The sequence below is a fragment of the Dermacentor albipictus genome, chromosome 8, assembly GCF_038994185.2.
Source record: "Dermacentor albipictus isolate Rhodes 1998 colony chromosome 8, USDA_Dalb.pri_finalv2, whole genome shotgun sequence".
Classification (NCBI taxonomy): domain Eukaryota; kingdom Metazoa; phylum Arthropoda; class Arachnida; order Ixodida; family Ixodidae; genus Dermacentor; species Dermacentor albipictus.
Window position 1 is genome coordinate 46,385,795 of NC_091828.1, and position 64,206 is coordinate 46,450,000.

General features: G+C 46.7%; 1 protein-coding gene across 1 annotated transcript; it reads left to right on the forward strand.

Annotated features, from left to right (window-relative positions):
- Nucleotides 1-23,139: 23,139 nt before the first annotated feature.
- LOC135909746 (uncharacterized) lies at nt 23,140-59,908 on the forward strand. The gene is made up of 5 exons (XM_065441809.1): nt 23,140-23,833; nt 37,104-37,406; nt 42,839-43,168; nt 47,641-47,939; nt 59,525-59,908. The coding sequence occupies exons 1-5, from the start codon at nt 23,147-23,149 to the stop codon at nt 59,760-59,762; spliced, it is 1,857 nt and encodes a 618-aa protein (XP_065297881.1). The 5' UTR covers nt 23,140-23,146; the 3' UTR covers nt 59,763-59,908.
- Nucleotides 59,909-64,206: the final 4,298 nt, after the last annotated feature.

Below are 64,206 nucleotides of genomic sequence, written 5' to 3' on the forward strand. Positions count from 1 at the left end.
TGTCGGCGTCAGGCGCCGGCGACCCCGTGAGCGAAAATTGCCATGTATATTCAGGTATATGTATAGGCCACGCCTTGTTACATGGCATACGGTATATGCGGGTTATATTTCCACACATTTGTATCATTATAGTTGGTTGTGCTTTGGTATTATATTCTTGACAGAGTTATTACGCGGAATTTCAGAACGACAACCCCCCCCCCCCCCCCACACACACACACATACCGACAGCGCATGCATCTTCTAAGCCTGAAATAATAAGTGTTCAAAAGCATCACAGAAACCTGAAAGTAATGTAATTTCTTAGCGCGGTTGTGCGCTACCTTTCAGTTCGCTCCACGCAAGAGGCCGCGTTTCTACCAGAAAACTCGCCTTCGTGCATAGCCTTCACCACCAGCGTTTCCCAGAAAACATTGAGGTTACATTATGTTGCAGTTGCCGGAAAGCGTGAGAAGCAGTCAGGAATCTTGTTATCGCGTTCCACCCTTAAACACGTAGCTTAAGTGTCGTCGAAATTTTTACTTAGTGAATCCACATTGAAATGCTTACGCATTTAAAATATATTGTCTCATATCAGATTACTGTGACGCAAACAACCTGCCTGTCCACTGCCCACAGTAATGGACATTTCTACCAGTCGACAGATTTGCTTATTATCTCGTTGTGCGTAGTTTGGGTAGTTATGAATGCGTGAGCATATTTTGGCGAGTAGCCCAGCAAAATCTGTCACGCGCAAAGTGTTAGGCCCTTTAACTACTAATAAATGCGTAATTTGCGAGGTTGAGCTGTTTATTCATCACAATACTGTAAGTCTTGATGATTGGTAACTTTATAAGCGATAAGCAACAACTGAAACAAAAAGCACGTTTATCAGAGAGAACACCCTTACGATCACGTTTATTCATACCCATAGGGATATGTAGGGCCACATGGAATATTGTACGGGGAAGCCTATAGTAGGGGGTGAGCTAACTGAAATTTGGCGTTAGCCGAACTTAAATTTGGGGTGAGCCAACTAGGAATGGGGAGTACGTTAACAGAAATTTGGGGGTGTGCTTATGCACACTGATACAGGATGTTTCACGTAACTTGAGCCAAATATTAAAAATATGCAATTGATGCCACGTAGCTGGATCGAACCAAGGTATTGTTTGCTCTCGCTTGCAATTGATGAGATTATTTTTTAACATTATGCCAAATTACATAACGTTTTATGTATTCAGCTTCTCAATTATTATAAGTAGATGAAAGGTGTCCATGAGAAAATTGTAGAGCAACGTGAAAAATCCCGATATAGCTGTTGCTGAATACACGCTACATAAAAGTGTATTTCCCAGCGTGAAATAAGCCCACGAATACACTCTAAATTGCCATGCGACTGGCTGTTCCTGGCACTTCGCGTGTATTCGAGGGCTTCTTTCACGCTCGGAAATACACTTTTATGTAATACGTTTGGGAAAAAAAAAATCTGGATCGGGTTTTTTTCTTGTAATTGTACAAACTCACCATCGATACTTTTACTGTAAATATAGCAATTAAGAAGTTCAATATTTCTTAAAACTAACTATATAATTAGGCGGCATGTAAAAGTAATCCGAGTACCTTCAAGTGACCACAAAAAACATTACCTTAATGCGGCCGAGCTGCGTAACATTTACTTAGTTTTAGAGTTTGTCTCAAATTAACTGAAACACCCTGTACAACTCCAGTGAAGTTTGCGCGTATCTTCTTCCGCCAAAAGGGAAAGAAAACTCGCTACATTAATTTCAATCGGTGTTGTCATTATGAGGCTAAATTACAGCATCCGCCGCATTACACGACAGCCAGCGCACAGACAGGAAGCGATAAGACTTGCTATTTTTTAATTGCACAGACAGTCAATCAGCAATTGCGTAATTAGAACGGGTGAACACGCCGTGAATCGGCTCGGTGGCGGTGCCCGAACAGCCTCTTGCTTTTCGCTCTACTCGCGTGAGGGTTGTCCACACTTGCGCTATAAGCCGACTATCGTTCCTGCTGAGCTGAGGTGTGTATGCACTGGTTTTAGCGGAACGCAATGTATACGTCGAGCTAACGTTACGAGCTAGCTGTCAAGCTAACGTCAGTCAGCACCGAGTACTCACTCACGTAGACGGTTGTCAGCCGGTCTCATCTACTGCATAATTGAGTTGCAATGGCTACCACGCCACCAGCGAAACTCGTCATCCCGGCAGCGTAGAGTCACTTTATGTGACTCCCGAAGGGAGCCAGAGTTGGGCATAGGTCCGCGATATTGCAATCCACTTTTGTGCATTAAACCCACCACTCGTTCGTGCAGGGGTTATTTCATTTATTACACACTCATGAACACAAAGGTAGTACAAAGGGGATCCATCTCATAAGCTGGCTGCAACACTGTGTTATGTACATGAATTTTTAGCCAATAGGAAGGCAGAATGCCTCGCCGGATGAGCTCATCCACACCGCCTCGTCTGCTCAGCGTATGCTTGGCACCATGTTACATGCTGCATGTTTGGTGGATTGACGCAAAACATAATGTTTTGACGCCGTAACCATAAGCGGCGTTTACATGCATACGACAGCAGGCTTCGGTTTGCCTACACGCTTTCTCTGCAGTTACCTTGCAGCCTCATGTGCAAGTAGTACGGGCGAATGCCCTTACAATTGTTTGCCTGCTCCACAGCGCCTGCTCGCCGTCTATTTGGCGTGTACTTGACGTTTGCTCGCTACCGTCATCACGTAGCATGCTAGAGTGGGGTAGTAAATTAATGATGCAGCGAACAATTCGGCTTTTATAGCTTGCGGCATAGCCAACGCATCATTAATGCTAATGTTGTGGCGCCATCTGCTAACTAGAAATGAAGCCTGTTTTACGGCTCGGTGCCGTGTCTGTAGTCCCAGCAGCATAAAAACAAACAGCCGATCACAATAATTACGACAGAACTTACCTAATGATTTTACCTCAGCTTGACATGAGACTTAGAGATGCCCCATTTGGCTGCGTGTTGCCTGCTGGCAGGGCGGAGAGCCAGTAACAAACGCGAGTTCGGATCGAAGCGCGTGGTCAGCGCTGTATGGGCGCCGCCATGTTGCCACTTTTAGGTTGGCTTCTCTGCGGCGATTGGGAGTTCCACGTGACTGCTCTTGGCGAATGGCAACAGAGCGGCATGTGTAAAACAGAAGCCCAACTCTGCGGCCTTCCTGCGGGAGCTATATACAGTAACTCTACGCCCGCGTTGCGAGAGGCGTGCTAGCTACTGGGGCACCGTTTCTTGTGCCGCGTAGTAGTTGCCTTGGGTGCTGCGCCAACATCTCGCACCCGCGAATGTTTATAATACCCTCCGAGGAGTTCTAGGTCAACACTAAACCTTACTAATAACGTCGATGTTCGCCCTTCGTGAGGTAACGTCACATTTTCTTTTTATCGAAGTGTTTAATTTACTGAGTACTTATGAGCACACTTTAGACAAGCTGCATGAAGGTAAAAAAAAATGTCCCGCGCTACGACGCGGCCATGACTGGTTTTCGATGATCTTATCAAACATTCGAGAAAATAGGGCACTGTCATGCTTGCAGTCCAGCCGAGCAGGGTCACGCGTGTTATGTACTTGCTGTTCCTTTGGGTTCTAGCGAACATGCTGTCTAGTATTCCACCTTTCCTCACCTTGAGTCGCAAATATTTGACTAACACGTAAGTTCAACTTCATCTGATGTATTAGCAGTTCATATATATATATATATATATATATTAGTCATACAATGAGAACCCCCTTTCTTCTCGGTTATATATATATATATATATATATATATATATATATATATATATATATATATATATATATATATATATATATATATATATATGTATTCTTTATTCATCTATGTATTGAGTAGCTGACCGCACTTTGGAAACTTTCGAGCATTCTTGTTGGAATATGGAACTTTACTCGCACCATATGAAATCAAGAAGGATCGCTCAAATCCGATGAAAGTAAACTGCGAGAACACAGAGTTAGTTTTCAAAAATTGACTACAATGTTTGTTTGTTTTATTCCAGTGCCTCTTGAGTTACGTTTTCACCACCGCTCCCAGTGAAGTTACACAATCTCTGGGTTGCGGTTTCATCATAATCCTCACCAACCTTTTTGGGTCTGCTGGATCTTCAACACTGAAGCCTTTACTCTGTGCGGTTCAGTCGGCGGTGAATGTCGCCTGTATTGGCTGCTAGGCCAGGAATACAAGCATTTTTGATACCCTTGCATCCTTCGAACACAGTACGAAGCTATCGGTCAACTTGTTGAGCATTGCGTTGCCAGTTACAGGCTAACAAGCGTCTTCTGTACCACGAGGACACATTGTATAAGATTATGTGAGCATTATTCGAGCATTATCTTGTTTGAAAGGATGCCACTGTTCTGAGTTGTGAAAAATTTCGCAACAATATCTGTATTTTGGGAGAAACTACAAGCAAGGTATAAGGGCCATGTCTACACAGTTTAGAAGAATTTAAAAGCGGGTCAGTTTAACTGAGTCGCTCTACGTAGGGCGCTAACCACATGGCGACGACTAAGAAAATCTGAAGTAATTTTCGCTAGATGTATTATATTGGATGGTTTTGGAATAAAGCTTTAATAAAGACTATTTTCATTTCTGCCTTGAATCACTTGTGACTTGATGCCAAATGGCATTTTTGCAGTTTCTTGAATTGCCTTAACTAAAACGTCATTTTGAAATAACCATTTAGGCTATACGTTACGAGGCTGGCATGAATACGACCCATTTTCAGCGCCTATTTTAGTGGCACTGGCGGGCTGTTAAATGAACACTGGCACAAAAGTTTTCTACCACTTTATTTGTTTTGTTCTTTCTATGGAGGGGGGAAGGCAGGAGAGGGTAGCTGTCGATTCCATAAATAGGGTACACATGAATTCTTTGAGAGCGCCATATACTATTTACTACGTCACTTCATAAAAACGCGCTTCAGATACAGCGCGGCTTCCGAATTGCAAAAGGAGACTATATGCCGGGTGTTTCACGTAACTTGAACGAGGGACTTAAGAAAAATTGGTATACCGCGGTTGACAGAAACCAACTTCGTGTGGTTTGCGGTCATGGGGAGCTCCTCAGAGCATTTGCTATAGCCCACTTGATAACTTATTCAACTAACAAGAATTGTGCTGAATTTTCGATATTGAATTTAGGGCAAAGTATGCCAACGCTTTAGCGAGCTGCGCCGTGAATGCACTGGTTATGTGCCACTCTTCAAGAACCTCTCGCTAACTTGGGTCGCTTAGTGTTTGCCATAGAGTTTGCAGTGAGTGAGGGAATAATTCTCAGCGTTCGTAGGCACTGGTGCGTCACGCTTGTCACCTCGGTGGCCACGTGCGAACTTCTCCACACTGCCACTAGATGGCGCATCGTGTCCAGAAAGAAGTGCGAGAGAGGAGCTTGTTTGCCGCATGACGCATTTCTCAGCGCTTACACGCACCGACGTGCCATGCACTTCAGAAGGGACGCGCAGGCTTCGCGGTGGCGGTGCTAGATGGCGCCAAGTGTCCTTAGGGAAGCACGAACGAGGAGTGTCGCTGCAGCACATGACTCATAACTTATTGCGACGGAAAAAAGGCGTTGTCTTTGTGTTGATTCATTGCCAGCGCATTAACGTGGAGTGTCATGGTGAGAGGGGATCTGCCCATGTTTCTTTACCTTAATACTTGGGAAACAAAACTGACAATATCAGACAACATGGATATCACCGCTACAACGAACACAATGAACGCGACTTTGTCCCTTGCCTGCAAGGCTTTCATTACATCAATTACATTTTACGTATTTGTTGTTATGCGTTTGTTTCCACCCTGTTATAGTCGTTGGTCTCAATTTTTCTTTTTTCTCTTCCTATCTTCTTTTTTTTCGTATTCACACATCTGAGAAAATTTCGATGTTTAAAGGCATATGTAATGCGCCTCTACGGCACTTTGTACAACCCAGCCGTGCACTCAAGCAGTTGGGGCTAAGTGGGCTGATTACTTCGTACAAATGCTATGCGGAACAATGAACTTTTAACTGTGACCCGAATCCCAGCTAAACGAACAGATGCGTTTAAAGAAGTGCATGCATGCCAGAGAAAGTTCCTGCTCATATTATATTTCGAGCGTAAACTGGATATCATAAATGCTAAAAAACAAGTAAACCAAGGAAAGCATAAGGCAAATTACTTGCACTTATCCTATAAATTGTAGTGATAAATAATGGTAATGCAAGTGCATGAAAAAACCACTGGCAATGGGTGCAGCACGGACCCACATCTCCGCATTAAGGGTGTGACGCTCTTACCAGCGGAGCTTCTGCGGCGCCGTTTTTCCATCCATAATCTGGGGCATTTACTTTTGTCTACTGGAACCAACCCTGGAATAGTTAGCCAGCGCCGCCACTCACAAGCCTTGGTGGCGGATGTGGAAGATACTTTCTTCGGCAGAGGTAACGCGATCTTCTTGGGTGAAGGCAATAGGTCAATAAATCCATTTGCATATGCCATAAACGTATCATCAAGTATAAATAGTAAGAAGCTTCTAACACAGCAACTGCCTCATCACCAGTGACTTAAACACTGATTTACACAAGTATTGAACTTCAAAAATGCTCTATGACAACTTTGTTTTGAAGTCACTTCAAACACGATGCTGCCGTTACGTAGGTTAGATAGGCGCTTGTACGTTGTCTTGTTGAATGGTAAAACCACTATGATGTGCCTGCTTTACAAAACACTTCGAAACTGCCCAGCTGTCCACAAAGCCACTTCCACGCAAAGGCAATGAAAGAAACAAAAACTTGGTGCATGAAGGTTGCGGGAATGAAGCATATTCAAATATGAAGCGTTCAATCACCTATGATCTCGAACATGCCGAAAAAGGTTGCGACTCGGCCAGACGTGTCTGTGGTTTTCTCCGCGCTCAATAAACTGTCAAGGCTCTGCTTCAGCATCGCCTCTCAAAGGGCCAAGCCTGCGTGCGCAAAAAAGCACGCCAGGCCTTTTCTGCGCTGTGCCATCAGCACTATTTACGGGATTCCTCTGAACTTCAGCTGAGCATATGTCGGCCAAACTGTACTCTACACTAACGACCAATTCGATGAAAAATGGTATAGGCTCGCACTTCTCCTTTCATTATAGAGTTTTAGGATAGGGTCCCGAATATTTTTGAACCCCAAAGTGCTTTGCGTGTGTTAGCGTTGAGGCACGCAGGAGTGAAGAGCTTTAGAATAGGGCTTTGCGTTTGCGGATAGCGTGTTGCGCTGACAGCGCCACTACGGCGTCAAAGAAAAGCTGTTAGAAATAATGAAAAAAGTATATAATTTTATGATAAGAATATCGATGACGTGGCCGCCTTGGACGAACATAGGTCCTCTTATCGAAACGTTGACCAGCCTTTCTGAGGCGCTTTATTCCTATTTATAACGTATAAACCACAATGTGCTATTCAATCTGTCAGCCCCTGAATCCCGGCCACGGCGGCCGCATTTCGATGGGGGCGAAATGCGAAAACACCCGTGTACTTAGAATTAGGTGCACGTTAAAGAACCCCAGGTGGTCGAAATTTTCGGAGTCCTCCACTACGGCGTGCCTCATAATCAGAAAGTGGTTTTGGCACGTAAAACCCCATAATTTTAATCTGTCGGCCCATTTCTTGATTTTGCATTATCATAAGAATAGTAATTTTGACTTTCGCGTACTCCCACTTAATTAAAATTTCGAGGTTATTATGTAAGCTGCAAACAATCTGTGGCGCTTAGTTTTGAGTAAACAACATTACGTGCTTTCACCAGCCAAGCTAAGCCGTGTTAGGCCTATGTGCCATAATATCCACAATCAAATTAGGAATCAGCGGCGTCTAAAGAACCGAACTTCACAACACACGCTAGTTGAGTGAAAGCGATAACCGCAGTCACTTCTCCTAGCTTGCGAACTTCACGTGTTACCACGAATCGAACCCAGTTTGGTGCTAGGTTAGAGCGGTCGCTTCGATGGGTGCCGCCATGTTTGCTGACGCAAAGCTTTTGGGGCCGTTATTTGGGCTCCCGCTAAATCGGTGAAATAGTGTTCGCAACGCAAAACCCAAACGCAGCTTGCGTCTCGCGAATGCGCCGCGGCTTCGACGGCACTTCATTGGGGCCCCAAAACGTTTGGGGTACCTATTCTAAAACTCTGTTTTGCTTCGTGCGGCTGTGTGCCGCAGTTTGGGAATACGCGCCTGCTAGGTAAGAGCCGGGATTTGGTGGCGCGTGAATGGTTCGAAGCGTATTATACAATGGAAGAGGGTGATGCCTGTATTAGTGTCCCCTCAGTCTCGTCGCACAATAACAAATACCAAAATTTAGATTATCTATGCTGATTTTTGGTCTTGATGGCCTGTATGGGCGGTGCGTACGGAGATAACGTGTTATTTTAACGCGACAGCGTTAAGGAGCTCGTGTCGCAGAAAAGCCGGTGTCGTCGGCGTCGTCGGCGTTGGCCATGAGCGATAAATCCCAGCAGGCACTTCATGAATAAAAAACAACTTGCAAGATGGGCTGGGTGGGAATCGAACCAGGGTCGCCGGAGTGTGAGACGGAGGCGCTACCACTCAGAAAAAAAAAACTCAGCCACGAGCTCGATGCTTCAAAGCGGTACAAAAGCGTCTCTAGTGAATGCGGTGTTGCCTTAGAAACGAGCTGTTTCTAAGGCTCAGGCGTCCGTCGCTTGCTCAGGCGCACATTTCGTTGCCGCGCCGAACGCGGCGCTGCTCGACGCTCACCGCGTCCGATACGGGGCGCGTAGTCGCTGCGCCGTAGCCCACTGTCTTACACCCCTTGGCGGGTCGACGGGAACGCTGTCGTGTTCCACTCTTGAAGGCGAAGCTTAAGTGTCCTCCAATTTTTACGCGTGTAATGCACTTGATGCGTTTGCGCCGCTCAGTCGTGTCTGCATTAAAATATGGGTATTGCTGTGTGATAAATTCAGTTGCATATTGGGGATCCTTATGTCCCTTCCTCTTTCGCTTAGTTGTCCTTGCGCCCAAATTGGCATTCTGCTGCTTATTAGCTAGTGTTCATGCGTCGAACCAATTGCTTCGATTTTTCCTGTATCTTTTCTTGCTAAGGTTCTCTCTTCGGAAGCACTTCTTTATTGTTTTTATAGCTTTGAGGTAACATTTAACCATCCTTGTCATAGAATTTCCTGTGAAGTTGCCAATGCAGGGACACGCAGCTTCAACAGCTTAAGTCGCTGACCTCCAGCATCATGTAGTGCCTCAAGACACTATTGCTATTGTTACGTAGGAAGACGCACACGAAAAGCTATATACAAGTATATTTACAAGAAAATACGCCGCACTTGGCCAAGAGGGAAAAGCCCGCGCTAGCCTGTAATCGTCGTCGTCGTCTTCACCCTGCTCGCCTCTTCGTGATCGCAAATACTGTTCCGTAGCACTACCCCCGGTGGCAAAAGCGCCGATACGGAGCGACTAAAGGCCGGACTCGGAAGCAGTGTAGTAGGCCTTGAGCGTACTCACATACACGCGATCACTAGATGCCAGAGGAGAGGGCGAGGTTGAAACCAAAGGAGCAATTTCGTACGTCATAGGCGTCGCCTGGCGCAGCACGCGGTAGGGCCCTGCGTATCGCGAAAGGAGCTTCTCTGAAAGTCCGACGTGACGAGAAGGCGACCACAGGAGCACGAGAGCACCAGGAGAAAACTGTTCGTCACGATGACGGGCGTTGTACTGACGCTGCTGAGTGGTTTGCGAGGCCGTCAGTCGAACACGGGCAAGCTAGCGTGCATTGTCGGCGAGGACGATGGCGTGGCGCATACTCGCTTGTTGAGATCGCAGCAGGAGGAAGTGCCGTGTCTAGGGGCAAGGTTGGTTCGCAAACGTACAGTAGATAAAATTAAGAAAATCCGGCGGTGTCGTGTCGGGAAGAATTGTACCCAAATGTGACTTAAGGAAGGGCAATGTCCCAGTCGTGGTGGTCCTTGGAAACGTACTTGGAAAGCATATCGGTAAGAGTACGGTTTAACCGCTCTGTCAGGCCATTGGTTTGAGGATGGTCTGAGGTAGTTAGCTTGTGTTGAAGGGTGCAGGAATGCACAATGTCGCCGATAACTTTCCAGAGGAAGTTTCGACCACGGTCAGTAAGCAGCTGTCGCGGGGCGCCATTAAGCAAGATAATGTCACGCAAGAGGAAGTCCGCGGCGTCAGGGGCGCAACTGCTAGGGAGAGCCCGCGTGATAGCGTATCGGGTGGCGTAATCAGTTGCGACGGCTACCCATTTGTTCCCAGAGGATGACGTGGGAAAGGGACCAAGGAGGTCTAATCCAACACGAAAGAACGGTTCCACAGGGACGGTGATGGCTGGAGATGACTGGCAGGTATCACCTCAGGAGTTAGGAGGTCAAAAGAAGCATATACAGTGCTAAAAAGCGGGCACGTCCTGTGCTACCGGGGCTTAGCGGAGAGAAGAGAACTAGGAGTCGGATTCCTGATTAAGAAGAATATAGCTGGTAACATACAGGAATTCTATAGCATTAACGAGAGGGTGGCAGGTCTTGTTGGGAAACTTAATAAGAGGTACAAAATGAAGATTGTACAGGTCTACGCCCCTACATTCACTCACGATGACCAGGAAGTCGAAAGCTTCTATGAAGACATGGAATCGACGATGGGTACAGTGAAAACTAAACACAATATCCTAATGGGCGACTTTAATGCCAAGGTAGGCAAGAAGCAGGCTGGAGACAAGGCAGTGGGGGAATATAGCATAGGCACTAGGAATAGCAGGGGAGAGGTATTAGTAGAGTTTGCGCAATAGAATAATATGAGGATAATGAAAACGTTCTTCCGCAAGCGGGATAGCCGAAAGTGGACGCGGAGGAGCCCGAACGGTGAGACTAGAAATGAAATAGACTTCATACTCTGCGCTAACCCTGGCATCATACAAGATGCGGACGTGCTCGGCAAAGTGCGCTGCAGTGACCACAGGATGGTAAGAACTCGAATTAGCCTAGACCTGAGGAGGGAACGGAAGAAACTGGTACATAAGAAGCCGATCAATGAGTTAGCGGTAAGAGGGAAAATAGAGGAATTCCAGATCAAGCTACAGAACAGGTATTCGGCTTTAACTCAGGAAGAGGACCTTAGTGTTGAAGCAATGAACGACAATCTTGTGGGCATCATTAAGGAGTGTGCAATGGAAGTCGGTGGTAACTCCGTTAAGCAGAATACCAGTAAACTATCGCAGGAGACGAAAGATCTGATCAAGAAACGCCAATGTATAAAAGCCTCTAGCCCTACAGCTAGAATTGATCTGGCAGAACTTTCGAAGGTAATCAACAAGCGTAAGACAGCTGACACAAGGAAGTATAATATGGATAGAATTTAACATGCTCTCAGGAACGGAGGAAGCCTAAAAACAGTGAAAAAGAAACTAGGAATTGGCAAGAATAAGATGTATGCGTTAAGAGACAAAGCCGGCAATATCATTACTAATATGAATGAGATAGTTCAAGTGGCTGAGGAGTTCTATAGAGATTTATGCAGTACCAGTGGCACCCACGACGATAATGGAAAAGAAAATAGTCTAGAGGAATTCGAAATCCCAAAGCTAACACCGGAATAAGTAAAGAAAGCCCTGGGAGATATGCAAGAGAGAGAGAGAGAGAGAAGAATACAGGAAGGCAGGGATGTTAACCAGTCAATAGTCTGGTTGGCTACCCTACACTGGGGAAGGGAGAAGGGGAAGAGAAAGAAGGGAGAGAGAAGGTGTAGGTACGCGTACGGACAGCACTTCAGTTAAAGTCGCTCGAGCAAACCAGAAGTTCTGAGAAAACACAAAAGTGCCTTCACTGCCTTCTGAGCCGATGATCGGTCAGGACGGTGCTCTAATATTGTCTGTTCACTCAGAGGACGATCGTCTAGTTTCCTCAATTTGTCGGACAAATACTGTCTTTGGGCTTGAAATTGAGGACAATGGCACAATATGTGGTCAATGTTCTCCTCGCATGCGCAAACATCACAAGCAGGACTATCAGCCATTCCAATTAGTGCTGAGTAGGCATTCGTGAAGGCCACTCCAAGCCATAACCGACACAGAAGAGACGCTTCACGCCGGTGCACACCGGCTGGAGGTCTGAGTTGAAGTGATGGGTTTAGTCGGTGCAGTCTTGTGCGTCTTGTATGTACATTATTCCACTCTGCTAAGGAGATCGTGCGTGCCAAAATGCCAAGTTGTCTCGCGGCGTCGGTCCTTGAGAGCGGAATGGGGACGCAGCCGTCTTCTTGGTTTGACGTCCGAGCTGCCTTATCGGCGTCTTCATTACCAATGATACCGCAATGACCTGGTATCCACTGAAAAGAGATATCATGGCCTTTTTCTCTTAGGTGATGGACAAGTTCCGCGATTTCGCACGTGAGCTGATCGTGAGTTCCATGTCGGAGAAATGAATGCACACATTGCAAGGCCGGCCTGGAATCGCAGAAGACTGCCCATTTTCTAGGACTTTCAGTATTTATCACTTGAAGCGCGTCGCGGAGAGCCGCGAGCTCTGCAGCTGTGGACGTAGTGACATGGGAAGTCTTGAACCGCTTGGTTAGTCTCATTGCTGGTATAACTACAGCGCCGCCGGAACTGGTTGATGTAGTTGATCCATCAGTGTAGACGTGTGTGCAGTCGCTGTATTTCTCGTACAAGAGAAATAAAGTTAGTTGCTTGAGCGCTGATGATGGCAAGTCCGACTTTTTCTGAAGTCCTGGGACTGTAAGGTTCACTTGAGTACGGCGCATACACCATGGAGGAATAGAAGGCCTTGCCGCAGGTGTGTAACCTGACCTGAAAGAGGCACGGTGCGCGAAGACAGTCGCACTGAATGTCGTGTGGGGCCTATCTACTGGGAGACTTGCTAGGTGGTGGGTAGGGTTCCGGGCGAAGTGTCTTAGGTGCACACGCATTGTTTCAATACTAATGTGCGTTCTAATAGTGAAATCTTGAGCCACTGCAATAACTTCAGTCGTTGACGCACTCCGCGGTAGACCGAGACATATCTTGAGTGCTTGGGCTTGGATGCTTTGGATTATGTTCAGGTTAGTTCTGCAGGTGTTGGACATGACAGGTAGGCTGTATCGCAGGAATCCAATAAAGAGGACCCTGTACAGTTGCAGCATAGAGTGTATTGGCACTCCCCAGGTCTTTCCTGCAAGGAACCTAAACATATGGCAAATTCCTGTCAGGCGTTTTTTCACATAATTCACATGAGGGGTCCAGGAGAGATTTTTGTCAAGGACCACCCCTAAAAATCTGTGACTCGTGCTGTACGAGATCATGTGTCTGTCGACGGATATCACGTATGGCGACATTGATTTCCTGGTAAATGCCACCGCTGCGCACTTCTCGTATGATATATGAAGTCCTTGTTCTCGAAGGTAGGATGATGTCAAAGTAGCTGACTTTTGAAGCCGCGCGCGAAGCTGCAGTCGCGTCACAGCCGACGTCCAAATGCAAATGTCGTCGGCATAGATGGAGAGCCTAACAGTGCCTGGCAGGATGTCGGTGAGTCCAATGAGTGTTAGACTGAAGAGCGTTGGGCTGAGTACTCCGCCCTGAGGCACCCCACGGTTACTGTAATGCTGGGAGGTCGGGCCATCCTCGGTAAGTACGAAAAAGGATCTCGTATGTAGATAGCTACAGTGTCCAAATATATACTTTGCCGCCAAGTCCTACTGCCTCTAACACGTTCAAAATCGCTTCGTGCGTTACGTTATCGTACGCTCCTTTAACATCCAGAAACAGGGCAGCAGATAATCTTTTGCAGGACTTCTGGTGCTCGACGTACGTCACCAAGTCGATAACGTTGTCTATGGAAGAACGGCCCCGCCTGAAACCGGCCACTGCATCTGGGTATACCTGGTAATGTTCGAGGTACCATTCTAGCCGTGCTAGAACCATCCTCTCCATTAGTTTTCTGATGCAACTGGCAAGCGCAATTGGTCGGTATGATGCAATGTCTACAGGTGACTTGCCAGGCTTGAGAAGTGGAATTATGCGACTGGTCTTCCATTCTTGGGGAACCGTACCTGTCCGCCAGGAGCTGTTGAACAGGAGCAGGAGCACTTTTCGAGCCTCATCACCCAGATTACACAGGGCACGGTAGGTTATACCGTCGGGGCCTGGTGAAGATGAACGCTTGCACAAGGCCAGTGCAGCTTCGAGCTCGTCCATGGAGAAAGGACTATCCATGCGGGAGTCGCGTGAAATCGGTGAGTGGCGGAGCGTCGATGTTCCAGCGCAACTAGTTTCGCCAGCAATCCTCCTGCAGAAAGGGAGATATGCAAAGGGGGAAGGCAGCTGGGGAGGATCAGGTAACAGCAGATTTGTTGAAGGATGGTGGGCAGATTGTTCAAGAGAAACTGGCCACCCTGTATACGCAATGCCTCATGACCTCGAGCGCACCGGAATCTTGGAAGAACGCTAACATAATCCTAATCCATAAGAAAGCGGATGCCAAAGACTTGAAAAATTATAGGCCGATCAGCTTATTATCCGTTGCCTACAAACTATTTACTAAGGTAATCGCGAATAGAACCGGAACACCTTAGAGTTCTGTCAAGCAAAGGACTAGGCAGGATTCCACAAAGGCTACTCAACAATAGATCTTATTCACACTATAAATCAGGTGGATAGAGAAATGTGCGGAATATAACCAACCCTTATATGTAGCTTTCATTGATTACGAGAAAGCGTTTGATTCTGTCGAAACCTCAGCATTCATGGAGGCATTACGTAATCAGGGTGTAGACGAGCCGTATGTAAAAATACTGAAAGATATCTATAGCGGCTCCACAGCCACCGTAGTCCTCCATAAAGAAAGCAACAAAATCTCAATAAAGAAAGGCGTCAGGCAGGGAGATACAATCTCTCATATGCTATTCACAGACTGCTTACAGGAGGTATTCAGAGACCTGGATTGGGAAGAATTTGGGATAAAAGTTAATGGTGAATACCTTAGTAACTTGCGATTCGCTGATGATATTGCCTTGCTTAGTAACTCAGGGGATCAATTGCAATGTATGCTCACTGACCTGGAGAGGGAAAGCAGAAGAATGGGTCTAAAAATTAATCTGCAGAAAACTAAAGTAATGTTTAACAGTCTAGGAAGAGAACAGCAATTTACAATAGGCAGCGAGGCACTGGAAGTGGTAAGGAAATACATCTACTTAGGGTAGGTAGTGACGGCAGATCCGGATCTTGAGACGGAAGACGGAAATTCAATTCAATTCAATTCAATTCAAAATAATCAGAAGAATAAGAATGGGCTGCGGTGCCTTTCGCAGGCATTCTCAGATCATGAACAGCAGGTTGCCATTATCCCTCAAGAGAAAAGTGTATAATAGCTGTGTCTTACCAGTACTCACCTACGGGGCAGAAACCTGGAGGCTTACGAAAAGGGTTCTACTGAAATTGAGGACGACGCAAAGAGCTATGCAAAGAAGAATGATAGGTGTAACGTTAGGGGATAAGAAAAGAGCAGATTGGGTGAGGGAAGAAACGCGAGGTAATGACATCTTAGTTGAAATAAAAAAAAAGAAATGTGCATGGGCAGGACATGCAATGAGGAGGGAAGATAACCGATGGTCATTGAGGGTTACGGACTGCATCCCAAGGGAAGGGAAGCGTAGCAGGGTGCGGCAGAAAGTTAGGTGGGCGGATGAGATTAAGAAGTTTGCAGGGACGGCATGGCCACAATTAGTACATGACCGGGATCGTTGGAGAGGTATTGGAGAGCCTTTTGCCCGACAGTGGGCGTAACCTGGCTGATGATGATCATGTTGATCACCTCAAGTGTTTTCCGACGCTGGCGGGGATCTCAGGCAGCAACATAGCGTCGCACTGAGCGAGCGAGACCAGGCCAATCGAAGTGGCGGCGGATGCGGTCGTACGTACGGGTTACCCCAAGATGTCCTGCAGTGAGTGCGTCATGCGTCTCAAAGAGCGCAGTCTGTCGTAGTTGTTTTGGCACGAGGAGAAGAAGATCAGAGCCGTCAGGGAGGAAGTTCCTTCGATACAGAATGCCGCCCTGGAGGACATATCGGCCAACCGATGCGTCGGTAGGTGTAGAGCGCAGACGCTCAATGAGGGCTCGCAGCGATAGGTCTCGGTACTGCTCATCGGCGATGTTAGCGAAGGCAGGCACAGAGAAAATGCCGTTGGCGCTACTACTGTCGGCGTCATCAGACTCGTCTACTGGGTAGCGAGACAGGCAGTCAGCGTCCTTGTGTAGTCGGCATGATTTATAGGTGACAGTATAGAAATATTCTTGTAGGCGTAAGGCGCAGCGACCAAGTCTTCCTGTAGGATCTTTTAGTGAGCATAACCAGGAAAGTGCGTGATGGTCTATGACAACGGAAAAGGGTCGGCCATATAAGTATGGGCGGAATTTCACAACCGCCCAAACTAGGGCCAGACACTCACGCTCAGTGATGGAATAGTTGAGCTCCGCGGGTGAGAGGAACCTGCTGCCGTCAGCGATAACACGGTCGTGGCCGCGCTGGCGTTGTGCCCGTACTGCTCCAATTCCGTAACCACTGGCATCAATACGGACTGATGCCAGCGGTCACGGAATTAGGCGCAGAAGGGTCGAAATGGGCCAGAACGGGAGGCGTTGTGAGAAGGACGATTAGATGTGGGAATGCAGAGCCCTCATTGCCGCCCTACTGGAAAGGGGCGTCTTTCTTCAAAAGCTCGGTTAGTGGTCATGCTATGGCGGCGTAATTTTTCACGAAAGGGCGGAAGTATGAACAAAGGCCGATGAAGCTTCGCACATTCTTGACACACTTCTGAACACGTAAGTGGGTAACAGCATGGATCTTTCCTGGGTCCGGTTGCACTCCGTTCGCGTCAACTAGATGTCCAAGGACGGTAATCTAGCGACGGCCGATTTGGCACTTCGATGCGTTCAGTTGCAGACCGGCTCGATGAAAAATGTCTAGGACTGCTGAAAGGCGCTCGAGGTGCGTAGCAAACGTTGGGGAGAATACTATAACGTCGTCCAAGTGGCACAGGCACGCGGACTATTTGAAACCGTGAAGAAGGGAGTCCATTATGGGTTCAAAAGTGGCAGCGGCATTACATAGACCGAACGGCATCACTATTAATTGATAAAGACCACCGGGTGTTACAAAAGCAGTCTTCTCGCTGTCCAGATCATCCACGGCAACCTGCCAGTAGCCGGAGCGAAGGTCAATAGAGCGGAAATAGCGAGCACCGTGGAGGCAGTCAAGGGCGTCATCAATCCGAGGTAGGGGATACACGTCCTTTTCGGTAACCCTGTTAAGGTGCCAATAATCCACGCAAAAGTGCCATGAGCCATCCTTCTGTTTGACCAGTACAACAGGTGACCACCCATGAACTACATGATGGTTGAATTGTGCTCTTGGCAAGCATTTTGCGAACTTCTGCGTAAATAAATTGACGCTCAGCCGGTGACACTCGATACGGGCGGCGATGAATAGGAGAGGCATCGCCGGTATTAATGCGATGTTTAACAACTGTAGTTTGGGCCAAAGGACGATAGTTAAAATAAAAAAATATCATGGTAGGACAACAGAATGCGGTAGAGCTCATGAGCATGCTCGGAGAGCAAGTCGGGCGCAATCATTTTCTGTAAGTCGGCGATGGTACAAGTTGCCGACTGCGATTGTAGAGGAGGATTGGATGAACTGTCGTCTATTGCAATATATGCTACTGAGTTATCCTCGAATGAGCAAAGGTGGGCCAGAGACATGCCACGTGGCAGCATTTGTGTCGTCAAGCCAAAATTGGCCACTGGGCAGGCAGGCGCATTTCGCCGTAATAGATAAAACTGTATGAGGTACTGTGATACCGTGTGTAAGCAGGACGTCTTGCATAGGAGCCGCGATGTAGTGACCATGGGGTACTGGTGGGGTAGACACTAAGTCAACGTAAGTCAGTGCCGAAGGTGGCAAGCGAAGGAAGTTGACGAAAATGAGGTCACTGGGGCGTGATTCAGCGGGATCCAGAACAGGCAGGCAAAGGCGGAGAGTACTGGTGGAAGAATCGATGAGAGCAGAATGTGCGGAGAGGAAGTATAAGCCGAGGATGATGTCGTGGGGACAGTGGACGATGACTGTGAATAGCACAATACTGCAGCGATCGGCAAAGGAGACGCGGGAGGTACACATACCAATTACGGGCGCGGTTCCGCCATCGGGGACACGGACAACAGGCATCGTGGCGGCCGTGATCATTTTTTTGAGCTGGTTACGAAGGTCAGCGCTCATTACCGAGAAATGCGCCCTAGTGTCTATAAGAGCAGACACACAAACGCCATCGACTTGCACGTCAAGAAGGTTCAGATGAGTGGGCAACGTCAGCAGGCACGTACCCAGGGGGGGCCCGGGGGGGCCCGGGCCCCCCCCCCCGAAATCAAGTGGCATAACCCCCCCCCTCTCCCCACCCACGCCACCACTCCTCACACATTCCTAAAGCGCCGCCAGATTAATGTTGAGACTTGGCACCTGTTCATCGGTCAGCCTTATGCTGCCTTTTTCACTCCTTTTAGATGGCGGTAGTTATCGGCATTTCTTGTAATGTGAAGGACAGTTTTCTCATAGATTCCGCACCCGCGCGATTAACTCGAGATGCGCTCAGTTGTCACCATCTATTCAACCGTCACGCGCATAGCTGTTGCTTTTGTTAGTTCAACCTTCTTTGTTTAGGCTGATCCTGGGACGAGGAGAGGGATGCGGCTGTCACTGAGCTGGTCTGTACTCTCATGGAACGAGTTGCGGCCGGAGAAAACACCAATTGCGTTTAACTTTTCCCTTTGCTTCATTATTTCCTTGAGTTACGGCTCGCCGCGACGCTGGCAGATGCCCGGAACCATATACACGTGATATGGGTTAGATAACGTGGGAAATAAAATGATGTGAAAGAGCGTCCATCATGAAACCCTGCAATAACCCAATAACACTTAAACCCATAAGCAAGGTGACTGTCGCCAGTTACCTCATCTCTTTTCCTTAATTGTATAGCACTTTTCGTGCAAAATTGGAAACCGGAAACAAAAATCGCAAGGAGTTGAGAAATTAAGCGATCTACTAAGGGAAAGAGCCAACGCAACAACCAAACTGCAAGCAAAAGCGAATAATAAAAATGTTAACCGTTGTTTATGAGATTATTTATGGATCAACATCTTTTTTATTTAAAAAGGAAGCAGAGAAAACGCCGCCGGAAGTGGAGAATAATTACTTGCTTTGAATGACGCTTCTACAGTTATCGGTCGAACCGCCTCACGTAGCCACTTCTCTGCTGTGCTTATGTGGGTGTTTTTCTAACCTTTCTCGGTGAGCGCAGTACGTCTAGAATCGCAGAGTCCTGCGCTCGACGCGGTTGTATGGGACTGGCGGCCGCACAGCGTTACGCAATTCGCGGAACTGTCAAAACTGATCCACAAGGCGAAAATAACTGATATTCGAAACTATAACAAGTGAAAGACTGAAGAAGCCGTAAAAAATGGACGCAGCCTGAAATCAGTAAAAAAGAAACCTGGCATAGGACAAACCATGATGTATGCACTAAAAGATGAGAGGGATAATACCATAAGCAATCTCGAAGATACAGTAAAAGCAGCGGAAAAATTCTAAGCTGACCTGTATACAGTACCCAGAGGAGTCACGATCCCTCACTTAGAAACAGTAATGAACAGGATGCAGAAACTCTCCTATAACTAGCGATGAGGTTAGAAGGGTGCTGCAAGACATGAAACGATGAAGAGCGGGAGGAGAAGGTGGAATAACAGTCCATTTAATCAAAGATGGAGGAGACATAATGCTTAGAAAACTGGCGGCTCTTTATACGAAGTGTATATCGACTGCAAGGGTCCCAGAAAACTGGAAGAATGCAGACATTTTACTAATCCACAAAAAAGGAGACGGTAAAGAATTGAAAAATTATAGGACCATTAGCTTGCTCCCAGTATTATATAAGATATTTACCAAAATAATCTCCAATAGAATAAGGGCAACACTGGATTTTGTCAACCAAGGGAACAGGCTGGCTTCAGGAAGAGATACCTTACAATGGATCACATCCATGTCATCAATCAGGCTATCGCGAAATCTGCAGAGTATGTGGCTTATATAGATTACGAAAATGCATTTGATTCAGTAGAGATACCAGCAGTCTAGAGGCACTACGTAATCAAGGACTACAGAACGCTTACGTAAAAAGCTTGAAAAATATTGCTACATGCGTGTGGTATTTGTTTGTTTGAACGAGGTGCGTGGGCGCCATCACTCCAGAAAAGAGGAGGAAGAACGAACTGGGCTCGCGCTGTGAATCCAACCGGTCAGCGCTGCAACCGTTGTTGTAAATATAATCTGTAAATAGTTTCTCGTCTTACTGGCTCGTCCTTCGCGTAAGAATATATGCAGAGGTTCTACAGCTACCTTAATTCTGCACAAGAAAAGCAGGGAGATACCTATAGGGAAATGGGTCGGACAGGGAGACAGTTTCTCCAAAGCTATTCACTGCGTGTTTAGAAGAAGTCAAGCTATTAAACTGGGAAGGCTTAGTAGTAAAGATCGACGGCAAATATCTCAGCAACCTTCGGTTTGCCGATGACATTGTTATATTCAACAACAATGCAGACGAGTTACAACAAATGATTGGAGACCTGAACAGAGAGAGTGTAAGAGTGGGGTTGAATATTAATATGCAGAAGATGACGATAATGATAAATAGCCGGGCAAAGGAACAAGAGATCAGGATCGCCAGTCGGCCACTAGAGACTGTGAAGGAGTACGTTTACCTAGGTCAATTAATCACAGGGAACCCTGATCATGAGAAGGAAATTCACAGAAGAATAAAAAATAGTTTGGATCGCATACGGCAGACATTGCCAGCTCCTGACTGGAAGCTTACCATTATTATTGAAAAGTAAGGTGTGCAATCAGTGCATTTTGTCAGTGCTGACATATGGGGCAGAGACTTGAGAATGAGTTAAGGACCGTGCAAAGAGCGATGGAACGAAGATTGCTAGGCATGACGTTAAGAGAGAGAAAGAGAGCGGTTTGGATCAGAAAGCGAACGGGTATAGACGCTATTCTAATTGACATCAAGAGGACAAAATGTAGCTGGGCAGGTCATGTAATGCGCCGGTTAGATAACCGTTGGACCATTAGGGTTACAGAATGGGTACCAAGAGAAGGAAAACGCAATCGAGGACGACAAAACACTAAGTGGAGCGGTGAAATTAGGAAATTCGCGGGCGCTAGTTGGAATCGGTTGGCGCAGGACAGGGGTAAATGGAGATCGCAGGAAGAGGCCTTCGTCCTGCAGTGGACATAAAACATGATGATGATGATGATGATGACGATGATGATGATGGTGGAGGTGGTGGGCCCCCCCCCGAAAAAAAATCCTGGGTACGTGCCTGAACGTCAGTAAAGGATTTGGCGGCGTAGGGAGCAATGCAGCATCATCTCGAGGCCCTGAATCGTCTAGTTTTCCATCTGGGAGCGCTGTCCGAAGGGAGTGGGCGAATAGGAGGGACGGGGCTGGGGAGAGCGATATTGTCGTCGTTGGGGCGAAGGCGAACGACAATAGGGGCAGTTAGGTGCAGGAGAATCAGCGGCGGCATTATCGGAGCGTGCGGCATAGATCGAGAAGGGCCAACTGGGGTGCGATAGTAGGCAGTATAAGTAGACCGGGTCGGGGTACTGCAGCGACTGTGACAGTGCCGAGAAATGTGCTCGATTCGATGGTAGTGAAAGCAAATAGGTTTGTCGTCAGCATTGCGCCATTCAGATGGGTTGTGGAACCATGGTGAGTAAGAAGATGCGGGACGGGGCGGAATCGAAGAAGCCGGGTGGGTATGAGGGCGATGGGCCGAGCAGATGGTGTGATGACCCATGTTTTCGAACTCCTGGTGGACAACTGCCTGAATTAGGGAAAAGGCGACTGCAGATGCGTTGGTGAGGCTGGAGTCGAAGGCAGCTGGATAGGGGGCCTCGATCTCACGCCGGACGATCCTGGTAACATCGGCAGTGTTGTTCAGACGAGGAGCGTCGGCACAGGAAGATGTCGCTGGGGTGTTGGGCAAATGGGCAAACTGCTGGTCAATACAGCGGCTTTTATCGAGTTCCAGGCGGCGGCACTCTTTTATAACTGCGTCCATCGTCACCACGTTATCGCAAACGAGCAAGTTGAAGGCGTCATCGGCAATGCCTTTGAGGATGTGGGAAACGTTGTGTTTCCAACGTTTCGAACGATCTGTGCGTCAACTTTGCGGCACAGAGCCTAGACGTCCTGAATGTATGTGTCATAGGGCTCTGTTGACGTCTGCACACAGCTGGAAAGCGCCTTCTGCGCGGCAAGTTGGTGACCGTAGGGGTTTCCGAACAAGTCTCGAAGCTTTTGCTTAAGTGAATCCCAAGTGATGAGGTCATCTTCGTGCGTCAATAACCAATCTCGAGGTGTGCCACCGAGGTAAAAGACGTTAGCGAGCATGATAGTAGGGTTCAACCGGTTATTGCGGCTGACGTGTTCGTACAGGCTGATCCAGTCATCGACGTCTTCCCCGTCTTTGCGCGATAATACGCCAGGATCACGTGGAGCGAGGAGAGTAATGTAGATCGTCGAAGTGGCAGCAGGTGTCGGAGTCGGCGGAGTCGGGTTGTCGCCGCCAGGAGCCACGAAGGAAGGCTCGACGTACCGTTCACTGCTAAGCTCCGTGGCGAGGTACAGGGAACGTCCACCTCCACCAGATATGTGACGTAGGAAGACGCAGACGAAAAGCTATATACAAGTATATTTACAATGAAATACAATGAAATACACCACACTTGGCCAAGAGGCAACAGCCCGCGCTAGCCTCTAATCGACGTCGTGGTCTTCACACTGCTCGCAAATTCTGTTCCGTAGCAATATTATTAATATTACTATTGATATTATCATTTCCTTAAAGAGTGTACTACGAACGCACGTTACTGAAAAACGACCTAATGCCCCCTGCTTTTTGGCCCAATGCACTAATAGTGGGGCGGGCGCTGCTCTCTTTGAATGTCTTCATCATCAAGAACAGTGAAGGGGGAATGCAATGCGCCGCTGTCGTGGCCAATCCGGCATAACCTGGCTTATCGTCCTGCTTTGTCTATTCTTCCTCTGGCTCTTCACCCGCTACATCGCTAAATCCCCCAGGCACCACTCCCGCTTGGTGACACCCATCGGGAGCCTCTTCGACACGCCTGGCTGCGCGATGCCGCTCTACCCGTCATTCCACAAGACCATTCGTCACACCAACCAGACCGACGTGAGCCTGCGCTGGCGCTGCCCGGGTCGCCGGGCGACCGTCGTCTACCGCCGCGGCCGCGCCCTCTATATGAACGCAACCCGACTCGCCGAGTACTACGGCTCGGGCTCGGCGGCTCACGCGGTGTGCGCGTACCGCGAGGTGCTCAGAAACGAGACGTCGGGCGTTCCCCACGATTGGGGCTACAAACTGGGACCCAGCCGACCCATGGTCTTCGGGAAAGACTTGGGCGAGGAGTTCGTAGCCGTGACGTGCGTGGCGGGCATAGAGACGCTCTTCACCGACTACTTCCTTCTTCCACAACTGAAGAACATTAGCGACGGAAGGCTCGCAAGGCGGCGAGAGGGCCTCGTGAACGTGCTCGTTCTAGGCATCGATTCAACGTCGCGGATGAACTTCAATCGTCATATGAATCGAACGCGGCGGCTACTCTTGGAGGAGCTCAATGCCTTCGAACTCCTTGGTTACAATAAGGTAGGAATGGTTTGCAGATTGTCGTCGCTTTTGCGTAGTTATGGTTATCAAGAACCTGCCATTGCGAAATATTGCCTTACGCCAACCAGTCGGTTCCACAAAAACAGTGTCTCCTGAGGCTCATTGGTTAGTTAAAGGTGAGGCTTATTTTTGTTTGTGGTATCGCCAGTTCCAGGTAGTGATTTTGACTCGTAATATTTGGCCTCTGACGTGCTCGCAAGAAGCTGTACCATTGATAGGTAAATCAAATTACCCGGAAGCTAGCGGCGTAGTTAAATGACTATTTTGAAGTGTGCGTTACATACTTGGTGTGTGCTGCTCAAGTGTGTTCATATAGGAGGCTTTACATCAATAAAGAAAGGCGTCAGGCAGGGAGATACGATCTCTCCAATGCTATTCACCGCGTGTTTACAGGAGGTATTCAGGGACCTGGATTGGGAAGAATTGGGGATAAGAGATAATGGAGAATACCTTAATAACTTGCGATTCGCTGATGACATTGCCTTGCTTAGTAACTCAGGGGACCAACTGCAATGCATGCTCACTGACCTGGAGAGGCAAAGTCGAAGGGTGGGTCTAAAAATTAATCTGCAGAAAACTAAAGTAATGTTTAACAGTCTCGGAAAAAAAACAGCAGTTTACGATAGGTAGTGAGGCACTGGAAGTGGTAAGGGAATACATCTACTTAGGACAGGTAGTGACTGCGGATCCGGATCATGAGACGGAAGTAATCAGAAGAATAGGAATGGACTGGGGTGCATTTGGTAGGCATTCTCAGATCATGAACAGCAGGTTGCCATTATCCCTCAAGAGAAAAGTTTATAACAGCTGCGTCTTACCAGTACTCACGTATAGGGCAGAAACCTGGAGGCTTACGAAAAGGGTTGTACTTAAATTGAGGACGACGCAACGAGCTATGGAAAGAAGAATGATAGGCGTAAAGTTAAGGCATAAGAAAAGAGCAGATTGGGTGAGGCAACAAACGCGAGTTAATGATATCTCAGTTGAAATCAAGAAAAAGAAATGGGCATGGGCAGGACACGCAATGAGGAGGGAAGATAACCGATGGTCATTAAGAGGTACGGAATGGATTCTAAGGGAAGGGAAGCGTAGCAGAGGGCGGCAGAAAGTTAGATGGGCGGATGAGATTCAGAAGTTTGGAGGGACAACATAGCCACAATTAGTACATGACCGGGGTAGTAGGAGAAGTATGGGAGAGGCCTTCGCCCTGCAGTGGGCGTAACCAGGCTGTTGAATATGATGATGATGATGATGATGATGATGATGCTCAAGTGTGCTCTATACTTGCTCAAGGCCGTGGCCCTTTGAAGATCGCAGTTTAGCTGGACAAAGTTGACTTGCCTACTTATACGCGTACTTATGGTCAACCAATGCTCTCAATAGGCGACCGGTTAACGAATTAAGCAAATTAAGAAAACACGTTAATGTGAGTAAATAATGTATACCGGCTCCTGGAAGCAGCACTGCAGAGCCCTCTGTAAACAGCAATGGGATGAGGTGTGCCACTCGATCGACGGGCAGATGCGCAACGGGGGCACCTGGAACCTGCTAAAGCATCTCCTCGACGGGACGAACACTAAAACCAACCAACGCAACACACTGGCGCGCACCCTACACACAGCAAAGCGAGAATATTCGAGCAAGGAAATTTTATCGAAGCTCATACAGAAGTACCTATCAGTCGCATCGTGCCCTACACTACCTTCCCCTGACTACGAAGAACCCTGAGCTCGACGCAGAATTCGGGATTGAGGAGATCAGGCAGGCGCTCCACGCCCTCAACGGCAGATCGGCTCCGGGTCCGGACAAGATCACAAACAAAGCTCTACGGAATCTGGACGTCAAGTCCATCGAATACCTAACGGACATCATTAACCAAGCATGGAGCAGTGGTAAAGTCCTGGAAATGTGGAAATCTGCCAACACCATTCTCATCCAGACGCCAGGCAAGCCGCCCAGCCTCGATAACCTCCACCCGATTTCGCTCACATCGTGCGTGGGGAAAGTTGCTGAGCACGCAATCCTAAACAGGCTTTCACGCTACCTGGAGGACCGCGACATTTACCCACACAACATGATCGGCTTCAGGGTCGGACTCTCGACGCAGGACGCGATGAAGCTCATCAAGCATCACATTATTGACTGTAATACGCGGGGCACGAGAGCCATACTAGGTCTAGATCTGGAAAAGGCATTTGATAACATTCTTCACTCGTGCGTTTTAAACACAATCTCGAGCCTAAACCTGGGGAAGCACTTTCATTCCTACACGAGATCTTTCCTGTCAGACAGAGAAGCCACCCTTAAGATCGGCGACCTGACTTCAGACATGATCAAGCTGGGGTGTAAAGGGACGCGACAAGGGTCAGTCATATCTCCAACCCTCTTTAACCTAGTCATGATCGGTCTATCCCGGAGACTCTCTGCTATTGACGGTATCAGTCATACCATATACGCAGACGACGTTACCATCTGGTGTACGGGAGGTAGTGACGGACAGGTAGAGATGGCCCTACAAGAGGCGGTTGATGCTACCGAGAGATACCTTGAGTCCACGGGCCTTCGGTGCTCACCGCACAAGTCGGAACTGCTACTTTATCGACCCAAGCGCAGAGGCCCGAAACCAAAGGGATGGAAGCCACTCGCCGAATGCGACATAAAACTGCGCACAAAAGCCGGAGGCTATATTCCGAGGGTGGATGCTATCCGGATTCTCGGCATGATGGTAGAGGACGTCGAGTGGTTCAAACAACCAGACAGTGCTGCGACTCACTAAGAAGACGGACAATGCCATCAGACTAATCAGAAGAGTGGCCAATCGGCAGCAAGGCCTCGGAGAAGATAACCTCGTGAGATTGGTACATGCGTTCGTAATGTGTCATTTCACTTACGTCGCGGCCATGCACAACCGGCAAAGATCGGAGAGAGATAAGCTCAATGCATTGATCAGGAAGGCAATCAAGAGAGCTCTCGGCCTCCCCGTATACACTCCCACGGAACGCTTACTTCAACTTGGCATGCATGACACGCTAGAGGAAATAGCGGAAGCACAGGAGAGGGCCCAGTTCATCAGGCTATCTACCACACAAGTTGGAAGACACATCTTACAGGAGCTGGGCGTTCCTTCCAGAGTAATCAAAACAAAGTTCTGCAGCATCACTCGAGAGCAGCGGGACTGCATCACTGTCGCGCCGATCCCACAAAACGTCCATCCAGAACACAACGTGGGAAGACGTCGGGCGCGCGCGAAGGCTCTCCTGGAAAAGGCTCGTGAACTGGCTTCGCAGAACAGTTTCGTAGACGCAGCGCGCTACCCCGACGGACAGACCTTCGCTGTAGTTAGCGTAAATCATGAAAGCCAAATAACGGACGCAATCTCGATTCGGACGACGTCCTCTGAAATCGCAGAGCAGGCTGCAATAGCGATGGCCTTATTGGACAACAAGAGGGCATCAATCTACAGTGACTCCATATCAGCTGTTAGGGCATTTGCCAAAGGAACCATATCCGAGCTGGCCCAGGGATACTAGGAAGCAAAGATATCAAGCCACACACATTGATCCGGTTTCCAGCTCACATGGGACAGATCGAGGGTGCCCCACCGAACCTCAACGAGCCGGCACACGGAGCTGCGCGAGGGATCACCAACCGCGTAGCTATCGGGCAGCGTGACGCCGGGGGTACTGACAATCGGGACTCTCCTTCCTCGTACACCGAAATTACCAAGCAATTTTACTTGGCTCGGAGGATCTACCCCCTCCCGCATTGCAAACTCAATAGACCTCAGGCTTTGACACTAAGGCTTCTACAGACGGGGGCATACCCAAACCCCCTACTTCTTCACAAGATGTACCCCGAAATTCAGACGAGAAATGCATGTGCACTATGCAATGACTTAGCGAACTTATCTCACATGCTCTGGCGATTCCCCGCTTTACGCGGCGATGAAAGTAACACTTCTGCACGCTGGGATGCTGTCCTACACAGCACCAACCTCGATGAACATTTATGGGCTGTCCAACGGGCCCGCGACGCAGCGGAGAGGCTCGGCCTCTCTGTCCCGACGTGGGAGCGGCCCGCTGCGGCCTAGGGCGCGTCCTAAAGGACCCTAATAAAGTTTTTCATCCATCCATCCATCCTGGAAGCAGGGTGTTGCTTTGCCGGTTGAAACAGTGTGCAGAAATTATCGATAATTTGAAATTTCAGACATACCGACCAGTATTTTTCGTGCTCCCTGAAACAATACGCCATCGAAGTTTTGTAAACTGCATCGGTTAGAGCGCCAAATGCTGTGAATAAGAGTATTATAAACGACATCTTAAAGGGCCCCTAAAGAGGTCTGGCAATTGTAAGCTGGCAAGCGCAGTGCATACAATGCGCGCTGGCGGTCGTGTCTTCTAAGTATTACATCCCTGCGCCCCGCGGAAAGAGCCGAAATTTCAAACCGAACTCCGTTTGCCCTTCTCCTCGCGGGCGCCGCGCTCCAAGGCGGATAGTCTGCGTACATCGTACAGCTACACCTACATGGCAGTGCTGTGACGTCGCTCATAGTGACACGTGACTGAGAATTATTCAAGGCAGCAGTATGTGTTTGTTTGATCCGTTGCTTCAATAGATAATTTAAAGTTTGGAGATATAATAAAACCTAGAAACAGAATGTCTGCGTGTCTGTGTTTTACTTCGTGCCGTAGCAAGAGAGATCTACTTTCGTTTCATTTGCTTGTTCCCCTGTCCTCCAGCCACGCGCGCAGAGAGCGAGACTGTCGTTTTCTGCCTTGTTCCAGCGCACGATCATGCTCTGTCATCAGCCTGCGTCTGCTTCAGTGCTCGTGTAGCTTTGGCGTATACCGCTAGTCAGGTGTTCTCGTGCACATCGCGGAAAATCACTCACTGCGCGAAACGAGACAAACGAAATAGCTCGCTTGAGAGACCGTCAGCGGAAATGCACCTCAAAACGAAAACGAGAGAAAAAAAAAAGGTGAGGCCCGTGACGTATTCCTCGTGCATTCCTTAGGCTCCGGTATGGGAAATCGCAGGGAAGGAATTTGGCTTGCGGAGGCTAGGCGTGCGCGATTGCAGAGTGCTTTACGTTGGTGGTGACGCTCGCCTCCTGTAATAATGGGTTCGCGGCACTGAAATATTCCTATCTCGACAATTAATGAATCAATCTGAAAAATTGTTGCGGCAGAACGCTTCCTACAGAGCTCGTAACAACTTCCTGAGTATAACCAAAGTTCGCTATATCGCCTGGTGAGGGGGCCTACATGTGATTCCCTTGCGTTATTTTGCCAAAGTGACATTCCTAAGTTTTTCTGTATTTGAGGCGAATGTGTCAGCGACCATGTTGGTGCGTTTCGACCTATCTAAATTCACTGCACTTCATAATTTTCTGATATCTGCTTTTGTTTCGAAGGGGGAACTTTCAACTTGGTAACTCTGTTTCGCTTCATTTTGTGACTTTGGGAAATATTTTATTTCAAGGGCGAAAAACAAGGAGACCACTCTCAAGCGCCAGCATTTCGTGCATTTTTTGTTGGCCGAAAAAACCACGTACAAATGTGACTTTTTTGTAGTTGCCAGGCAAACCTATTTCTGTTCTGCAGCACATTCATACAGCGTCTGGTGTTTTTACTTGGAAAACTTTTTCTTTTTAACAAGGACCATAACGTTTATTCAAATCAGGCAACTATAGAAGAATGATCTACACGGGCGGATATGAGTCGCAACAATTTTACAGCAATGCATACACAAATAAAGAAATTACCTCAAATGTCTTCTTAGTTATGAACTTTAAGATACATAGCTCTAATGAAAAGTTAAAGGGAATTTCTGTAAAAAGTGCAGTTACGAGTCTCTGTAGTTCAACATGACCATGTAAACCAAAACTGGCATCAAACTAAGCGGTCAATGCGCCTGGCTACTCAAGCGACATCGCGAATTGCGGCTCCCCATCCAAACCCTGTGTCACATAAAGGGGTGGCCTAAACTTAAGCTGTGGCCGCACATCCGTATTCTCAGGAGCTAATTCCGATTGACAATTTGCCCAACTGCCGATTAGATGTATACTCCATTCAACACCACGCGCGAGACAGACTTCTCTGCTGCGAAATATGTCAGAGCATTACTTTGTACCGCCTTACGACGTCGCAGGGAGGTTTCGACGTCGCAGACGCGCTTCGCGGCGTCACGTGCGTGATCAGGCAAATGCGTCAAGTAAGCTCACACAGGCGTTTTCAGGCTACGTGTAAACGCACACGGCATCGCGTGAACGCGCACGACATTAGTCCATTCCCGACCCGCGTCACAGCCATCATTGAGTTTTCTCAGCCATCCACCACCAGGCACCTACGTGAATTTCTTGGCCTCACGAACAATTACGGCCGGTTTATTCCTCGCTTCACCAATATAATATAGCCTGTACACGACCTTCTCTAAGGCTTCGATACACCGAATACTCCCATGGTCTAGAACGACACCACTGACCGCGCGTTTAGAGGCATCAAAGAAGCCATTGCCGGTACGACACTCTTTGTCCACCCCAAATAAGATGCCCGAACATATATCATCGTTGATGCATCGGACACCACTGTCGGTGCAGTCTTGCAGCAGTTTGTGGCTAGTGCTTGCGTACCCTTGCCTTCTCTTCCTAGAGGCTTGGGCCTTCTGAGTGCCGGTACAGCACCTTCAGTCGAGAACTACTCGCCATCTATTCAGCTGTGAAGCCCTTTCGACATTTTCTCGAGAGACGCTCGTTCTATGTCTTTAATGACTAAAACCACTTACATCCGCCTTAGCGTCCAGCAGCCTCTCCTACGCTCTCTCACAGCTCGCCTACTTTTCTGAATTCCACAGCAAAATTCTATGTGCTCTCCCTCTCCTTTCCACATCTTTCATCCCCCCATCCCGCTCCCATGCGTAGGGTAGCAAACGGGTAAGCTAAACTGGTTAACCTCCCTGCCTTTCCTTCTCCACTTTTTCCTTCCTTCCTTCCAGCGAAAGTCATTACGTTAGCGGTAAATCGAACGCCGTTGCAGATGCACTTTCTCGCGCTGGCATCCATGCAATGGACCACCGTCGACTGGTCATCGACTTCACGGCCATGGCTACCACCCAGAGTGTCGACGCTGAAGTCCAGCTGCTTCGCACGAGAGGTACCTCTCTGATGTCTGAAGATATTTTACATCCTCACTGCAGTGTGCCCCTCGTTTGTGATACGTCGACCGGACGTCCTCGTCCTTACGTGCTTCGCCGATCCCACCGTCTTTGGTGCTCTCCATTCTTTGGCTCATCCTGGCATCAGCGCAACACAGCGACTCGTAACTTCTCGTTATGTGTGGCCCAGTCTCAACGTAGATGTTCGTCACTGGTCACACACGTGCCTCAACTGCCAACAGTCTAATGTACATCGCCACACTGCGACTCCTCTTGGCACATTCGCGTCCCCGGTTGCCAGCTTCTGCCCTCTGCACGTCGATATTGTTGGCCCCCTTCTTCCCTGCGAGAACCATCGTTACCTGTCAACCTTCATTGACAGGTTCACCGGATGGCCTGAAACGACGCCACTCCTGGACATAACGGTGGAGTCGATAGGTCGAGCACTCGTTACACTCTGGATTAACCGCTACGGTCTCTTTTCCACCATTACGACTGACCGTGGTCGCCAGTTCGAATAATTGTGGTTGGCCAATCTATATCGGCTACTATGCGTCGATCACATCACGACTACCTCTTATCAACCGATATCCAATTGGATCATCAATCCTTTTCACCGCCAACTGAAGGCTTCACTATGGCTTCGACTTTTGCTTCATCATGAATCGAGCGACTTCCTTTTCTTGCATCCACACCACTACTCGCGGTGACTCCTCCACTAGCGCCGCCGAGCTTACGTTTGGCACGACCCTACGAGTCCCTGGTTAATTATTCGACGACTCGCCCGACGTACCTGCTGACGTTTCAGACTACACCTATCGTCTACGCACGCTATGGGCCCTGTGGTGCTCCGGCAACAACGTTGTTCTTCGCGCCCCGTATACTTCAACCCTTACGTTGAGAGCTTCACAGACGTCTTGCGGCGCCACGACGCGTTGCGTCCTCCCTTACAGCCCCTGTATTATGGTCCGTTCGACGTACTCAACCGTACACTGAAGCACTTCCTGGTGCTCATCAACGGTGGGGAAGATGCGGTCTCCGTCGACCGTCTGAAGCCTGCCTACTTGGTCTTTGACACTTTAGCCAGTCCTGCTGCCACATTCCTTCTCGATCATGCGAGTTCTACTCGCCGTGTGCATTTCCCACCATCGCCATTCATGCTTCGCCATTCGTCCAGCTCATGGCTTCCTCACTAGAGAGGGGGCCCTTTAGCGCACTACTACGTGCCGCAATGGTCCGTCACAAAAGACGACGGGGACACGCCCAGCAGTGAAAAAAGCCTTAGTCAGGAGGTATGCGCCCTCATTTTGCCTTACCTTGCAGGCAAACCTTGTATTTGTTTTGACCAAATAAAAAAACTTACACTCTGACGGTGCGCGAGCAGTGGAATTGACGGAATCAGTCTTCCGCATGATTGAGTGGGCACGGCTAAAGATAAAATTCGTGGACATCAGGCACTAGTGTCTGAAAGCTTTTTGTTCATCCATTGTAATTTTGACAGAACACCGCCGCCTATAGGGGTGCTACAACATCATTCAAATCAGATGCTAGGCTGATTATTCCACATACGAAAGGCTAGGGCAGTCACTTCCCACGTCGCAAGCTGCCATCGCCACGGCAGCTTCCGCAGCAGTAATCGCTGCCGGGAAGGCCTGCGGCTAGCGCTACGTGCTTGACAGTGTTAGCAGGCGCCACTAATCATCAATTATGTGGCTCAGACACTTGTTTTGCGCTTGCTCATTATTGAAAGGTACGCTGTTGTGTATATTGTATCCGTGATTCCAAAAAATGTATGCCCTGTGCATTAAACTTTGCTAAGTGCTTGAAGCCTCTGCCTTACAGCGGTACGTGTCATTGCTTCTGGGCCTGCACTGCCACCGCAATCGGCCCATATTTTCGCTAACGGACATGGACACAAATAATGCCGAGCAGCTAGGACCTAAGAAGCTTCACTCTAAAAAACACTCTGAATGACTATTAGCTTGCACACATGTAGCCCCGATCAAATATTTTACCAGTTCACCCCCACTTTCACATCGAAAGATATCTGGCGCACAGACCAGACAGAGCTGCGTTGATGAACCAATTGGGAGCACACCACTTGATAGGCTACAGTGCCGCTGCCATGGGAACTGCCGTACATGCTGGTACATGAAATGGTTTCAATGTAGACACGCTTGCTGCCCTGGACAGGTATGCCCAGATATTTGGACTGGTTCTCCATCCCATTGAAGCGGACACGTATTTTCGCACTACGCTGGTAGCTGAAAGGCTTTAAATGCAGGTGCAGTGGCTTCACCAAAACGACTTGCCCATATACCACCGCTGGCGCTCACTTTTCACTTGATAGCACAGAACTTTAAGTGTTCCGTCTCGGTGTGCTAAATGGGCAGACCGACACTTTCTTTCAAATTTTTGCAGCTTCTAACGAAACATATAACAGCACACTTAAGGAACAATGTGAATGATATACTGAATTTTAGGACTTATGAAATTGGCATGTTCATTAAGTATGCAATTCCAACACTGTGTCTAGATCATAAGAAATAAACATAAGCAATGCTAACTGCAAAAATGTATTGAGGAAGTTATTTTGAACAGGCTCTTCAATGAAATGGGCACATATTATGTAGATTCCACATCAGCTATACGAAGCATGTGAACTGAAATTAGCGACAACTTATGCACTGACAATGTAAACTGCTTCACTCGCCCTACATCGGATAGCAGTTCGACTGCTTGCATTCCTTAAACAATTTGGAGGACGTTGTTTAAAGCATACCTGGGAAGATTCCCCAGTGTATATCCACATATTCTCCCGCCCTTTCACCAGGGGCCACTGTGTTGATGGCAGTAGTCTGAATGAGAACGATCAGTTGACGCTTTGCAATGGAGCAAGAATTAAAATCACTATGCACTTAAAGTATTATAACATTTTATGACACCTGTCATCTGTTTCTGCTTCCTGCGATTGAAGATACCACGCTAAGTTCTCCAAGCATTAGTCCGATATTGCTGCATTTATTGGCCCACTGTCGCCGTCTAATCACATCTTCTGCTAAGTACTCCAGGCAGGGACCAATATATGCAATTAAGCATGTACAAGTCAATTCCGCAATGACATGGCTAAAATTGCTCTGCAAATAACCCACATTACATGTACTCTAAGAAGCTAATGATATGCACTTTTACCCATTACCATACTTTGTGTACCAACATGCCTAAATTGAGGTTACTTAATTTTGTTGCAGAAGGGCCAAGAACCCTGGAATACCTTGTGGTGCAAAGTGCACGGACAGTGCAAGAAAAATAAAAAAAAAGACCACGCGAGTACTTTTCAAACTTCGTGCGTGCACATGGCACAGGCAAGAACTGGGAAGGCGGCCGACTAAGTGCCGAGAAGACCACGCCACTTAGACACCGGCACCAGTCTCTAATCACAAATAGTGACAACATGGAGTAACAGGACGTTTTACGCCAAGGACATTCACGACTCACGAAGCATTATCTGCTAGCGAGTTACGCAGAGGATATGCGCTATGCATTCGCGAACTAGAAAAACTATAACAAGAAAAAAGCTACAAGCAGCGCAATATTAAGAGGCAGCAAAGAAAATCAAATTCGGCCGTTTCATATTGGACACAAAGTTCCTCCTAAGACCATAAAATACCAATCTCGCGGAATAAAAGGGGTCAAAACACAATTGAAGAAGCTGAATCGCAAGCGATAACAGCATGGTGTGGCTCAAAGATTTGTCTATGAGTGTGCTGTAGCACAAGCTCACGAAAGAAGACGGGCACTTCACCTCATCTCTAGCACTACCGTACTCGGAATGAATCATTAGTAAAAGGCCCGTTTGTCTTCTCTCTTGTCTGCCACATTCTTGCTAAATTGGAGACGAAAATACGGAGAATATAGGCAACGTGAGCAGACACAATTCCCGCCTTTCTTCGCATCCTGCAAAACTTGCCAGTTTCACGCAAGACGGCCGATCCCGATCATAGGCACGCAAAAGCATAATTTTTCTCTCTAACTTTCATCTTAATACTGCTCTCAGCGCCTTTATACAACTTCACTGAAAAGGTGCCTCACAAAGGCATAGGGACATGACAATGAGCTTGAACAGCAAATTAGTGTCTATCAATCGGCGAACTCGAATGAAATGGTCGGGTGCTTTCCAAATTAAAATTATGCGAACAAATCACTCCAAACACAGTGCCATTCAAGACAACAAAACACTGCAGTACTTGTACGACAAAGGACAGTGCGAGCGAAAACAGCAACACATGACTGTCCAAACGAGTGCAATTTCGTAACAGCCCGCTTTTACACTGATGGATGTGGAAGCCTTGGCCACACGCTTGGTCATGGGATCGATGTGACTACGGTATCATATCGCCACCTCGCGTAAGGTTGCATCGTGTTGATGGATTTTTGAAGCGCTGTGGTGTGAAGGCTTGGTGCGCGCGTCGCGCATTTCTCTTTCTCGACTGTGAATCACGTAACGGAGAGCCAGACGCCGCCCTCTCTTACGTTGTTCTTTCGCGAGTTGGCTCGCTTGCTCGTTTCAAGCTACAGCTGGATTTGCCGCTGTGCATTTCGCAGGCCTTTCATTTCCCCCATTCATTTCGCATGCCGTCAGTGCCGCATCATTGTAGTTATAGCATGCTAAGAGACGATAAGCGCGTCTGAGCAGGCGTGATCACACCAAACTATGCGTCCAGGCATGGCGAGCCTACATCGTTGGGTTCGAAGAATATTAATTAGCTTTAGGTCTCCGGCTGCTTTTGTGTTTGTCAGAGGCCCAAGAATAATAAATAGCTTTCGGTCTTCGGCTGTTTTTATGTTTGTCAGCGATGGGTGGTCGGTCGTCGTACTTAAGATCTGCAAGGAAGACGTTCGTTGGTTCGTTCGCTCTGTCGCCAACCGTATTTCGCTCCCTCTCTCTCGTTCTTTTGATGGCTTGCACGTTTGGGTTATTCGCTTGCACTGACGGTCATCCACGGTGGTTTCTGGACATTGCTTTTGTGTACATTGTGCTCAGAGTAGAAATCACACCAACACTTTCTGCAGAACACCGTTTCTAGTAACGGCTTAACCGATTTACTGCTTCAGTGCCATTGAAAGTGATGTTCGCTCTTTAACTGGATGCCTATATTTATAAGTAACATGAAGAAAGCCTAATATATACGGTGCATAATGATGCTTACAAGATGGAACAGTAGACAAATTATTATGCCATCGATGAAATTCATCTCAGTATGTAAGAAACGGGGAAAACGAACTGCGTAAAAAGTAAACAGAATTAAGTTAGGTCAGCCATAGTGCTCAGTGTCCAGCAGCTATTCGGATTTTGCTGCGAATCCTTCAGTAGCTACGTGCGATGGCAATTGGTTCCATTTGATGATAGTGCGTCGTATGAATGAATTTGCACAACGATGAGAGTGAAATATCGGTCGTCTGACATTTTGACTGGCGGCGATGAAAAAAAAAAACTACTGCAAGGGGCTGAAACATCGTCAGAAAGATTTGAATAATAATAAAAAAAAACTCGTGTACCATTTCTTCGTAGCCTGTTGCGGTGTCAACTTAATTTTCAATCCATCTCTTCTGACATTCGGTCAACACCACAAAAGGCTTCCTTTTTCCTAGCCGAATTTGTGCTAATACAGGACGAATACAACAGGGCAATGACAAAGCTAGTGCCGCTTGGTAAATGGACAATTTCCCGCCAAGAACGGCGTCATCGAAAACCCGGTACCCTAATTGAACAGATGAGGCGAATCTTACGAAAACGTTTTTCAAACGTATACACCACTAATTTTTAAGCTATCCTGCTTGCGATGTTATTAGTGCGTCCAATTTGGCGAAAAATCTATTTGAGACATAGAATCCAATAATACGACGTTTTGAAGACGTGCTACCTGGTTTAATGCTGTCATGTTAAAAGTTTGTATGCTGCCTGTCGATCAGGCTCTGCCAGTCTAACCCAACGTCACTATGGCAGGCCTGTCGAATGTACATTGTTTTCCAGTCATAATGGAAAGTTTTTATTAATACTTACCATCGTATCGCTTTTTTCACAACGGTGCTGCAGGTGGGTGATAGCTCGTTCGGCAACCAGATACCACTGTTGACGGGAAAGCCTGCAGACGACGTGAAACGGCGCTTCCGCGACACCATTTTCGACAACTTGTCGCTCCTCTGGAACGTCTACTCATCGCATGGTTACGCCACCCTCTTTCTGGAAGAGATGCCTTGCTACGGTTTGTTCGCCTACCCAAACTACCGTGGTTTCCGCAAGCCGCCCACCGACTATTACCCCTTGCCCGTCGTGCACGCCATGGAAGAGAACGGAGGTATCGATAACTACTGCGCTGGCTCCCGCCTGAAGACGCAGGTCAGTTTGAGTTCGAGTCGACCATCTTTCGCCGTGCCGTCCAAGACTTTGCGTTATGCTGCTCGTGATGCCGCCGCCACCACCGCCGCTGCTATTGCTATCACTGCTGCTGCTGTTACTGTTGTTGTACAACCCTGCAGATGTGCCGGCGGCCGTTGTTTCTTCTCTGTCCAATGGCTGTCGTCACATATTTGAAGCTTTATTTATCCACTTGCAGCAAAGTGTCATCCGTCATCCTATCGTACGCACGGGAAAAACAAAAATGATGGCTCTACGGCTCAGTTAACGCGTAGCTCATGCTTTCATCATTGCTCCGTGGTGTCCTTCCACGGCTGTTCGCCGCTGTATGCGAAGCAAGGAGTTCGTGGAAGCGGCGGCCAGAAGCTAGGCTTGATCCTTGCGGCAATAGGCAAGAAAGAATCAAACTTCCCATGCCCAAGAGCGGTCAACGCCCAAGGCATTTTTGTTTCATTTCGTTCACTCGTGCCTACTACAACGTGTATACCCTCACCTCCTACGCGGCCATAAAGCAAGAAAAACCACATCACCACGTCAGCTTTGTTTAAATTACCGCTGAAGGGCGACGCTTCTTTAGGTGCGATAAAGCTGTTTGGGAATGTGAGCGCTAATTATGCTAAGTGAAAGCAACCATATTAGTTTGATTTTTATGCGAAGGCACCGTGGTATTGTATACAACGTATGGACATATTTCCAAGTGTGTCACTCATATCGGGGGCTAACACCCCTGTCACATGCGCCAATTAAAGTGCACTTTGAGCAAATCAACTTCAGCGCCCTGAGTGTTTTTGGCGACGTGCTGTTATACGAGAAAGAAAAGTATTCTTTCGAATTGGTGACGGTGACGATCGGGAGTCAGAAGGCAAAGCAGATGTTAGCTAAAGAATGATTACACAAGAAGAGTTTGGTATTGTTATAAACACCATTTACGATCAGCTTAAGTGAAACTGAAGTAATTAGTTGCCACCTTAATAATAAGATTATTCATCACGAGCCAAGGCAAGGACAACAAGACTTGACCAGTACCATTCCAAACGACGCGTTGTGCCAAACAACTGCTCGGCCATTACTCGGCGTGGGCCGTAAATAGCCAGAGCGCGAGAGTAGCATTGCTGCATTTTTTTGGCAAACTTTTTGACCTTGTGAACTTAGGAAATAAAAAAATAATGTTAATAAACTTACTCCTGACTCTGCTTTGAATATTACTGATTTTTTACTTATTGCAAACGAGGCTATAGACATGGCTCCTGCGAAGCGAGTTCACCGAACACATGTCTCGACAAGTGTGCTCTGTGGTGTCCCTAAACGTTCCCGTGTCGCATTCTGCGAATGACACTATAGCGCCGAAGGGCACTCGTTGAAAGTGCACTTACCATTGCCCGTGTGACAGGGGTACAAAAAACAATTCCGAAAACAGAATGACAGACATCGGAAGAGTCACAAAAACACAGGAGCGCTATAACGTAAAACTATTCCGATATGTTTTTATTCCAATCTCCTGACGTCAAATTTGCCTAACCGCTGACGCAAGCATCGGGCGGTCACCCGCAGGGTTGTCTGAGCAGACCAATAAAACGCTCTCCTGGTTCATAGGATGTAACTTTTGTTTGCTTGAAAAACGAATACCATCGCCTACACTGGGCGGCTTGTCTTATCTAATTGGCTTGCAAGAGGCAAGCAGCACATTCAAGTAGAGAGGGATTCGAAAGGGCCGAGTCACTGCACTGAAAATCGATAGCCGGTTGAAGAGGGTGGTGTCGGCGTCTGCGATTGGTCCGCTTTCCCTTACCTAGCTTGCGGTGGCTCGGCGACAATCACCGGGGCATGCAACCGAAGCTTAAGAATGACGCTAAAATGGATACTCAGGAAAGAGGAGTTGGCAGAACGCGGTCGTAAACGTGCCGAATGTACTCGAAAACGTTATACGGCGACGCAAGAAGTTTTATTACACGCAAATAAACCCATGATCTCCGACAGGTGCGAGCAGCCAGTGGCTGAGCGATCGGCAGCAGCCATCTTTTATTCCGTTCGGAACGGTGCAGCCAGCGGATATTCAGAAGAAAATTCAGTTTTGTTCGGCATATTATTGCATCTTTATCGCGTACACGTCACTTTGACGCGGTGAGCTTTTGTGGTTTTGTGATGTCACGTGACAGGCAAGTGAAGTGGGTGCAGTCCGAAAACATTTGACCAATCACCGAGAGCTAAATAACCAGGCGGATGATGATGATGATGATAGCGCCCTGTAAGAAGTTTCCAATCGGCGGAGGCTGGTTTCTACCGAGGGAGCGCGGAGGAGTGTCAGGTTGTGTTACTAAGTTTAATGTTGCAAGAAAATGATCACTTCCGAATCTATTTTTATTACATTTTATTTTAAGTCATAGAAGAAAGAAGCAGATCCAGCTGACAGGTGTGTCCTTGAATATGAATTAATATATAGATTGTAATACATTTTCTCCTTATTGAATAGTCATCTGCACTGGATCTGGACGTTTTTTGCGAATCGACCGCTCGTGTTGCATCGCGAGTCTCCACACATCGTGTTGTTAGCGGTAATATTACCCACGAGTATGTAGGGTTCGGGAAGCTAATGAATGAAGCTGTAGAAGTCTGTTTTCTCGAGAGTATATTTCGGGGTAATATTATGGACCATATAGTTACCAAAATGGTGAAAAGCATTGCCCGAACAGACACTGTCTCAACGGGTATCAAAGGGCGACATGTTGACACGCTACAGAACTGTATACAAGGATTGCTAGGTCAACAGACGGCGTGGCAGCATCATCTTTGTCTTTGCCGAAATTGGTGTTTGGGAGGAGAAGGATTGAGTGCGTAGATTTAGGAGTTTTGTCTTGAACACGCAGCACCTTTGGATTAACCAATCGCATAGTTTATTGCCGTCATGAGTGTTCCGGAGAAGAACTCTAGCCTTCCATTGAAATATTTGAGTATCGATATCAAGGAAGAAGTTTGTGCTGTGTGTCTAAAAGAAGCAAGTTCCGGTAGCTTAGCTTACAGGACCCTTTTCGGGCACCCTAATGTGGGGCTTGTATTTCTTGCAGCAGTACTTGGGGCTTGTTTTTCTTTCAGTCGTACTTTGGCACTCCCTGTGCCGTCTGGCTGGGTGTAACGGGCACTGCATGTTTTGACGCGCTGGATGACCATTCTTGTAAACGGTGTGTTCGTTTTAAACGCATTACCTCAAGAGAGGAAGCTTGCAGCCTACCAGCCCGGAGGTCGATGGGCCCTCCTTCAGGGACGGCGAAACAGCTCTGGCTGCTGTCGCCAAAGGGCGCGGTGACGCAGTCCCGGCAACACATTTTATGGGCTGGGCAGACGCTGGAGTCTGCGGCGGCGTTGTCTCCTTACATGCCCCTTGGGCATATCCGGCAGTAGTAAGAAATGAAGCACGCGTCCAGGTTCATTTGCTTTATTTTGATTCGAAAGCAATCAGCAAGATGGAGGAAGGACGACAAAGCCATAAATATTTATCTATATTCGACACCAGACGGCCACCACTTATCTCTACGAAGGGACGCTACGCTACCCAAAGTAATCGAAAAAGGTAGCTGTACATAGCTGCTATAACCAAAATATGGTATATAGAAACTGGCTCATAGCGCTCACCCTGTCACCTGTCTGTCCTTTTTCTTTCCCTCTCAAACGGAGTTGGCCTAAAGCAAGAAAAGAATTGGTCTACTTCCGAAAGCCTATTGTTTGCTGACTGGAAAACCAGAAGTGAAAAAGAGAAGACAAGAAAAATTTTAAGTGAGACAAAGATTCGAGAGGAGGACGGGAACAGTCAACTACCGAATTCCGCCGACATGGTTCAGTCAGGGGTGTGTCTACGTAAAGACGAGGTCAATGGCGTTGCCTTGGCCGAGGGGGCCTTAAAGTTGTGAACGCTGAGCATCGGCACAACCACCGGGATCCCATTTTTATATCAGACGGCTAAGCCACGCACTGTTAAAAGGGCGAGGGGCTCATCCGCATGCGTTGCGGTCGGTGGTGTCGCGACGCACCAAACGCCTGCTAACGCAGTCACTCGTGCGAGATTTTAGAGCGAGAAGACGAGAGTGTCAAGAAACCTTCGTCACTCCAGAAGCTCTACTAAACCACAGTTGGCCATTCCTTCTCATAGTGTGGCCATCGAAGGAAGCGAAGGCTTGTTCTTTTTTTGTTCATCCGAAGAGAATAATAGTGAGAAAAACAGTGATTGGTTTGTCTTAACCGAAAGTACTCAGAGTCCTACTTAGCTTATTAGCTCCACTAGCCCTACTGATTCTACAAGTCTTGCTCCACAACCAGTGTTTTCTGCTGGTCTGTACAAAGTAAACAACACCCTATGTAGTTTAAAGATATGTATCAAAGTAGCTCCGGACTGAGTACGATGAACTGCAAAAGGTCGTTTTAAACGTTCCTTTGAGAAGTTTTTTTTTCTAAGTGGTTCCTACATACATAATTGTCGGTATTCCAGCTATGTGTAACACACATTACCCACTTCTATAGTATTTGGAATAGCTTAAACTTTGAAATTATTTTGAGAACAACATTTTCTTACCCAGTGACTCTGTTGACAGTTACCATTGGTAACAGTCAAAAGAGTGTAAAGTAGTAATCTCCTTTTCTAGGATCTTCAAAGTTAGGCTCACGAGTCAACTGGACTCATGTCATAAAGATTTGCACGCTCATAAGTTATCTAAATGTGAACTTATGAGTTTATACCTGTGCACAGTGCTGTGTTATGAATTTTGATTAAAGTGTTCTTGTTATTCATACTTTTAACAATGTCATATTCAGTGATTTATGCAGAAAAGTGTCCAGTTAGGGAAAACGTCTCAGAAAAAGTTATTAGATGCTAAGTAGACGTACGTGTATCATTAATGTTTTCGATTTGCAGTATTCTGATATTTCAATTGTATAAGGATACTCATACTTTACTTTGAGCACCGCATTTCTACAAGGCTCTTGTTTACACGAGTAAGGTGTGCCTTTGTGTAAGGCCCGCACATACACCTCCCTCGTTGGAATGCGAAAATTTCGAAAAAGGAGTTTCACTAAGCATTAAGCGCACAAGTACTGGTATGCAGTGATACCATGTGGAGTCGGCCCTGTATGGCTGCTAGGTCAAGGTATTATCACAGATACTGCAGTAGCGTCCCTGAGAACTGTTCAACAGACACTAATGCGTCCCTTGTATAGTTTGCTACCAGCCTCTCGCCAGATAATCTAAGGGCTACTACGTGTGGCGCCGAACAGCCTACGCTCTGTGGAGCGCGCTCCGAATGCCCAACGAAGAGCGCTGACTTGGCTTCAATAAAGAAAGGTTAAACCGTGGCTGCATGTAGTCTTATTATGTTTCTAGGTCATGCCCGAAGGCGGGAATCCATGACGCCACGAATTTTGGGTCGCAGGTATTCCTCGATTACCTGGCCGACGTGCTGAGTCTGAACGCTCGGCACGAAATCCCTGTGTTCGCGTACGCCTGGCTCTCGGACGTGCCGCACAGCAACGATCATGCCCTGTTGGTGCTGGACGAGCCAGTGTACGGCCTGCTGCGACACATTCAGCGACGGAGCGCCTTCGATGACACCGCACTGGTCCTACTCAGCGACCACGGTGCACGGTTTGGTAGCAATCGTGCAACCGTCATTGGCCGACACGAGGACAAGACTCCATTCGGATACGTTGTTTTGCCGCAACACTTGCTGCAGCGCCATCCCGGAGTCGCCGTTAATCTAGAGGTGCGCAGTTAAAATACTTTATCAGCATAGTTGTGGCAAATTAGAGAGCTTGCTACGACATTGAATTAGGTTCGCATTCAATGTGGGGGCCCGTTCCATATCGAATCCAGAGAACGCGTGCTTCAGCTCAATGTTTAGCTGCTCACTACAGCCATTTCTTTTGAAGGGAGGAAACTGAATCACTTCAACGCTACTTTTCTCGGAACCAACATGGCGGACGAAGGCCTCAGTGCTGCAGTCGCAAGCGCTGGCTACTGCTGTCGGGATGCCGCAGTAGGCTTCGAGCGATGCACAGAAGTTGTAGCAGGCACGTGGCGAGAAATCCGCCGCATCTCATTGGTGCTCGGTAAAAGCGAGAGTGCCTCGGAGTGCTGTAAGTCGGAGCGCGGCGCTGTCAGTGCACCACTTGAATGTGTTCCGCGCACTCCATCTCGACCAACCGAAGGTAAAGAGCACAGCCAGAGTGCTCTAGAGTGCGTAGAAGCTGCCAGGTCATTGTATCGCGACAAAATACGAATCTGCTGACCAACATCAGCACATGGTACTCGTCCACTCGCCTGAAGGCTAGTGAACCACAACGAAAAATTAGCTCATTTCAACTCGGGAGTATTTTACACTTTAAAACAATTTGCACCCGGTATACAACAGTACGATTATTCAAAAAGATTGTAATATCAAATTTATCAGGAACATACTTTCCGCATCAAAATTTTGCATAAGAAACGCAAGGTACAATAACCAAGATGCCTATTATTACACGAAATTACATAATCAAGACAGTATACATCTCAGCGCATAATAGTACTACTAAATTGTCCCTACTTCGAAACACTCAAGGAGACATCGCAACGGTGATTCAATTGAACAGTCAACACCACATCATGGTTGTCAGATCGCTTAATGATAGCTCCGTCATCTTTCAGAGCAACTCTCTTTGACCACTACCTATCGTGTGAACTGAATATTTTCAGGATACACCATTTGTAATTTCCGGCACGACAGCGGTGCCTGCTAATGCCATCAGCTCTGAAGCGAATATTATGCGATTAGTACTCTCACCCTAGTGTTCAGAAATACATCTTAACTTGAAGATCATGCTTGACTTGATATAAATGACGCCTGGTGCGAATGCGCCCAGGACACTCAGCGTTTATTTTGGTGCGTTGTCGAGAGGCATCACCTAAATCAAGTCAAGCATGGGCTTCAAGTTAAGATGCATTTCTGACTACGAGGGTTAGCCTGCTTCAGGCGTTTTGAACCCATGCATCCATCTATCCATCCGGCGCCGGCGCCCCGCGTCCGGCGTCGGACGTTGCTCCGACAAAAGAAAATCGAAGCAAATTCTGAACCACGCATACCCAAGCACTCTTCTACCACCAGAGTTGCTCACACCTTGTCTTTCATTACTTACAAAGTTATTCCTCTGAATTTTGAGAACGCAGCCGACACACTAATGTAATAATAATAAAGAAAAAGCACCGGCTGCGCATATCTTTATGTTAGCTCTTCTCAGACTTCCACAATAAAAGTGCGAAACAAGAGCAGATGATGGCCCACCCAAGAGGCCGCGTTTTACCAGCAAGCTTTTTCATCGTGCATAGCGTTCGCCGTCAGCGTTTCCCGGTAAACGTTACAGTTACATAAGCTGCAATTGCCGGGAAGCACAAAAAAACAATAAAGGGTCTTTGAATGCTATCGCGATCCGCTCTTAAAGGCGAAGCTTAACCGTCCTCGAAATTTTTAACCATTAGGTATGTGCTCTTGGTCGGGATGCCATCATGGACACTGCATCGTTAATTAGGCTTTGTCATCAGACTCTCGTCATTCCGTCGTCGTCACGCTTTCGCAGTTTACAGTCGTCATGCATTAGTTGTCATACGCTTGTCGTGAGGCCATATGACCATTCCATTGACTTCACACTAGCTTCGTCTTTCTACTTTTGTCGTAACCTCATCGTCTCGGTATCATAGTCACGCAGTCGCCGTCATATCATTCTCTTCACGCCGTCGTCACTACACTATTGTTTTACCATCGTAATCACTTCGGAAACGTCAACCCGTAGTGGTCATTCCTTATTTGTCATTATATTGCAGTGATGCTGGCGTCATTCAATCATAATATTTCGCTGTCTTTGTCAAGCTAAGGTCGTCATTGCGTTGTGGTCGAACGGTCACTTTCAAATGACCCTGTTGTACCGCAAGCTCTCTGCCGTCGTGGTGTTTGCCATGATGATGATGTCGTTCTCGCGGATTCAATGCCAACTGAGTGGCCCAAGATATATAACATTATGGGCCACTATGTATGTGCTTGTCCTCATGATGTCATCATGGTCCTTACGACATGTGACTCTCGTCATACCTTGATTGTCCCGCCTTCTACGCTGACTCGGTAACTAATTTCTCTAATGACTTGGGATTCTAGGTACGCGGTTGTCATGGTGCCGTCGTGGTCATTGCATCGTCGTCGTACAAGTTTTGTCATCCCAATTTCATCTTGCCGTAGTCGTCACGCCATTGACGTCACAGTCTTCATTTCATGAGCGTTTTACTAGTTTTCCCACCGCCGTCGTGAGACCGTCGTGGTCGTAACGTTGTCATCACTGCGGCTTCGTCATTTGACTCTCGCCATGCTATCGTTATCACGCCATTCATCATACAATCTTCGTAATACACTCCTCATCACGCCATGGTCAAAATACACTCAATGTCGTGCTATTGTCGTCACACCATGTCACACTATCCACGTCGAGCATTCACTTCCACATATCTTTTCTCATGTCTTCATCCTTCTGCCGTCGTGGTCATTGCATCGCCATCAGTCTACATTCGTCATCTTGTTGTCGCCATAAGTTGTCGTTACGACACTGCTGTCATACGTTCCTCTTCACTATATTGCCCTCATGATATCCTCTATATACCATAGTAATCCTTTCCAGGTATACCAGGTAATCCTTTCAGAATCGTAGTCTCATTATCGTCGCGCCATTGCCGCCATGCGACCTTTGCCGTTCAACCCACGTGTTGATCCATCGTCTTCCAATCTTTGTCCCTGCGTTTTTGTAAGGTTGTCGTCATGCCATCATGCTTATGGCTGATTTTGGCAAGCGGGTGCCACAGAAAAGTTGGTAAACTCCTGATACAATGTTTTTCGGATGTAGCGGAAGCAACGGGAGTGTCACAACTACCACTACAGATTTCAAACGTGACTTCTGCAGTAGAATGCGTCCCTACAATGGCTGAATGGTAATTGCAATAACATTGACAGCCATCCCATGAGATTCGTGCTGCGTTAATGTTCTGGCTTTAATGCACTAGTGCTGCTTTGTTACGTTAATAATCACCAGAAAATAACGTATCTGCTTTTGTACAACCACCAAATTCCCCACAAAGTGCTCACTTTACTAATTTCAGTGGCTTCCCTGAGTGACTGCAATGTATATAGTATGTCCCAGCTAACGTTAGTCATGCTGTCTGGCAAAAAAGATTATTAAAATAGTCACAGGATTGTGCAGTGCACAAAACGCAGTCACAGAGTAGGCTGGAGGAGCAACTCCATTGGATACTGTCCTAAATTACTTGAAAACGGTAACTTGTAGATGCCTGCACGCGCTCGAGGGTCTTGGCGGCGAGACTGCCAGGCTGCATTTTCGGGAGCATGCACAAGAGGTCCTTCGCGGCGAAGTTTCTTTGCATCGTGTTGACGAGAATGAACTGAACTGTCCTCCCAGCGTCGACGGCGAGCACCGGCTTCTGCTCTCTGAACAGCGGCCTGTGGAGCCCGACGTTGCCTGCTTGCAGCCGCGCACGTAGCTCAAAGATTCGCTTCAGCAACAGTGGTTCGTACATTGCGAGGAGGAGCAATAATATGGACCGAAGAGCAAACACAGGTGTCAAGGCTACTCGGTACACACGTTACATCCCTTTACACGTGACACAATGGGGTGCAACTGCTGCCCAAGTCGTGAAACCTAGTGGAATACAACGCAACTGAAATGCAATGTTTGCACGTATCGACACTACGCGGCACGCATCTCACATCGCGTGACTTTTCGGGCGCTAGGACGCTTGTACAGGGCATGTTTCTGCAGCAGTGAGCAAGCGCTGGCGGGGCGCAGTGGGAGGGTAGCTGACTCCCACGCAGAGAACCTGGTTTCAATCCTGGCACCGAACTGGGTTTTTGGTAATTCCTGGTGATCGTTGCCATCGACGCTAGCGACGGAAGATACCATCTCCAACCGAACCGGCCATTGCATTGAGCCGATGACAGCTTACACTGTAAAATAGAGTGCAAGGTACTACCTTAGAACCTACGGTGTTGAGTTGTCCGAACGGACACGGCCGAACACCGCAGGTCTTATGTTGGAAGCTTGTACCTTGCTTTTATCTTTCGTTTTCGCTCAACAGGTTGGCTAACGTTAATTTATACACACTTGATGTATATTCATACGTAACAAAGTTCTCGCTCGCACACAGGTGAATCAGCGACGCTTGGTGACTGCATACGATGTGCACGCCACCCTCGTGGCGCTCTCCCGCTTCCCCGACGCTAGCTTCAATGCATCCCTTGCCACAGAGAGGGGCCTTAGCCTGCTGGGACGCCTGCCTCCGGACAGGAACTGCGGCGAAGCCTTTGTTCCTGCAGAGTTCTGCGAATGTGTCGCAGCCGGCAGCGACTTGGACGAGCAGTCAATCCTGGTGCAGTCTTTCGCCACTTTTGTTGTGGGCTACCTCAACAGCCTAAACGAAGCCAACTTCCCTGCTATGTGCATCAGGTGAGACAAAAAAAGGCTGTTTTCTTGTTAACCACAAGGACTCTGGGTCGACGGCTACGCGTGATGCACATGCCAGCTTCCCTTAATTGCGTGGTTATTTATTTTAATCTTCGAGGGCACACGCCACGCATGACGAGATAGATTCCTCGCACTATATGGCTGATGGATTAATACGCTATTTTGGTGGTGCAAGATGCTTTGCGAGTGCTGGAGGAACGAGCAACTAGCCAAGACTGTGTGGTATGGCATCAGCTGGCTTTCACCTGGCATAGAGCCGCATGTTTTTTTCAAAATAGAAGCCATGTAACATAACTGCGAATGGTAGGGCCATGTAACGTAAAACTATTCCAATATGTTTCTATTCCAATCTCCTGATGTCAAATTTGCGTAACCAGCAACGCAAGCACCGGGCGGTCACCCGCAGGGTTGTCTGAACAGACCAATCAAACGCTCTCCTCGTTCATAGGAGGTCCCTTTTGTTTGCTTGAAAAACGAATAACATTGCCTACACTGAGCGGCTTGTCGTATCTAATTGGCTGACAAGAGGCGAGGAGAACACTCAAGTGGAGAGGGCTTCGATGGGGCCGAGACACTGCACTGAAAGTCGATAAACGAATGAAGAGGGTGGTGCCGGCCTCTACGATTGGTCGGCTTTCCCTTACTTAGCTTGCGGCAGCTGGTCGAAAATCGCGGCGGCATGCGACGGAAGCTCAAGAATGACGCTAAAACGGACCCTCAGCAAAGAAGAGTTGGCAGAATGAGGGGGTAAACGTGCCGAAAGTGCTCGAAAACGTTACATGGCCACGCAAGAAGTTTTATTATACGCAAATACACCCATGCTCTCCGGCAGGTACGAGTAGCCAGCGTCTGAGCGATCGGCGGCAGCCATCTTCTATTCCTTTCGGAACGGGGCAGCCTGCGGCTATTCCGAAGAAAATTCAGTTTTGTTCGGCATATTAATGCAGCTTTATCGCGTACACGTCACGTTGACGCGATCAGTTCTTGCGGTTTTGTGACGTAGCGTGACAGGCAGGTCAAGTGGGTGCAGCCCGAAAACTTTTTACCAATAGCCGAGGGCTAATGGCGAAAAGGGGTCGATTCAGAAATAACTGTTTTTCTTTTTTTTCTGTCAAATCATGCATCATCAGTGTGTACACATCATATCAAATGGGGAGGTGTCGTGGTTTTCGTGACGCCGTGTGACAGACAGGTGAAGTGGGGGTGGTCGAAAAAAGTTTTTGACCAATCGTGGAGGGTTGATAGCAGAATTGGAATAGAATGGTTTGGAATAGTTTTACGTTATAGCGCCCCTATACTACGTGCATGCTGTGCACCGCTGCTTCTCATTTCGCTCGATTGCGTCTCTTCAGCGAAGTGGCGCGCCAAGTGAGGAAAACTGCTGGCACTCTATTTCAACAGCATAATAAGTGCGGCTTTTCTACAGTGTTCCTGTGCAATATTCATAATATTTTTCAATATTCCTCAGATACGGCTAAAAATGAAAGACATCAGTCTTACAATAAAATCGCGGCAAATAAATTCGGTAAATATTGTTTAATTGAATGCCATCACGAAGGTTTTCTAAGCAGACAGCATTCCTTTGCGCTTGCTGAGTCTCGATGCACTCACCCCATCCCTCATCATGCATGGACGGCTGTCTGGTAGACTAAACTGAGTTGATCCAAGTTACAGTGTAAACAAAGATAGTAACTTCTGGTTTGCCCTTAATACCATGGCACAACATTTATCATTACAGTGGTTTTCAGGAAGCTGTAACCTAGCGCCCTGCAGGAACTGCATGGCTACAGCGTCCATAGGCCTAATAGCATTACCTGATAAGGTTAACTAGTGAGTGGCCCCGGAAGCATAACTCCGCATATCTAGCGAGAGGCCATCATTACATTTGACAACCATCCTTCATAGCTTCATCTTAATGTTCATCAACAATGTACAAGCTTTAAGCATCTGCACACGCTTGATGCACCCGGGCACCATGAAAATACGAAACTGCTTCCGACTCATTTCAGTGTTTAAAGTAAACACTGGCAAGTTCCGTATCGTGTGTAGAACAAATGAAATTGTTCAGGAATCAATAAACCTTTTTTATACATGCAAGAATCACCAGCACTACGGCTTCCGCACGGGCATTTTTTAGCCAAAAGGACACCAAGCGCGAGAGTTGGAGCTTGGACAAGCTGGTAACAGCTAGTTTTGTATCTGCTCACATCAAACAAATGTCAACAAAACGAGCTACAGACAAAAAGCGAAAGAGCGCTGTGCTCTTTCGCTCTCTGTGTGAGCGTTACTTGCTTGGTGTATGTGCGCTGTGAAGAGCAAATTGTCGAAAAATGTTACTTAATCGTTCCCAGAGGCTCAAGTTTTCTTTTCAACAGTACAATGACAACTGTATTCAGTTTCAAGGTATGAAGATTTCTTTTCGTCAGCTGACCACATGGCTGGAGATACAACCCCAACGTCCAAGAAAGATGATTTGCCTTTCCATAACGCACATTCGAAATTGATAAACAGGGGCATTGCCACCCCGTGCCTTCATGGTCCTTTGCAAAAGTCATGTGTTCACCAAACTGAGCATCGAGTGCCTAGCCATGCAGACAGATTAAAACACGCAAGCTTTCAAGTGTCTATCATTTCATCTGTCTGTGAGACATGCCTTCAAAAATCAAAACGAGGAAGGAAGTGCAAAAAAAAAAGATTGTGACAAAATACCTGTACATGTAATTCTATACCTCCATAAGGTTTCACATAAATTGAAGAAGGTCGCACACCATTACACTGTCAATAATATTATTTCAGGGGCTTGTAAATTGCGAGCAGTGTGTAACCTTCAAAAGAAAAAGCACCAGAAACGCATGCGATGTCATACTAATCACTAAATCAACTACACCGAATGTATTTCAGATGGTTCCTATTAGGTGCCCTTAGATTGTGGACGCGTTTGTAAAGTATCAAGTGTCTAGTGCTTCAATGACCTGGCTAGAAAGCACAATAATTACGTTAGAAAGGAATATGGTAGTCACTGAACGATAGTCAGGCTGAACGCTGCAAAAACTGCACATGTACACACTTGTTTGCCGGCATAACTGCCTTGAGAAAAGCAAACACAAAAAGAGAAAGCGAAATAGTTGAAGCGTATTTTATGAGGAAAGCCGGCGACCAGTGTGCCAGCTGTCCGTCATTGCTTTTGTAGGGAAGAGAAGTGACGTTTCCTTCGAGGTAACTAAGCCCATGAACTGATTCACCATACAATCGTTTGCATAATTTGATTCACTAATACAATCTTTTGTGTGTAAGATCATGAGTGCACGATGTAACTGATGCGCAGAGCATAAATAGATGATCGTTTGAAATAAAGGCCTGTTGGAAATGGCGCCAGCCGTGTAGTGTTCCTTTCGTCTTCGTCTTTAGCCCGTGTTTACGAAAAGTGTCGAGACGACCCAAGTTGGCCAAATCAAGGTATTGTTGTACCTTTCGCAGCTTCAAGTCTAGCGCCCATTCTTATCAAACAATCACCCGCGCTAGAATGCTTATTAGCAGAAAGCAAATAATTGATAAACCTCTTCCCAACATCAATATGTTCTCCCGCAATTTTCATGAAAATGTTGGCTAAATGTGCACAGCGACATAAACAACGAACACTCGAATAGCGCACAATAATCATTTTTGTAACTTTACTAATCTTCTTGTGATCTGTATAAGAAGGCACACTTCACGAACTGGAACTACAAGAATGCACAAAGCGCCGGACTTACTTTTCGGTGCGTACTCGACAAACGCTCCTTCGTCTCACAGGTGCGGTGTCATCGACTGCATCAACGCTTCATTAAGCGTGAACGCTAGGCCTATTCGATTATCCGTCCCTGATGGTAGCATACTGTATGAGACGCTGCATGCGCAAAGCTCATTGGCTGGAAGCACCACCTCCGATAGTGCGGGACTGTCAGAAATGGATAATCGAGGAGGCGCATCGTCGAATTCCGGATGAACTATGCATCACGTGATAGCCCAAATTTCAACAAAATCTCCCATGCGATTCTGTCTGTGATCCTATGCGATAGCAGCGAGGGCACCAGGGGCTTCTCATGAGAAGGAAACAAAGCGCAAACGTGCCAGAACTACGATGATCAACATTGGCGTACCACCCGAAAAAAATTGGTGGAGTATATGCATATCATATTGAGCGCAAATAAAGACGGGAACAGAGGGAGAGAACACATAAACAGCACGGGCATGGTCGAGTAGAGTCACATGGTAGCGCTCGCGCTGTCTCGACAAAAACAAGCTTGCGAACGTCTGAGCAACTCAACCTTTTGTTTCTTTGCTTATTTTTAATTTTCAGTTGCATCGGCGCAATGACACTTTCTCGTAGCCACCGTACTGTGTGGCGTGCGCCAATGTGTGCCGCCGTCTTTCGCACACATTCTGATGCCGCCATAGTGTCGTTATTAAGTTTCATCTGCTTGGTGCCTTGTTACGAAGTCTGAAGAATGCAAGAATTAGGTTATCTTGCGTCTAGGGGCTTGCCCATATCGAACCGGTTGTCGGTTCGAGCCGTTGCTGCTTATGGTATCTCTCAAATGAGATTATAACTACTGCGCCACCGGTACTGATGGTAGATGTATTAGAACAAGCATTTAGCTGAGTATATCTTGGCATACTGTATCTGTGTTCTTTCTGCTGTCTTTATTGTAACATCTTGAAAAAATTAATATTGATTTCTTATCGCAATTGATTTCTTAGCTGTCTTTGCTCTTGCATGCCATACATTATTTAGATCTATGTATTGTGTTTTTCCCGTCTGTTTGCTGCAGTAGGTCTTTTGTAACATGCTGCCAAAATAAATTCTATGCTTCATTCTTATTTTTTAATTGTCTACGCTATTCCTAATATTTACATATCTCCATTCCACTTGGGCTTACTGTTATGTGAAGGGGATGTTGTGGAGAAAAATAAAATAATCTAGGCGGGCCTGGGGCATTCAGTAACAAACATTCTGCTTAAGACTTGTTAGAATAGCGAAATTGAGTTTTTATTAAAATAATCGAAATTATAAGGAAACATATTAAAGGCGTTAAGAAGAGGATTCTAGTAATATTATAATACCATTTACTCCGTTTTTGTCATGAGCGTCCACATGAGCGGTTTAACGCTATTTTTCACAGGCACTCAATTTTCTGTTGTCTCACCTTAATAGGTGAGTGGATAATACTTCATGCTTAAATATCATGACTATGAGTGGTACCACATGAATTGCGTTTCTACATTTTATTGTAATTGTGTGATACGGAACGCTCCTTTCTATTTTACTCAGATACATATTTTTTTCAATCACCCTTAATTTTTTATTGTTACAAATCATCAGGTAATCGGAGCTATAAGTGGCAGTAGTGGGAATAGCGTCTGCAACCAGTGACACGTTGTGCTGCTGCAATACGCATGAAACGGTTTTGGGGTACATAAGTTTGGTCGTAGAAGAAAAATTGTCTAAGTATTTCACGGCAATGAATATGTCCCTAACGAACCCTTTGTGCCAGCAGATATGTAAAACATAAAGCTCATTGCAGCTTCATGTGCTCATTGTATGCACCATGCGTCACAAAAAAAAAATATGTCGTTAGCAGCGTTGTTGCGATACACCTGTTCGGTGATCTTGTATTGCGTAAACGGTAATACATTTAAAGACAACGTAAAACTCCACACCGGTATTTGCGCCATCGTGCAGAGGATTCTCGTTGACGTTCTTATAATAATATGGCGACCCGCTAGCTGGTCGGCAAGCATAGCAGCGACTCCCACCAATTAATAATGTGACAGGCAAAAACCGCAAACAGCGCAGCGTTAAAGAGCTTTCATGCAATCCCAATAAATTGTCTCGGAATAAAAACATACTTTGACCAACAAAGACAAAAATATTTATATAGTAACAGGAATTTCATCAAATGAGACAAGGTTCGGCGGAGATAAGAAATTTCCAAGCAAACATTTCAATCCCTACACGTTCGCTGGTACAATATAGAGATCGATAACAAGAAATTTGCGAATGTACCAAAGTGTGTTAAGACACAAAGGGAAAGTATCGTAGCGGATACAATAACATCAGTAATGTCTCGCACGTGTATCTGAAATATTTCTTGCCCGAGTATCTTGCATCTAAGGAAAGCTGGTCGACAGCACTGCGATAATACCGCCATCATATGGTTTCCAGCGCACGTCGCCACCCCCACCGGTGAGGGCCTCATTAACTTGAACGAGGTAGCACACCGCTCTGCGCGAGAACTGACCCGCCGCGCAGAATCGGAGACCGCCTCTTCGAGCTCAGAACTGCTGGCTCAAAACACGCGAGAACGCCTGGTCAGGTACAATGACATCACCAAGCACTACCAGCTAGGCAGGCGGTTGTTGTCCCCACCTCACCCCATGCTGAAACGTCGCCAGGCAGTCATCTGGCGACAATTGCAAACACAAACCTTCCCCAGTCCGGTGCGATTGCAGCACATTTTCCCCGCGCAATACCCGACTGCTCTTTGGAAATTATGTCAGGACACTAGAGCGACGCTGTCACACATGTTGTGGGAGTGTCGGGTTACATCAACTACAATGGCAGTAGCCCCGGAGGCTCTTGCGTCGAAGTGGGCCGCCGCACTGCGCAGCTCCAACCTCAAGACACAAGAGTGGGCTGTCCAGCAAGCCCGAGAGGCGGCGACGAGGCAAGGCCTCGAAGTCCCCTCATGGGAGACCTGAGCCCGGGTCGTCAAATTTGCCGGATTCAGAATAAAGTTGTTTCCATCCATCCATCGTATCATGATACAATTGCAAAGTATCTTTGCCGAGCACTGATCCCAAACTATTTTAACGCACTATACACAGAATGTATCACCTAACTTCGGGTCAACTAATAAATATACAAACATAGGCGCTATGCGTATCGAAGTGGCACAGTATTGTTCTGAGCCATACGGAACCCGTCCTGATATTTTTACAATCAGCCAAGCTGGTTGTAACTGCCTCTAGTGAAAGATCTCGAACAAAAAAGGCCTAGCGCTTGTTCAGAAAATTATATTATTTAATATATGCTAAGATAACTGCCCCGCTTATTTTTTTCCACCCTTTCTATAGAGTGCGTGCCCCCCCCGCCCCCTATGTAAAAAAAAAAAGATTACGTGACTGCCGGCTAATGCGCTGCGCTTTTAGTGCCCTGAGTGTAGGATGACCAAATTAGCAAAGGCTGCTCCACGCAATGAGATCGATTGCACAAGCTGACGTTGACTGCGATGGGCGTTAAGTGGCCAAAGGGGCGTACCGTTCCAAGTAAAAACAGTTCAACGAAAATGCGGCCGCCAGGTGCGAATGCCACATGGGACCGGAGGCAGCATGGTTTTGATCACCGTCCTACATCACGCGATCAGCCTCGTGCCTTTCATCGACTTTCGTCATTGTTCCGAAAAGAAAAGAAAAATATGCCTGCGCTGCGTCAAAAGCTGCTTCCGGCTCCGTATCGCATTCACACGTGGCGGCCACTTTTTCGCTTTATATTTTTTTCTTAAAGTAGTGTGCCGCTTTTGTCACTCGACATTTAGCGCGCTCACCGACAGCCTGTTCGATCGATCTGTGTGCGCGGAGCAGCCTTTGCTAATTCGTACAGCGGACATTGAGTGCACTAAAAGCGCGGCGCGTTGGGCGGCAGTCCCGTGGTATTTTTTTTTTAATTTCACGCGCACTACCGAAAGGGTGGGAAAAAGTTAAGCCGGGCAGTTTCCATAGATGAAATAATCCAATGTTTCTGAACAAGCGCTGCAACTTATGTATTGATTTCTCGCTAGCGGTAATACTTAAAAAGTTTAATAAGCAATCTTTGTTAATTACCCAGCTTGGCGGATTGGGGAAAATATCTTTGTGCGCTCCATATGGCTCAGAACAATACTGCGCCAATTCGACACGCTTAGTACGTATGTTTCTTCTTTTAATATTTGACCCAAGTTAGCTGAAACACCCTGTATTCTTGTCAGCAAGTACCTTGAACTTTTCTCGCAGCGGTAGCAGCTGATAAGCTGTTCATAAGTGTCGAAGTTCTTGTTAGCTCAAGTGGTTTAATACATTTCTGTGCAGCGACAAAATCTTTTTTCGAATATTGACATGCTGCAGAATGATCATTGCGGGAATCGCCATCATACTGGCCTGTGCTATCGTGCAACCTATGGCCACAAAATATCTGCTGGAAGTTCCCTGGGCACATACCACAACATATTCGCGTGTTTGAATTTCAGAGCCCTTCCTTTCGCTGTTTAACGCTTTCCCTTCGCCAAGCGCATGTGGCACAGCTGAGTTGGCTATGGGAGGGGCTTTCACAATTGGCAAGGTACATAGGCGTTCATAAAGCTACATTCTGATAATTTGTGGTGCACCTAACCTGTGAGCGAGGAAGCAATCTTTAAGCCTTTAAATGGCCTTTGTACAATATTTATCCGCCGATGATTGTTGCGTGTATGTTTTTTTCATTAAGTTCTCCTCTTCCTCACGCTTACACACCGGGGTAGCTCAGTGACTGTGGCTGGCACTGCTAAGATCTACGTCGTCGGTTGGAACGCGGCGGTGGCGGTCACACTTCGATGTGGGCGAAATGCAAAAAAAAAATTACTTACATTTAGGTGCACGTTAAAGGAGGCCAGGTGGCCATTTCATTTCAGATTACCCCCCCCCCCCCCCATGACGGGCTTCACGATCAGACAGTGGAGTAGGCATGTACTTGCTCCCCCTCCTCAAGAAGAAAAAAAAAGGTTTTTCTTTCACAGGCACGTCCTGTTTGCTACATGGATCCGCCAAATGACCACAATTACGAGTGTTCGTCGTTACTCAACTACTTCGGTTTCTCCAATTTGCACATTTGTTTCCTCTAAGAAAACATTTGCTGAAAACGCAGAGAGGCAGCTTTGTTGTGTTGGCTTTTTCTATATATTCTAGACCTGTCACCGACTGCGATGTGCACTTGTCAGAAGAGACTAAGGGTTCGCATGTTGAGAGCACCTTCTAAGAAGAAAGTGGCTGTTGCAATTTTGTGATCTTTACGACTTCAACATAGGACGAGCTGCTTGATAGTGAGTTAACAAAGCCCACAACACTCTGCAAAGTTCCACAAAGGAGGAGGGGAGCAATAGCAGGAAAAACAGAGAGATTATTTGGTGCATAGACTGGCTGGCTACCCTGGGCGGGAAGAAACTGGTAGATAGAATTAAAGATGATAGAAAAACATGAGCGCTAAAAAAATATTTCAGAAATACCGCACATAACTGAACATAAGTGAGACGTAGCGCACTACAACTGTTATCGTCTTTCACTCATTCCGTATGTTCTCAAGAAGCCCAGCGTCGGGTTCAGTGCCTTCTCCAGAAAGAACGGCCTGAAGCAGCGTCTAAGTATTCCATCTTACGAAGAAGGACGATTGTTCAGTTGACCTAGTGCAATTGAGCTTTGTTTTCTAGAATCGGCTGTAGCGAACAGCTAACAATAATTCTACAAGTTTTTATTGGCTCTTGTCATCCAAAGTAAATTATAAAATGAAATGCAAAGTAAAGGCATGTCGCAGTTTCGCCCGAAAGCCACAACATCAATGGCGATTGAAAATTATTAGACAGCTGTAAAAAGTAAGGGTATTCTTTTTATCGGCCTTGTGACCTTGCACACAATCACTTACCAAGTTAAAAAGTATGGAGTAACGCACGCACGGGCCAATTGAACCCATCTCAATCGATGACCGCCCACACTTGCTGCGAAAACGCTGGCGCGAGGAATAGCGGCAGCGGCAGGAAGTTAATCGACCTTCATCTTAACTCTCACTTCAACGCGAATTGAGCGGTGCGCACACAGCGTACACGCAGCTATCAGCCCTCGGTGCGCCTAGACTCCATACCCAGCGCAGACAGCTTTCAGGATATATAGGGCACGCGCGGGTGCTCCTAGCGGCGTCATACACAGCCGCCGCCGGAGTAGAACCCCTCCTTCCCCTCCTGCTGCCTTGAGTGCTATGGAAGACGGCGCGCTTTCTCCCAGCCGCATTCCCTTGCGCGCGAGAGATCGAGCCACTATTCTTTTCGGCTAACTTTTGAGAGCTTTCATTCGCACCCGCAGCATAGGGCGCACTGTTGCGATGTTATCGCACTTGGACTTGATGCGGAACATCACGGCAATACCGATGACGATGGCATGAGTGCGCTCTGAGAGCCCAAATAATCGCTATCACAATAAAAGGAAACGCAAAGAATAAAATTATTCAAAGTATATTACAGATACTGGGGCCGTATAACGTAAAACTATTCCAATATGTTTTATTCCAATCTCCTGACGTCAAATTTGCGTAACCGCCGACGCAAACATCAGGCGGTCCCCCGCAGGGTTGTCTCAACAAGCCAATCAAATGCTCCCCTCTTTCATAGGAGGCCACTTTTGTTCGCTTGAAAAACGAATAACATTGCCTGCGCTGAGCGGCTTGTCTTATCTAATTGGTTCAGAAGAGGCGACAACCATGCTCAAGTGGAGAGGGATTCGATGGGGCCGAGCCATTGCACTGAATATCGATAACCTGATGAAGAGGGTTGTGCCGGCGTCTGCGATTGGTCTGCTTTCTCTTACTTAGCTTGCGGTGGCTCGTTGACAGTCACGGCGGCAAGCAACAGAAGCTTAAGAATGACACTAAAACGGATCCTCAGCAAAGAAGAGTTGGCAGAACGAAGTCGCAAAGGTGCCGAAAATTTTCGAAAACGTTACACTGCCACGCAAAACGTTTTATTGCACGGAAATAAACCCATGCTCTCCGGCAGGGGCGAGTAGCCAGTGCCGAAGCGATCGGTGGCAGCCATCTTTTATTCCTTTCGGAACGGGGCGACCTGCGGCTATTCAAAAGAAAATTCAGTTTTGTTCGGCATATTAATGCATCTTTAACGCGTACACGTCACTTTGACGTGGTGAGTTTTCGCGGTATTGTGACGTCGCATGGGAGGCAGGTGAAGTGGGTGCAGCCCAAAAAATTTCGACCAATAGCCGAGGGCTAATGGCAAAACGGCGTCGAATCAGAAATATCTATTTTTCTTTTGTTCAGTTCAATCATGCATAATCAGGGTGTAACGTCATATAAGATGGGAAGCTATCGCCGTTTTCGTGACTTGACGTGAAAGACAGGTGAAGTGGGTGTGGTCCAAAAAAGTTTCTGACCAATCGCGGTGGGCTGATAGCAGAATTGGAATAGAAAAGTTTGGAATAGTTTTACGTTATAGCGCCCCTGCCTACTTCTCCATGCAGCTCTCCTACTTGGAGATAAAACCTTCATTTTATTGAACATATTTAGTTTCATAGAAATAAATAATCACATCACATAACGAATAAACAATGGTTCCACAACTGTTCATCCTAGAAGTTGCTCCTCAGTTGACCATTTCTTGTTTAGAGGGCAAAAAATTCACCCAGGCGAGTTAGAGGCGCAATCCCTCTTGCCCCATTAACATCTCAATTTGCTTAACGGGAGAGTATTTTTTGGAATATTCTCAATCGTGCTTAGCAACTCGGTATCATCGCTGCAGGTGGCAGTTGGAGAGCGTGACAGACGCTTTTGCACTCGACGTCCGCCAGAGCAGCAAGATGGTCATGCGGGCTCTGGTCACTACCCGGCCATCGGCGCACTTCGAGGCGTACGGCGAGGTGCGCGGTGGCTCGCAGCAAAAGTTGCTCTTCGTGCAGAGGCTGGACTGGTACGCCAACCAGACCGGGTGCTTGCCGCCTAGCCTGTGGCAGAAGTTGTGTTACTGTGCCTCCACGTAGAGCCGTCCCTCTGCCTACCCGAGCGGCACGGAAGCACCCGTACGCCGTCCCTAATGTTTCACCAAACCTGGAAGAACCGGAAAAATATTTATTAATTACATGAGGCACACATTTCAAGAATTCTTAGTAAATAAAGCTTGTATAGGTTCAAAGACGCCGACGAATACTCCCATTTTCGGACTTTCAGCAATGAGATACAACGCATTTCACAACAAGTACTTATAAACGGTGATACTGAACCATCGGGGTGTGTGCAGCTAACCAATTTATTTATTTCGAGAATACTTTCGGCCTATCACATGATGCCTTAGGAAGGAGTGGGTGATATTTCAAAAAAATATTCTTTAAGAGTACCACGTGGGCGTCGACTGGCTGGCCGGTCAGCGCCTTGTAACGGCGCAAAGCGATGAGATCAGCGAGAGACAAACGAGGCATTCCTCATCTCACCCATTCGCACTGTTAAAGGGCGCTCACCGGGTGGCCTGTCCACGCTCGTTCGGTACTGTTAAAGAATCGGTTGACTTTACATCCTATTCATATGCTCTGGAGTTCTCCCTCGAAGCTAAGTGGGGACGTGAGATGTAGAATTGATATTACAAACATCAGTATCACAGAACAATTCAAGTTACTCATGAGATAGAAGTCATACAAGTGACATGAATGCTGTATCCCTCAAATATTTCTTTGTAATACTTTTTACATGAACCAAATCAACATGGTAACATATCTGCTATAATATTCAGTTGGTCCTTAATTTGTTCCTGAATTTGTCCGTTATTCCTGAATTTTTCATTGAATTCCTCCGTTGTTCCTTCAGGCCAACAGGGTTAGATATCTTGCACATAATGTTTTGTCCTTCTTGAATTTGCGTCGTGTGTTTGTGGTTTGTGTACTCTTGATGTAAATACATGGTGATAATGTATCCCCTACGATAGATTGTCCTTCAGTTAGCACCGTATGTTTGTGTTAAGCCTCCTATTGCTTTAGTGCGTAACTTAGAAGGGTGTGTACATGTTTTGTTCCATCCGTTTGTTGTTGGCATTGTAACATGCTTTGTAACATCGTCGTCAGAGCAACATGACCAATGAATAGGAAACTGGTATTTGGTTGCTTCAAGAAAACACTGAGATTAACAACCTTTCCACCGTCAAGGGAAACGCATGTGTCCTTTCAAGGGCAATGGAGAAAAGGAAAACGCAAACTTAAAACGGAACGGTAAGATGGACAAAGACACAGGGCAACTGCTATTATGAATGTAAGAGAAAAAGGAAACTGCAATCAAGAGAGAAACAGAGGCGCTATCGCCAATGGCAAAAAAGGAAAACACAAATTTCAAACAGTATAAAAAGAGAGATAGAGACACGGGGCATGCACTATCATGAGTCCAAAGAGGAAACAGCAAAATTTGAACGAGACGGAATGAAAGGCAGAGACACAGGACAGGCACTATCATGAATGTAAAAGGAAAGAGCAAACGTCAAACGATACGGAAAGAGAGACACAGAAAGATGACAGACGCTATCATTATTGAAAAAAGAAAAGCGCGCACTTTGAACGCAAAGAGTGACATAGACATAGGGCAGACGCTCTCATGAATGAAAAAAAAAATCGCAGGGCACCTACACACTAAACATTTTAACACCCTTAAGGGTGTAAATCGGTTTGTCGCCAGACGAACACCCTAAGGGTGCTGTTGTCTGCACCCTACAGTTGGGGTGCCATTATAGCACCCGAGAGGAAGGGTGTCCAGCAAAATAAATTTAGGGTGTAAGGGTGCTCGTCCAAATTAACACCCATCCGTGTGGGTGTTGGAAGGGTGTACACCCTTTTATTTCTAGCGTGTATGGAAGTCAGGTTCGGCAGTACACGCCTTCAATTACTACTATGTACAGCGATCCACGCGCAACTATTGCGTGTGGCAGAAGGTTCAAGTTCGGCTACCAAACGCACCGTCGAACAGCCGGCCTTAATGCTTCGATGGGCATACACAACACCTATACGTGTGGATCACATTACATATTAGTAATTCATGGTGTATATTGGAAAACCTGTCTTCGCTGCACAAATACAAGCTAGCAAACTTGACACTTTTGAGCATGTATATCAACACCAAGGTTATCACGATTTCTATATCCAAATAACATGCAACACAGACTGGTAAGATATATGCTGCATTTTCAAGAAAATGCAAATATATTTATTGCATGCTGCAATACAGAGTACAACATATACATAAATCACATGAAATATAAACATGCACAATCACCAAACACATCGGTAAGTACAAGAACATGGACATTTCCCACAAAGGTATCTAAAATATATGTATTGATCAAATCTGTTATTAGAGAAGAAACTATGTATAGCGGCACTGAAATAGCCTGGGTTGATTTGCAGTGTTTTGGGCCACATAAAGCAATAAATATTTAGTATTAGGCTCCAGTGCACGAAAATTCAAGTTTTGATCCCTTAAAAAAAGGCATATAGCAAAGGTGAATTAGGGAAGCAATTGAAATGCAGAGCAAACGCACAAGAAAGACACTTGTTATTTTGTACACTAACGTAATCGCAAAGCAATATGAAAAGTTTGGAAAGTCGATGTAAAGCATAACTGGCCAACATTTTTCAGACTGAAACAATACTTTCCAAGCATAGACATGCTTTAAGTGAGGTTTAAGCCAGGAGCCTTATTGCTAATTTTCTATTTCCAACAAGATTACTTGAGCACAAAAATACGTAGAATTTTTTAGTGCCTACATAGTTTGTCCTCTCTTGTGAAACGAGAGTTCTCTGGGCTAAAGGTGCTGTGTAGCGGTTTTTCCAACTACAATACCAGTTTCTATAAATTTTTGTTTTGTAACTCGAAGGCACTGGTACATATACAATATGTAGTTTGAAAATAGGTTCTTTTCTTACTATAAATCAAAAGAGTGCAAATTCCACATCTACTAGTGCCTGGGTGCAAAGTGCAGTAAGTAGGAGGTCTGATAAAAACAAACCACTGTTGATTAAACGATTTGGCTGAGCACAAAATGTGGACAGTGTCTTAAAATACATAGTAAATTTCTAAATTATTTGCACGTAGATGCAGTAATTCAAGATTAAGGCGTGCTGTAGCATGTGAGCATGCAAATGAGCAAATATGGTTTAATAAATTAGCCATACTCTGGTTACTAATAAAACACAGGCATAGGCAGTCATGCAAAAGTTCAAGTTAAATATCACACTGTTAACATTTGCCAGCAAATGGTCGTATCAATCATTATAATTATACTGAACAAGGGTAGTTTCTAGGTATAGTTTGCAATTAATGAGATAAAATTACGTACAGCTTGAATGACAAGAACTGCGAGAGATGACAGACTGCGCTGACTTTCAACAATATTTTATTACGTTGCCACATCATTTGTATATGTACAAAGCGGGCATGCGCAGAATATGAGTCACAAGGGGTGTCTAACAGCAAGCGACTGTACTAAGAACATCGTCCTTCAAAAAATAAACATTAGAATTTCTATCTGTTGAGATACAAGACTTCACTAGGGGTCAGCACGATAGAGGAGTCACTAACGCACGCACTAACCAGTTTTCTAGTGAAATCTGCGTCTATAGTTTCCCGAATGACCGGTGCCTCGCTAAAGCTTCCGTACCTTCAAAGAGCGGCACGCAGCCGCAGTCCCAGCAGTGGATGCCGAAGTGGCCTTGAACAGTGTTATGGACGTTGTTATCGTGCTCTCCTAAATGATTGTTTAGGCGCCTGCCCCTCTATCACGCTGACCCCTAGTGAAATTTTGTATCTAAACAGATAGAAATTGTGATGTTTTTTTTTTTCAAGTGACCAGGTTCTTTTTACAATGACTTGCTGTTAGAACACCCTTTGTGACTGGCTTTCATTTTCTGCGCATGACCCCTCTTGTGTATACACACACAATGTGGCAACGCAATAAACTGTTGTTGAAAGTCACTGGAGTGTGTCTCTCGCAGTCCTTGTCCTTCACGCGGTACGTCATTTTTTATACTGAACAGCCAATATTGATTCAAAATTAGAAAAATATAGTACACATCTGAGCTGCAAAAATGCAAGTGATGCAGCAAATGGCCTTTAGCTTTCCAAAAGAAAAAGAAATGTTCACGGTTAACCACGAGGTGCAGGGACTCCATTCTCTGAGCATCTTGACCAATAAATGCAGTGCATGGCGATGCTGGAATCTTGCATCCTGCATTAGCAAAATAAGAAGAGAATCATGAGAATTCAGTCCGTGCAATTACACATGTACTTTGCAGAAAATTTGATGAAGCAACAAGCTCCTCAAAGTAACAAACTTAATTAATGTGACTGGGCAGAATGCACCGCTCAGGCAACTGTGCAAGACAAGTGAAAGGTAGGAGAAGTTTCTATTTTGCAAATTAAGGAATTGCATGTTACTGTGAATGCTAAGCCACT

Excerpts from the sequence above, each read along its gene's own strand:
- LOC135909746 (XM_065441809.1), top strand. The coding sequence starts at position 23,147 with ATGCGCCGCTGTCGTGGCCAATCCGGCATAACCTGGCTTATCGTCCTG. Across the intron at positions 23,834-37,103 it reads AACTCCTTGGTTACAATAAG|GTGGGTGATAGCTCGTTCGG; the intron begins GTAGGAATGGTT and ends ACGGTGCTGCAG. Across the intron at positions 43,169-47,640 it reads GAGTCGCCGTTAATCTAGAG|GTGAATCAGCGACGCTTGGT; the intron begins GTGCGCAGTTAA and ends GCTCGCACACAG.